The sequence below is a fragment of the Pelecanus crispus genome, chromosome 4 (assembly GCF_030463565.1).
Source record: "Pelecanus crispus isolate bPelCri1 chromosome 4, bPelCri1.pri, whole genome shotgun sequence".
NCBI lineage: Eukaryota > Metazoa > Chordata > Aves > Pelecaniformes > Pelecanidae > Pelecanus > Pelecanus crispus.
In genome coordinates, this window is record NC_134646.1 from 77,598,073 (window position 1) to 77,660,452 (window position 62,380).

Here is a 62,380-nt window from a genome sequence, read left to right on the forward strand (position 1 = left end):
TTTCTGAAACCTGGATTGGAAAAACTTTTGTGTTGCTGCATCTTCCCATAACCCTGCAGAATGACAACATTAGCAGTAATGAGCAAAGCCCAGCAGCACCCCAGGACAAACTCGGGGGCAGGTGGAAAGACCGCCTGGGTGTAGGTGTCATCAGAAGCAGATGGCAGATGGTACCTTCTTTTCGATAATTATGATCATAGAAAGGGGAAGCTCAGCACTTCGGGGTTTTCTTTTGGTTTTGACATATACAAATGATTTACTGTCCTAAGAAATAAGTGATACCAGAATCTATTTCAATAATTCTTAAAATATAGACCTTGGATGTTTGGTTTTCTTTTTGCCTAAGCCTCTCTTACATGAGCTTATCTCTGTACAGAGGCAGCACATCAGTCTGAGGGGGAAAACGAAAACGGTGCTAGAGGCTGCCAAAAAGTGTGGGAACAAGTCAATGAGGAGTGAGGCAGGGAGAACAAAATAAATTGAAGTTGTTGCGGTATGCTCGAGTCCAGCTAAGAACAGGACTTCTTCTTTCCAAAAATAAGGCTGATCTCAGCCTCTGACACCCAAATGCTGGAGCAGCGGGATGGGGTAGCAGCTATGAGCTCCGGCACTCTGACCGCAGCCAGTGCTGAACTGTGTATTCATGGACAAATCACTTTTGGCTTCATTTTTCAGCAACCCCTCTTATTCTCAGTAGGACATGTTGGTGCTGAACTCTTCGAAATATGCTCTTAATATCTTGACCTCATATATGGGAAATACTTATTAGATCCATAGGGTGTGGGCAGGGTTGTTTAGTTACCATGGCACCGTGTCTAGAAGCCGTTCAGCAGTGAAAAGTCCAAGCCACACTGCTTTTCACTGCTAACCTGCTCACATACCAAAAGAGAATGGGCACGTTGACTTCACCCAAACTGGAGGGTGAAAAGAAACCAACACCCACCTATGTTTTAAGAAAGCCCGGATGAGACATGTCTTGCAAAGGGCAGGCAGAGACTTCCAGAGGGAAGGACAGCATCACAACAGAAGCCTGAGCTACGGAGATAAATTAGTAAAAAGACCTTTAAATACCACATGTGGCAATAGCTCAGTGCCTGGAATATCAAGCCAAAGGCAAGTCTCCAAAGCAGGCAGAGCCCCCAGGTTGTGACTCCCCACATTTAGGCTGTTGAGGCGGTCAGGATACAGCTTGGATTCAGAGGAGATGTCTGGACTGAGGTTTTGACTTGACTTACTGATGGCCAGAAGGCTTCCCCAGGGAAAATGTCTAACATTGAGTAACCTCCGTGCCAGGTCTCCAGTACGTCTTAGAGTCTGGATTGGTGTCCGAGAGGAATCTGAAGTATTTAGCAGCACGGATGTTGCCGGCTTCAGGAGGATGTGCCGCTGGCCTCGCTCCACAGGTTCCCTGGGGATGGGCTGAGCTTCAGCTGAAAGCTGCTGTAAGTTTTGCAGACTGTTTTAGAGGAAGACTGGACACCCTGGGTCTGCAGAAGGTACATGTCAGGGCAGAGTCCTCCACTTCTTCATATAGAAAAGCCAAAATGTTGACTCTGAACGGGATGCTAAAGAAAGCAGCTCCCGGAGCCAGTTCTGGGCTCTCAGGAAGCAGGAAAGCCCCTTGTGTTCCTGCCCTAACACAACCTCAGCACAACTTTCTAATGGATGTATTTCAACATTTTTTTCAAGCATCAATGCCTTCTTACCACCTCCCCATTCCATCTCACACATTGCTATTTCTTTGCCTTTTTCTAGTGCAACCACTGGCTCAGAGGTCTGAGCTGCTGCTCAGCCTGGATGGAGAAATGGCTGTGGAGAGATACAATTTGTGACAGGTAATTCTGATTTATGCCACTTGGTGCTATCACACAGGGATTTGAAAACAACGTGTCCCAGTGCAGCCACATGTATTTTGCTGTCTGCTCTTCTGTGAAGCCTGGAACAGCTTAAGGCTTGGTGTGTATCCTCCTCTGCTCAGAGCAGAGAGTATCTTGCTATTGCTAAAAGGCATTTTGACAACACGCATGAAGTATTATCCTTCCTGCAGGAGATCTCAGCAGCAAAATGGTCAGAGTCACTGGTCCAGGCTGAGTAGATGTGGCAACAGGCTGTGCCATGGGAGTTTTAGTTTCCCACCTTTGCTGTTCATGGTTTACTGGGTGAGATGGGGCAGCTGGTTTCCCTTCCAGGTGGTGCCTGGAAGCAGCAACAGATCAGGGAGTGAAAAGTCTTAGGTGTCACTTGCTGTCCCCTCAGTTTGCAGAACAGTAACTCGTTGCTTTGGTAAAGAACCACTCCCAAATAACCCCCTATTATTTAATTGGCATCATGGTGGGACAGCAGGAAACCCAGTGGTGTGATGTGTCTGTCACTGCCCTCAGAAATGACCCATATGGATCCCACCAGGGAACGGACATTGCGCAGGAAGGGAAATCTCTGAAATGCAGCTCCCTCAGGAGATTTGCGAATCACCTGAGGAAGCGTTTTGAAGAAAGCCTGGAAGAGCAGGAGCGGTGGGAAATCTGCATGGGTGAGATCCTGGGGATGGGGCAAAGGGAGCGGAAAGCCGAGGTGCAAGATGACCCCATGCAGATGTGCACCCCTGCAAAGGGGACCCAAAAGAGGGCTACCTGCTGCATGACATGACTGTATGCAGCTGCACCCCAGGAGCAGGGGAGCGCCACGCTGACCCCGGGCACTGCCGTGCTGTTGGGGTGTTGCCCAGTGAAGTGGCCACTTTGTGAAGCTTTGGCAAACCAGCAGACCCCGTGTCCTGAATCTTGAGCGTGGAGGCAGGGACTCTGCCCTCCTGAGCATGCTGCACGCGATGTGATCTGGCCGTCAGAGGACACGTTCAGTTGTGGGTAGGTGGCGGCTGCAAGGGCAGCCCCAGCTTGGGGTTTACCTGCTTTGGGGTACGTCACTGTGTTACCTGATTTGTCTCTTCTTATGTTTTTTATGGTTTTTGCACATATTTTCATCGTGATGTGCTTTGCTAATGCAGTCACGTGTAAAAAGCAGTCAGGATATACTGCATAAAAACAGGAAAGATCTTTAATCTTAGGGTCATGAGAATGACACTTGACCTAGCAAAGCTACTTGTCCAGTTGCTTTACTTCTGATGTCCTTGTTTTTTCTTCAGTACTGACAGTGCTTCAAGCCTCTGGATTTCAGCAATGTCTCCAGCTATGAAGTTTTAGCCAAGTGATGGGTCAAGGTAGGTCTTGAGAGGACTGCAGTGGACTAACAAATGACACCATCCCAGAAAAGCTCAGGACTTGCTCTTGCTCTCTTTCCATCCATTTCTTCTTTTGTCTTGAAATACGTTCAAGAGTCCCTTAAACAAATTGGTGTTTTTTGGTTTATTGCTCAATTTTCTTCAGCTAGTGAATATTAATTCCCCTATTGGGTGAAGTAATTGGAATAATGTAACTAGATCCAAATAACAGTTGCAAATTAAATGATGCTCTAAGTACTTTATAATAAACAGAGCAAGAAAAATACATCCAATTTAACACCTGAATTCATTGTATAAGCAGGTTCAAGAAGCTGAAGACCAGAAGGAATGTTAAAAGTTGCAATGACTCTAAATCTTGGGTCATGCAATTTGAGTTCTGCCAGTGGAAAACTGTTGCACTTATATGCTGTGTTTTAAAAATGACACTGATGACCCTGCAAGAACACTCAATGGATCAACTTCCCAACATTACAAGGTAAAGTCTGTGATCAAAATACATCACTTCAGAGCGTGGCTATGAGGCACAGATGTCACTTATGGAAGTCTCCAAACCTGGGCTGAACTTTACAATGGTGCCTAGCCTTTATGAATGCTTTCACTTCTAATTTACAGGATGGGATCACCCTTGCACAGGGTGGCTCACCCCACTTTGGCAGTGAACCAAGGCAGCTTGCATTTGGCATGAACAGGGAATGGGTATGGGCGAGGAATAACATCTACACCCTGCTCTGGTGCCTCCTAACTGCCCTGTCTCTCCAAACTCCAAGAACGCCACTTTGCAGCATCAGACCACATGGAACTTTTCTAAAGTTGCATTGCACGCAAGGAGCAGAAAACCCTTGTTTCAAACTCCTGTGTTATCAGAAAACTTCTAGGGTTTCTCAGGCTTCCATTGCAAACCCACAATCTGTGTGATTGAGTGAGAATGCCTTGCAGTGGAATCGGGTTTTATCCAGCACCAGGTACGCTGATAACGCTCCTTAATCAGTCGCCAATCTCTGCTCAGCAAAAGCACTCCCCGCGGTATCTTTACTGAAGCTATTTTTAAACAACAGTGTGATATTTTGTTTTCTTTTGCTCGTTTGTCAATGGAAGAACTGGCTGTGCTGTGCATCTGCTCTGACAAGAAACTTCCAGTTATTTTTCAGCCCGTTCCAGCTGGGATGGAGGCAGGGCTGGAGAAAGTGCTGGCTGCGGGCAGGGTGAACCCTCCAGGGAGCAACGACCCTGTGAACCTCTGCCTGTCAGGGTCCCCCCATGTCCAGCTGTGGGAAAAGCCTTCTAGGTTTCTTCTGACTCTGGTGTTGATGCTACTTTGGGCTGTTTTTCACAATTTGTGTTGTTTTATATTTAGCTGAGCTTCTACTTGCATGAATGTTGGGTATTTAGGGTTTGGGGTTTTTTTTTCCCCTTGATTTGCACTAGATTTTCAAGGAATTATATTTTTCGGTTTAGCTTCTGAATGGCCTCAAAGCACAAACATCTAAAAATTGAAAATTAAAACCTGAAAAGTCATATTTCATCTTGTCAAACAGCTTTCCCAAACGGAGATGTAACTGGTTCCACCTCTTCATCCAAGTGCCTGGACATCGCTGCATATTCCACAATGGGCTTTACATTTCATTTCTCTCAATAATGCATTACAGAGTGACACTAGCCACTTTCCATCCCCTGGGGGTTTCTTCTGGAGGAAGGAAATATAAAATGCCGGCTGGAATTTTGCTGATTCCCAAGCCTTGCACCCTCAAGCACTGTTGGGTGACAGTTGTCCTACAGTTTTATACCAAGATTTTCTAGCCCATTAAATTCAGCACGAATGGCTCACAGTAGATAAAACCCTACTGAGAAATACGGATTGTCTGCATGTGCAGCTATCGGACACATAGGCATATGTTTTAGGCATATAAAACATGCCTAATTAAATCCTGGAAAATTACATTCTCTGGTTTTAAGTCCTCCATTTGTACATGGGCCCAAGATTTCTAGTTTTATGCCTCTGAGTAATCCCAGGATTCGTTCCACCACCATCTCTTACATATAATATGCACACTACTGCCTCCCTACAGAGCTGATCCCATAGACTTCAGCAAGATAGCTCAGGTAGCTCGAGTACCTTTCCATCTAGGAAACGGTGCTGGACCCAGTCTCAGGAGAGGTGCCAGTCTCTGGGGTCAGTCCGAGGAGCAGAACTAGATCGTTACTAAAATTTTCTGCCCTGATCCAGCAGCTCCAGCAGCTGGAGCAAGAGGGAGAATTGCATCCCTGCTTAGCCTGAGCTCTGCCAACTCCCACCAGTTATCAAGGCTGGTTTTTTCATTGCAGAATCCAGTAGAACTGGATTGAAACCAACATGCTTATTTTCCCATTGAGAATCTGACTGATTTTCTAAAATCTCTTAAATTTTATAGTTTCTAATCCAAAAGCCATTGGGAAGACCAGATATAGTTTGATGGGCTAGGTTTTAAAGACATGTTGGACCCTAATAATTTCTGCTGCCTTTGGTTAAGATTCCTGAGGCAATAATAACGGAAGCTGTAAAACTACATCCCTTATTCACCATGGCTTTACGTCAGGAGTTTACTGCTCTAATCATTAACTAGCCTGCTGCATTATCTATGAAAATTGCTCTGTAATATTTATGAAATGTGACCTTTGTTAATTCAATGTTACCAAGTGTTGGATTCATTCTGTTTGCAAGTGGAACAGATTTCCAAATCACTCTGCAATTAGTACAGTTTGATCTAGCCAGCCTATCTCTGCATGGGGTAGCCTTCTACTGAAACAGCAGGACTGCTGTCAGAAATGAAATGTATTTTCCATACGGCTGAAAGTAAGGCTGTAACACCTGCTTGCACTACATCATCTTTGGCAAAGGTAATTGCTGAATGAATATTCCCAATAAAGGAAAACAGTAACCAGACTTAGAAAGCTTTTTGTTATGAGAAATATCTTAATTAAAAAAAAAAGTACATGGTCAAAAATGTTTGCTATGTGTAATATAATAAGGGGAAACCAAAAGGAAACAGGACTATCTCAGGCTGAAACAGGCACTGTTAGCAATTCTGCAATAGATACAGATAAAGCAATTGCAAGTGCTAAGAAGAAGATTCAGGAGCCCAGTAAAGTTGAGATGCTTTGGTGCCCAATTCTCCAGATCACTCCCAAGGCCACCATTAGGAGGGGATGGTAAGGTCCCTCCCCATGTAAAAAGCCCATCTTCCTGATCCACCTAATGCTACCATGAATTTCTGAATCTCACAGTCACACAGGACAACCTGTACCACTTCAGCGTATGTGGTGTTTTGGAGGAATGAAGTTTCATTGGAGCGACAAACGTGCCGGATGAGCATCACGCAGTGATGCCATGTGGCACCATTCAATAGCAGATCACTAGGAGCATGGAGTATCCATAGCATTAATGTCATATTTTTCCATCCATAGAGCTCTGTGTGGTCAGTGTCAGCACTCCATTTTCAACACAGGGGAACCAGCACCCCCTCCAACTGGGGCAGACTCATGTGACATGCAACGTCGTGAACAAACTGAGCATCTTCCTCTCCCTGTGTTAGTCCCTCGAGCTTGTCCACTAGCGACGGACAAAAGTAGAGTTTAGTTTGCTGAGCCAAGTTAATGATGAAATCTCCACATAGACTTGTAAAAGATACCCGTTTGGCCTCATGTATCTATGTTTTATTTTCCTCGAGCGTGACATCCGACTGTGCTTTCCTTTGCAGGAAACGAACATCCTCTTGGATAAAGCAGGGACTGGAAAGCCACAGAGACACCACCAGCACACTCTGCTCCCTGTGTGGGAACAGAGAGGGAGGCTGGGGCAGAGCTGGGATGGGATGGGATGGGATGGGATGGGATGGGATGGGATGGGCAGCAGGTCCTCACCCAGGACAAACTGGTGCAGCTGCCCCACAGACAGCACAGCTCTGCCAGACCTGCAGCTGCTCCAGCCCAGTGGGCTTTCACAGGTCAAGGACGCTTCTCAGGAGGAAGGTGCTCAGGTCCTCACGACGGTCCTGCCTTTCAAACTGGTATTTCAGCACAGTCTTCCCACGTATGAAATGGAAACAATATTAACCTACAGGACGTGAGCAATTTGATGTGAAGGCAGCAGCACAGGCTGCAAAGAAAGTCCCGCCTGTGCTCTGCTGCCAGAGTCAATCCTCCACGGTTCATGATTTGGTCCTAAAATTCAAAGCTGCCTGCAAGCCTGGCCAACAGTGCCCGATGAACCTCACCGCTCCCTGTGACCTTGATGATGTGCTAGCGAACAAAAGAGCTGCTAAGGAAACAAATGCGAGTTGCCCCTGTGAATGACATGGGTTTCTTGGCAACTGGCTGAAAATTGTGGCACTTATTCCCAGAACTCGCCAGAATCAGGGAATCCTTCTTCCTCCACGTCACTCCGCTGTCCCCCAAGGGAGAGGAAAAAATACAGACATCTGAGCAAGGAAAGAGCAAGAGAGAAGCTAGAGACACATGCAGGCTGTTGTGATATGGGAAGTGGGGAAAAAACAGGCTCCGTAAGTACCGGCACCATGAGCTGCAGCATTGCCTGCTAGTGGCAGTGGGGAGAGGGACCCTCCGACAGGCTCAGCTCGCCACCAGCCCACCCCACCCTGCAGATGCATTCCTTTGGATGCCTCTCTCGTTTCCCAAAATTGTTACTGAACACAGGAAAATTTGGAAGGGGTTAAATCATGCGCTGTGAACCAACCGGCAAGAAGGAGATCTGAGAGTGAACTTGTGAAAGCAGGGAGAAGGGGAACGAGCAGCTGCTCTGATGGGATGAGCTCAGCCCCTCCAGATGTCCCAGGAACTCAAACACGTGCCCTGCCAGCCACGGTGAAGGCAGCAGGGTGGGCAGTGACTGTGGCACTCAGAAGCGGGGCAGCAACAGCCCGGGCGTAGCTGCCCTCCAGCTTCTTGCTGGGGTTCCATTGCATGCACTTACTGCAGTTGCACGTGCCTGCACTGGTGCAGACTGGGTGAAGTCCTGGCGGGTTCTGGTTATCCCACAGCTCTGAGGCAAACACAGACTGAGGGAAAGAGGGAGGCTGAGACAGAAGTGGTCTGGGCAAAAATGTGTCTAGAAATCCCCAGGCTCCCGCTGGAGAGCAGTGCTAGAGCCAGGTTCCTCCCTGCTGAGCTGAACAACTTCCCCTCTGCAGCAACTCAGCACAATGTTTTCTCTTTTCAGGATCACAGATTGCTCCATCAGACAAAAGATTTTCATGCCACTCTGTGCTTCCTCAAAGATGGGGCTCACTCTACCACGCGCTGCTGTCCTCTTTAGCAAACACACATAAGAGTAAGCGTGCTGTGAAAGCACCACGCATCTTTGTAATGTCTGCGAGATCCCAACATCCGCGGCGTGAAATCCCCATTCAGTTTCAGGTCGTCTGTCTTTCTTTTTTCAACAACTTCAGCATTTTTGAGCTTCTGAAGGTTTAGGAGTTTCTACTTTTTTGCATAATTAGGAAATTGAGAGCTGTGGTTTATCGACTTGTTTCCTGTGAAACACAAAGGGCCTAAGAGACTGGGGGGGTGTGCATGTGTGTGTGTGCGTGCAAGGTGGGGGGTAGATAAGGCTGCCTAGAGGGTACAAAGGTGAGCTTGCAGTATCATGAGGAGATATTTTCCCTGGGTCCCACTGGCGTAAGGAGAAGACCGCAGCCACATTTGCCTGTGACTGCTGGAAAGTACCCCTCATCTCCAAAGTGCTGTGCTGCAGCTTGCTGTCACTGTAGCTCTCAGGCTGTGGATCCAACAGCCACGGCAGTCCTCCTCTCTTGCCCACGGGCACTGCAATGCTTGCTGAGCACCCTCTCTTCCTCACCAACGTCACCGACGTTTTCCCCACCATCAAATCCTTTCCTACATCGCAACGTTTGCCACAGAAGTGTTTTGTTGACCAGGAGGCGTTTCAAACAGCTGTGCCAAGGAAGGGGCACGGTGGGTGTGAGGGGTGGCCCGGCCATGAAGATGAGGGCAGCGCTGATGGAGAGGTTGATGCTCCCCATCCAAGCTGCCCCTTCCCATCTGGCCCCGGCCCTGCCGCTGGGCTGGGACTGCCGAGCTGGGGAAATGGCAAGCAGGCGGAAGGCATGCCATGATTCAGCAGTGTTCGTTTTTGCAAGCAGCTTTCCAGCTGCCAGAAGAAGGCAAAGTTCCTGTATGAAAATGTTTTCAGTTGAATATATCATAAAAAGTAATAATAGATCTTTCAGGACGTAAACAGCAGCTTTCTTCCTCCAGAAAAAAAAAAAAAAAAAAAAATCACAATTACAGCCTTTGCATGTCACGTAGCTGTTTACTAACATGGAAGATAACTCTAGAGATCAAAAGTGGGCGAAGAAACTGGATTAAAGGAAATGCGGGGGTTTTTTTTAACCTAAAGTGTTCTGCATAAAACTATTATGCTGAGGGGATGACTAATGTAACCAGTGTGTGTTTTGAAGCGTGTCATGAACACTTTTTATGCTTTCTGAACACACAAAGAGAAACCCCAGGAGAGAATTAATTTACAAATCTGATTAAGCATAGTGCCTAAGCGGCAAAAAGCATCATACAATAAATAGCAGACTCCACAGGTAAGCAAAGCTTTAAAAAAATATAACAAACATACTCTACAAAGAGCCCAGATATGTGCATTTTGGGTAGTTTAATGTGTTTGATTAGACGTCAAAGGTACAGACAATGAAAGCAGAGGTCACACTGAGGTATTGCTTCCGACCTCCTCTTCATTAAGCCATCATACTGCCTGTCTGGTGTAAAGCATATATCTTAATTTGGGAAGCAAAGGCAAGCCTGTAAACAGAGGAATGAGCCATAAGATAGGGGTTTTCTACCTCAAGTCAAGACAGACTTATAGTGTGGTCCTCGGCCAGTCACAGTGGAGTAAGTTGGAGCGGACCAAGAACCTGCCATCTCCTGGGGGTTTTGTCCCCAGCCAGGTACAACCTATTCCCCCACCGCTGACGCGCACTGCGGGGCCAAAGTACCCCAGCACCAACTCTTCCCCCTTGGGTGCAAGATCTGCGCTGCTTCGCACAAGGCCATGGCAGGGTCCTGCCCCAGCCTCCTGAGTCTCGACAAAAGCTACCTTCTGTGGGGGTTGTGTCAGCCTTCGTTCATTCATATTTATAGAGTAGTTTATGAAAGCATTTCAGAGGTGAGCAGTACTATTGCTCAGCAATTGGAGTTTGCCTGCCTTCAGGGACTTTCTGAGTTCATGGGTGTTTGGATGTTAATTACAATCTCTTACAGCTGTACATCAGGGGTGCCTTCAAACTCCAGACAGATGTTTATTAGAAGTTAAAGCTTTAAGTCTCATCAGTGCGCCTCTGAATATTACAGCTATCTTTTAATATATGGGAATATATTTCTACTAAACTTCCCACCTTGTGGGATAACTGCCAATATACATAACACTTTTAAGCAACCCTCATCATTTCATTCAAAAACAGAGAGGTGACAGAGTGACTTGGCATGACTTAGACTTTGCCAGGTGGGTGGTGAAATGCCCTGCCCTAGCGCTGTGGTGGCAGTCAGCTGATATGGGTCCACCTTCCACCATCCTTAGCACATCTGAATGGCAGGCAGAAGAGAAAATCCATCCCTGTGTTACACTGGTCCCAGTAAAGAGAAGGACCATTTTGTGGTGAAAGCCCTGAACTGGACTCGAGGTATCCAAGTTACTACAGGTATCTCATTACCTCTAGTAATTAGATCTGGGGATTTCTCTGTGTTTCTACTTCCCTCTGCATAGGGAAGATTTATTCATAACAACTTTCTCCTACCTTTGTCTGTTTTCTCCATGCTGACTGTAAGGTCTTCACATTAAAAGCAGCTCTCTCACTGTGTGTAGATCATCTAGACCAGTGGGACCTTGGTCTCCTGTAGATACCAAGAGGCCAGCAGCAATGAAGAACAGGTGAAGAGCTGCCAGCATCCTGACAAGTTAGAAAAAGGAGAATCCATTAAGTAATGCCCTGAAACTTCTTTTCTGTGGGCTGGTAAAACATATGCTCACTTACACAACGCAGACACTGTCAGCGAAGCAGGAAGTCGTGTCCTCGGCATCGAGTCTCTGTGCCGTAACTGCAGGGAGCCCAACACCTTGGACGTGGCTCAGGCGGAGAATCTGTGTCACACGAAAGGAGAGGAATGGAACCAGCGTGAAACCATCGGCAACAAAGGAAGGCGAACAAAACCAGGACAGACGGGATCAGAGACACAGAGCCAAGTACAAGGCAAAAAAAATAGACCTGTGGAAAGCTGGAAAGAAAACAAATAAACCAAGTAAGTTAAATTCTCCACCCCACCCCACGGTTTCTTCCACCTCACTTGCACCTTGCTACTGAAATTTTCTCCCAATGCTAAAATCAGTGCATCAACACAAAGGATGTGGCACCCCACACGACACTTGCATGGTACACCTCTGCCTGAGAATGAAGATTGCCCTTTGTAATTTCTGCATTTTGCAGGCACCACATTTAGCAAACACGGTGCTGCATGGGTCCCATAAGGCTGGGTCCTAACCATTATGTGCTCCAGCATCTTAGATTCTGGTCCCCAAACAGACAGAGCAGCCTAAGTGATATTTTTTTTGCATGCAAGGTTGCTTTCAGCAAGTTGTGCCTTTTGGAGGCCATTCCTTTTCCCCTCCACGCCATCACAGAAATGTTTTGGCGATGTTGAGCAAAGATCTTCCCTTTGCTAGAATTCAGTGCTTCAAGCAAAGCACCAAAAGCAACACTCAGCTTGAAGGTTTAGCTGGGAAGTCTTACAGGGAAGCACCGCATATGATCATTGTTGGCCAGACCTACGCAGCCTCCCACCCGCGATCCCTGAAAAAATATTTGCTGTATCAATCCCATCCACACAGCAATAGTTAGAGTCTGCCAACACTTAACATATTCAGTAGCATGATTGATTTCCCATTATCTAATTAATTACTGCAGATTTCACATTCGCATGTTACCTGCTTTGCCGTTTGTTCAAGAACAGCAAATGACCCATCACCGCAAGGTGATGGCACTGAATTTATCTTTGTCCTGTACCTTGCATTTTTCCCCAAACTGGTGCAAAACTCCAACCAGGCACCGGCAAGGGTGGTCCAGGAGGCCTCTGGGTGCTCCATCCCCTGCCTGAGGCTGGAGCCAAACCTCTGGCAGGCTTCTCATGCTGGAGGTGCCAAAGGCTCCCCAGGTAACCCAGCACAGTGCCTCGCTGTCCTCACTGTCAGAACATTTTGCTGATATCCGTCCTCCTTGCTGCAATTTAAATGCATTGCTTCTTCCTCTCTTGGATGCTGAAAGCTGATGATTTCCTGCTTGCACTAGCTTTGTTTTGCATAAGGAAGGGAGTTTGTTACAGCCATTCTGCCCGACTCTTCCTTGGTTTTCATACTTACACCAATAAAAGAGAGTGGGAAATCGTACTTGCTTTATGTGGAATAGGAGACTACATAAGACTGTGTGAAATCAAGCCCGTAATTTTTTATTCTAAACCATACGTTACAGATACAGTTCCTATAGAGTGCTCATTTAACATTCAGTTTCATTTCTCCATAGGAGTAATTAGCTTGCAACGAGGAAAATCATTTAATTAGGCCCACAACTGATTACAGCCTGGTGCATAGCCTATTGAAATAAAGGAGAAGATACAAATTGATTTCAACATGTTTTGGGTCAGACCCAATCTTCCAAAGCAAATAGAGAGATAAGACGGCATCTGCTGACGATTCACCTGCCAAGTCTTTATGCTGAGCTCTAATTTTAGGTCCTGCAGGCAATTGTCCAGGTTATTTACCACCTGGGCTGTTTTGATCTTCTCTCAAATATGTGTCTTCATGTACGAGCTCTTATCTTTACCACGATAATACTGGCCCAACTATACTAGCAGTATGAGGTTCAGGATCAATACTGATTCCTCCCTCATTCAGCTGAATAGCATTTTATTCACCTAATTACTAATATCTCTTAAGGGTCTGAACTGGCAAATCTTGACTAAGCAGTCTAAAATGTGAGCTGGACATGCTACAGAAATGCAGAGTGTTATCATTACTGTACAATATGGGATGCACCTACGATCTTCCCATCACGGATTTACTTGGACCCATCCAGGCTAATATAAGTGACAGAATCCTAGGGCTGGCAGTAGATTTACATCAGCCACATTAGGCATTAATTTTTCCCTACTGGGAATAGAACTCAACAATTTGTTTACATACTTACTGCAGGCCTATAAATATGTTATAGCTATCCGTTCTTTGATAAATGAAAATCTGTTCTCCCATATATGTATGCACATAGCTTGGCTCCTGGAGAATGGCTGTATGAAAAGACATCAGCAGTCGACCTCTAATTTCCTTCTCATCTCAAAATCCGATTTACCCAGCTTATAACTCAGTTGATTTTGCATGTCCAAGCACCCAGGTGAGTAATCTCCATGCTTAAATTTGTAAATATAACTTTTTCTTTCTTGGTTCCTCATCTGTAATAAATATTCTATAAACTAACGGCTGCTAACTACTTTGTTGGTCTCCATAGGACACATGAACTCATTCTTCCATATCTAGATGGATTTTCAGACCAAAGAACAATACAAATTCATTGGAGCTTCTTCCTATAAACCCAGCAGACATGATTCACAGATACACAGGAAGCAGGTACCTTGGGTAAGAAAATTTTATTTTTTTTATGTTTAGCGGATAGATGCCACTGAGACTGTGTTACCACTGACTGATTTTGTTCACGAAGCCCACAGTTGCCTCCCTGTTCTCTCAAAGCGGACATTCTGTTTGCCAAAAGCAGACTGGTTTCAGCCCCATTTGCTACAGTGTGTACACAACCCTGCTCTGTTTCTCTCTCTGTCCTGGACTGCAACAGTGGTGCTAAGCATCAAGGCAGCTTAGAAGATGATCACAGCGAGGCAGAATATGCTTTCACTGCTATATGATGTGCTCATGGCAAAGTTACCTAACAAGAAGGCCTGATGGCAAATTTCATTGGATAAAGGAGAAATGTTTAATTTATCAGCTCGTTCAAGCAGCGACCTCAGGCAGATGGCCATGCCCCGCAAAAGCACTCTAACACAAAGTGGATCTGGGTCATGGTTTCTTCAGAGCCTCTTTGTACTGCACTAGTCTATATGTTTTGTGGAAGCTTAATGCAATACAAATGTACACAAGGCCCCTTTCCTATGCCAAGGGAATGTCTGAGATTCAGATCTGAAATCATACAACAAATCCTTCTTCTGCAGTATATCATAATGCCGAACACGCCGGACTGGGGACTGGGACACCTTGTCATCCTCCCAGCTCTTCCCTTGCCTTTGCTGAGTGACACTGGCCAGTTGTTTTGCCCATGTCTCATTTCTTGTCTTTTAATATGAAAGCAGTAATACCACTGCCTTTTGTAAAGTGCTTTGAGCACGGCAGCATCAGTGAAGATTTTTAGAACGATGCTATCCAAAATTGCCAGACGTGGTTTAGGTGAAACAGAGTTCAGGCAGAGCAGGATGACGGAGTAAGTCAGTGTCTCTCAAGCTTTTCAATCTATGCCTCACTTCAATCGGTTAAGAATAATTTCATGCCTGATCACAGAAATGGCTGCAGGGCCTGGCGGCAGGGTACTGCACGTCTCGCTGGTCGGGGAGCGCTGGCAGAGAGGGGCATTCGAGGGCCCTGCAGCCAAACTCTCAAGGACGCTAAGATACGAATGTTGTCTTTCATAATATAGCAATTAACAAGAAATGAATGTTACAAGGGACTGGCATTCAGTTTGAAGCACGATTTTTTTTCAGATTTGAATTTCAAGCATGTCTGTTCCACAGCATTTCATAAACCCTTGCTAAATCACAAACAAAACCAGGAGAAATTCAATTGTTTTGTGAAAGCCAGTGATTCAAACAGCGCAGCAAACAACTGGTCAAGAGCAGGCAGCAAGCTGGGCTAGCGAGCATCATGTAGAGAGCCCACCAACCCAAATGTGTGGGGAGTCACTCAGGTCCATAGGACCCCGCAGTATCTATACTGCTTATTTGTTGTCGTGGTCCTTGGACCAAGCTAGTCTCCAAGCCTACGCCTGGGTACAGTTCAAGGGGTATGACAGGTCGAGGACCAATCCAGAGAGCACACTGGGTGCGACTGTGCAGACATGACTCCTCCACACTACACAGCCCCTCAACACTGAGCAGCAACTCATTAACCCCAATACCCCATATGCCTTCATGTCACATAACCTCAGCTTTAAGCTCTGAAAACAGCTCTCTGATGGGTTGCCACACATCTTCAGGCACTTTGAACTTAAAAAACCCACCCCAAGCTAAAAGCAAACCACACATAAAGTGATGACAAGTGCACAAAGCCACAAGTGCACCAGTAGCAGCCCAGAGGAGATGCAGGGCCAAGCGGCTGCAGTGACATCTGCCATCTGAGATCAGGGATGGAGGACGGTCTTTGTTTGGCCCTGCTTTATTTGGCAGGGTAGACAGAATCACAGCGTCTCAAATCGGGCTCGGGCACTGACAAAATTGCTAGTTCTGAAACTTCTTTCTATTCAACTTTCAGGTGTTTTGGTTTCTGCATCTAGGAAACAGAGCTAATGATCTGAATCACAGGTGAGGTGAGAAATGAAATGGGATTTGAGATGCTGAGACAGGGAACTGAAACTTCTCAGTGCCAGCTCTGAGTATAGATCCCCTCCTGTGTGGGAAGACAGAACTAACTCTGCTAATTACCTAAGCCTTGCAACACCCAAGGAAACAGGCGGATGGACTCCAAGGCAGAGTGAAGGAGATTACTTCTGGAGTTAGGGATAAGACACAGTAAGGAATTTAAAAAGATGGAAGAAGGAAACATGCAGTAGCTGCAATGAGCCAAACCTGAGAAGCATGGAAGGCCCAACTATTTCTTTAAGGCTGTACGTGGAGAACAGTGAGTAAGTTGATTCAAATATGGATCCTTAACTTCAGAGCTCTGCCCTCATCACTGATCTCACATGCCATGTCAGGCCACAGGATGGATTTTGGGAAAGAAAGGCATTGTTACATTTAAAAATGTAGATACTACCACTCCAATCACAAAGTGCAGGCAGTGAAGAAACCACAAACAGCGCAGGTTGTGGGGTGTGGCTGCTGATGGCTCTCCCTTCTGCTTCTAAATATAAAGTTTTTCAAACTTCACCATGAAGTGACAGCTACCCCTTATCGCTGAAGGCCAGCTGTTTCTTTAGCACTCAGCTGTTCCTGCTGCTTGGTCGTAGAAATGGAAAAAAGCTATTTAGAGACGCAAATCTGCAAAGCCTTTGAGCACATGTATCTTAGAGCCTGTCCAGTTCTTAAAAGTAATTCGGTTTCTTTCACACCCATTTTACACCTCTGCACCCACGCTGACACCACCGAAGCTAGTCCTGGTTCACTGGCACAAATAACAGATCCAGAACAATTCATTCTAGGTATTTTAAAAGTTTTTATGGTGCCTCCCATAAAGGACTCAGTTGAATTCACTCTAGGAGAAATACTCTTGGTAAAATTCCTCGGCGCTCTCTAACACATTGTCGCACACTGTACAGAAGGCTCCTTCTATGCAACTACAGGTAAACGTGTGTCAGTGCTCGTTTGGTATGAGCCAACCCATACACTGTCCTAAATGCATGTGGGTTTACTCCGGATCTCATCAGCAGGAACTCTGCATGCGTGTGTGTGTCTATGGGGGGTGTGGTGTGGTTACACACACGCTTATAGTTCAAGCAGACTAATACAGTTTATGGCTACTGTGAACAGAAATCAGCCAGCTTTTGTGACTGCACTGGTCCTCATTTTGCAGTCCTTAACAGCACTGCATGACACGTACTCCCGTACATAGTCCAGCTGGCTTCAGTGGCCCCTCTCTTCCCAAAGCACCCATTCCATCCAGTGAAGGGCGGAAGTGCAGGGCCCTGGAAAGTGCCAGTATCAATGTGAAATTGTGCTCTATCACCTTAAAACAACTGTCTTCAAAATATTTCTGCCCACATTTAAAAGCAGAACGAGCAATCACGTTGAGCCTGATAGGTTTTTTTACCCCAGGAGAGGTTAGGTTGCTGGGTTTGGGTTCCAGGGGGTGCAGGGGAGGGTGAGAGCTGACCCAGCAGTCAGAGTGGACCGAGCGCCAAGGAGCGTCCCGTGAAGGCAGTGCTCGGTGGGGCGTGCAGCACAGGCTCTGCACCCTCCCGAAGCACTGCCCCTGCGCAGTGCTGTGCTTGTTTGGACTCCTGTGTTTCTAGAGGGAAACGATGTGTGTCTATAGTGTGGTGGGGAGGAGTGGGAGAAGCTTTAGGCCTTCAAAACCTCAGTAAACTCATACTGGAATCCTGACCTTTCATACAAGCGTATCCCACTTTCACCCAGGTGCATTTTATATACCTAGCACATTCATCTTCCTTTCTAGACATATAACTGACTCCACAGCAAGTGTACAAAACAGTTTAAGATACATTTAGACACATATACAAAGAAATACAGGTGCTCTGAAAATTTGAGGTACTGCTAGAACGGTGTGGCTGCAGAACAACGGTGTCTTATCTGTACATCTTTGCATTTTCTTTACTACATGCCCTATGCACGTGGTCAGGCAAAGGGAACTTACTTTCATGTGTGGACAACACAGACCTATGCATATACAGTTTCATGCTATTTCATAACAGAAAGCAATGTCAAATAGCGTCTAAACCTACTTCCAGTTAAGTCAACAGCAAAACTGCCATAAATTTCAATGGCTTTACAGTGATAACAGTACTGCCTCACCCGCATGCAGCAGAATTTCAACAGTTTGAGCAGCAAGTGGAAAATGTTACAGCAACTTTTTCACCACTGCAATCTATGCACCAAATTCTCTTCTGCCTTGTAATTCATGGAGTCAGAGTTTTTTCCAAGCAGATATAAAATTCTCTTAAATCACAGTCACAATGCTGCTTTCTTCACAGCCTTGTATTTTGTCTCATCCCTGATGCCTGGACGAAACAACAGTAAAATGTGATCTGTGTTTCAGCAATGTTCAAGAACTACATTACACTTGCGTATCTGAGGCAACAAGATACAGACTTGTAAATTAGCAGGTGTAATGTTAACACAATCCTGTAAAAAGACTAAAGCATAATCCTTATTTTAATCTGAATCACTATTACCCTCTTAAAAGGCAACTGTAGCTGACATCTTTTGCCAAGGAATAAATAGAGGACAACATTCTGCAACCCTCCTGTATGCCGAATAGCTCTTACTGGACTAGTTCAATTAAAATCAATGGGACCACTTGTGTGCACAAGTGCTGTTCTGCAGAAGGACTGATTACAGGCTTCAGCACTTTTGGCCTGAAGATGTACGAATGTTTACAGCTTAAAACTACTTGCTCATGTTAAAACCAACCAGTTTTAGGCAACAGCTGTGCAGCAGTGATCTGAGATAAGGATGCAAACTTAGCAGCACAAATAGGATGGTGTGGACAGGAAAGGTGCTGAGCTCCTTCCTGTCCAGCCTGTACACCAGGAGCCAGGCTATTCTGGTAGATGGCTTCTGTGTATCCAAATGACGAAACGCAGCTGAATACGCTGGCAAGGGTTGGAAAGCTGGCAGTAACTCTGACTGCATTTCTGAGAGCTTTCCACTGCTGCTTTTTTCAGCAGGTTAGACTATTGTGTAGTTTAGTAATTCTTTTAAATCTCTGTGCATGTTTTTGCAGTACTGCTGTTTTCCTCTCTTGCCTGTGCGCTCTAAGAGGTCACAAGATGTATGTGCTAGACACATTTTTACAGCATCTCTGGCATCCCATTTGTATCATCTTTTTCATTCCGATTCATTTCTTGCCATACTTTCCACTACGAGAGCAGGAGGCTTTTCCTTCAGTTGTAGTCATATGCCAACATTCTTCTGTCTTATAGCCCTGACAGCAAGGAGAAACAGAATTTAAATTTGCTCAAAATGCCAGCTAGCTTTAGGAAACCCCTCCCGCGCTTGCGGTGGTGAGAAATCCCACAGTCGACACAGCAAGAGCCCCTTTCTTGCTTTGAGACACGCAAGGGCCCAACCCAACGGCCTGGTGATGCCCAGGGGCCCTCCGTTTGCTGACCCCCGGGGAGGAGGCTGGCTTTTTGCCCTCGACACCTGCCAAGCTCCCTGGGCGCTGTGGTGAGGAGGCATCTCCTCACGGCCGCCTGCCCCGCTCCCCTCGCCTTCCTCGCTGGGGTCTCTGGGGCTACCAGGGGCCCCGGGCCCCGCTTCCCTCCCCATGGCCTGGAGCGAGCAGCGCTCGTATTTACAGAGAAAAATAATACTTTATTTTTTGCCTGAAAGCTGCCCGACGCTGACGGGACAACAGGCGCTGAGGCGCAGGCCCAGCGGCTGGCACGGCTCACGGCCCCCTCCACGGCGGCCCTCAGCGGCGGGCAGGCGGGCGGGCGGCACCACCGGCCCGCGAAGCCTCGCCGCCCCGCAAACACCGCCCCGCCGCCGGCTTCTGGCCCAGGGAAGCGGCCCCGGGCCCCCTCGCCTGCCCCGGGCCCCCTCCGCGACCCCGGGCCCCCTCGCCCGCCCCAGGCCGGCCGCCCCCGCGCGCATGCGCAGCCCGCCCGGCAGGGGCGGGGCCTCCCCGTTCCTCGGCGCCGGGCCCGCCCGCGGCGGCCGGGCAGCGCTGGCCCAGCGCCGGGGCGGGGGCGGGCAGCCCGGGTGGCGTGCCCCGGCAGGGAGCCGCCGCGGGCGGCCGTGCCCAGCGCGGGGGAGGCCGCGGGGGTGGAGGTCTGACCCGGGCCGGTGATGGGGGGGGGGGGCGCGGGCTGCAGCGCCCTGCGCCTGGGGCCACGCCGGGCCGGGCCGGGGCCTGGCAGCGCCCTGGGCGGGCGGCTGCAGCCCCGCCGAGCAGGCGCGGTGATGGCGGCAGCGGGTTTCCTTCACGCAAACCGGCGGTCCCCAGGGCTGGCTGCGGTCCTGCCGCCTGGGGCGGGGGCGGCCGGGCTCCTCTGCCCCCCCCACCCCTGCCTTCTTCCTTTTTATTTTTTTTTCCCCCGTGTATTCTCCCCGTCCAGCGAGCCCGCGCTCCTGGCGGCCGGTCCGCCCTCAGCGCTCGCAGCTGCCCCGCGGCCCGGCGAGCATGTGGCGCCTGGCGGCGTGTGAGGGCGGGGGCGGGGCCTGCGGCCGCCCCGCCCCTCCGCCTGCCTCTTCCTCACAGCAACGCCGCGCCTCCAGCCGCCCATTGGCTGCCGCTTCCTGCCTCCCCGCCTCCTGCCGCACGCACGCGCCTCCCGCCCCATTGGCTCCTTCCCCGCCCTCATTTGCATCGCGCCCCGCGCACCAATCGGCGGCCGCTACCTGCTTAACATGCAAGAAGCCGGCCACTCAGCGAGCGCGGGGGCCGGGCCACCACGTGCTGTTGCTAAGCTTCGGCTTCTAAATTGTTACTATAGTGGCCAGCCAATCGGAGGGGGAGACGGGGATCTGTCAACATTCCCTGCCCCAGCCAGAGGAAAAGGGGGGGGTGCTCTGGCTGTCGGTTGGCCCGGCTGCCGCCCTGCGTCCCGCCCCCGCGCCGAATCGCCGTTCCCTATTGGCGGCGCGGGCTGCCCGTCGCCTGTGTGTCAAATGTAGGTTGAGAGAGGTGCCTTATAACCGGGGGCTTGGAAGTCCCCCGCGCGTGAACTCGGCGCGGTGCGCGACGCGGGGCGGCGGGGGGCCCGGGGCACGGCGCGGCACGGCTCGGCTCGGCTCGGCTCGGCTCGGCTCGGCACGGCACAGGCAGCCATGGAATTGAACTCTCTGTTAATTCTCCTGGAAGCGGCCGAGTACTTGGAGAGAAGAGACCGAGGTACTGGGCGCAGGCGGGCAGTCAGTCAGGCACCCGCAGGCGCTCCTCAGCCGCTCTCGGCCTTTGTTGTGAGGCGGCGGCGGGCGGCCCGGCCCGGGGGCCCGGCCCCGCGCCCTCACCTGCCCGGGCGCCGCGGGCTTGACCCGGGCTCCGCCAGAGGCGCCGCGCTGGGGGAGGAACACTGCTCTTCTCTTTGCTTTTTTCTTAAAAAAAAAAAAAAAACAAAACCCGGTTATTTTTTTGTCAAGCTCTGGATGGGGATGGTGTGTGTGTGGCAGCGCTCAGGATACCTCACACTTCTCGGTGTGTGGCAGTCGGTAATTGTATGGCAGTGCTCCCCTCCCCCCCTCAGCGCAGCGTGACAAGGGGTTGCATGATCCGCCTCGTTTTTAATGTGCACTCAAATAATCCTCCTAATTTCGGCACTTCTTTTCTTGGTTGTGGTTTGTTTTTTGGTTTTTTTTTTGTTTGTTTGTTTTTGTTTTACCGAGTTGTTAGATTTTTTGTCTCGCTTCTTTTAAGAGATGCCAGAATAAAATCCAAACAAATCAACCGGAAAAAATTCTGTTCTTTACCCTAGCGTTCCTGCAAAGGAGGAAAAAAATGCATGGAAAAAATATATTGCCACTAATGCTGACTTTGTCCCTAGAAGCAGAACATGGCTATGCATCAGTGTTACCCTTCGATAGTGACTATTCCAGAAAGAAAACAAAGGCAGGCACCATGGCCAGAAAATCCCAGAATAACAGGTAATAGACGCACCGCTTTTTCAGAATGAATCGGCAGCTTTTCCAATGTGTCTAGCTTATGTGCAGTGCATACATTTATTAAAAATAATAACTAATCCAGTGTCTTAGTTTCCCCCATCCCAGTAGTCGCCATTTTTTCCCTGGATGGGCTTGGCTCTGTTTTGATCTCTCATATAAACACTGCCACGCGTACACCATCTCCTTAGTACTCACTGCACTTCTAAACCATCCGCCCTCATCGCTCCTTCTGCTCCGCGCTCACCAACAGCGGCTTTTTCTGCAGATCTTAACACCATAATCGCCAGCCAGACTTCTCTTTGCATGGCACTAATTTCCCCCCCGCCAGCATTTATTTATAAACCACAGGCAGCAAACCGGCCGCCTCCCCCATCGCAGCCAGAGCAGAAGCAGCCTCCGGTTGCAGCACGGTGCCGGGCTCTCGGAGGGGGAGCGTGTGCGGGGCGGTGGGGGGAGACCCACCCGTGCACTTGAACTTCTCCTGTAGGTATTAAGCAAGAAGGTGCTGGAGTGAACTTGACCTCTCCGGGGCTTCTGCTGCACCGCCGGGTCGCCAGCCCGCCTGCCCGCTGCATGCGATCCGTCAAAGTGCATGACTCGGTCATTATTTATCACGATTATTGTCCATCTTTTTGTCGTGGTAGTGGCGGTTTTGTTGTTTTCCCTGCAGCCGCTACCTGTGCTGTGATGACATGAGCGGAGGGCTGCTGTGCGCAGGCTCTCTGCAGCTTTGTTTGCTGCTCGGGCAGCGGCTGTGTACGTGCAGGAGGCTGTCTTAGAGGGACAGTGCCGGCCCCTGCCTGGGAGTTCCTCCAGTCCTGTGCTGTGCCTGCTCTGCTTCGCTCTTCCAGGGCTTCTCCGGAGAGGACCGAGGACCGTGCCCAGCTGGGCCTGCTTCGCCCCGGAGCGGGGATGCTCTCCCCAGCGCAGGCTCCGCTCTGCACGGTTGTGCTGGATGGTGGCTCCTGTAGAATAGCCTAAAATGAACTCGGCTTGCACGTGACTTGTTTTCCAAATGAGCAGTGAGTCTCGGCGGGCCCGCTCTGCTCTTGCTTCTCCAGCGGGCATCCCGCACAGCAGTGGGCAGCTGGGTCTGCTGGTGCTGGGGAAGCGTGGGGCAGGGGGCCAGTGGCTGCTCGTGGGGCACCGGAGGTGCAAAGTGAAATCAAAAGCTGACGAGCTCCCTCCTCGAGAAAAACACGAGCTGGTGAGCGCCCTGCTCGTGCCTACCATGGCCGAGCAATGTGTCTTGAAGATAACGAAGGGGGAGCAAATAGTTCCCCTCTGCCCCTACTCCAAGCAAGGCAACCATTTCAGGGGTATTAATTGCAGTACTCCTACATTTTTTGTTTTTAGTTGAATTCTTTGTCTCATCTTGGAGCATAGAGAAGACGTCAGTTCATTTTAAAACAGAAAGTCATCAGGAGTGGGAGGCGTGTCTTGTTTCCTGAGACGCTTTGCTCCTAAAGATTTTTAATTATTTTCTTACAAAGTATGCTCGATGCCCTTAAAAAAAATTCACAGTTAACCAAAACAGGTCTCATAGGATTTCCAGCTGTAAACTGCTCATTGAATTGTATGGATTTTTTCTTTTTCTGTCTCTTGCATTCAAGAAATCTGTGTTACTTACAGAGCTACTATTCCATCGTTTCTGTTCTTAGGTCTCTTGTCATCCCCTGCAAAATAGTTATTTGTCTGAACTGTAAGCTGCTTTCAGGAGTTTTTAGGAGAGGATTTGTAATCTATCAAATACAGCAGAATTAAAAGGTTTCTGGTTACAGATTTGCTAGTGTTATTAAAGCTGCGGCATACATGTCTGCTTGCAGTTACCTTCCTGCTTTTTTTCTGCCTGTAGATTTATATTTACCTGTTCAGTCTTTCAGTCTGATTCTTACTCTGTAGCAGTGGCAACCTTCAAAAAAGCCATCCTGCGGTACACAATGTATATGTTTACTTACACTTTCTTCTTCTCGCTGCAGTGATTAGATCAGGGGTGAGTTGTTTGTGTTACGGGACAGGATAATGCCTGTCGAGTAATGGTTTCAAGGGTGGCCACCACCAGGACGGTGGTTTGCCTGGTTCAGCACAGGCACTGGGCTTGCTTGCCCGTGTGGGAAACAGAGGCGCGTTGCTTTAATGCAGCACCCTGCTATTTCAGGGACGGAGGTGCAGCAGCAGGGCCGTGTGGGCACCTCTGCGTTGTGCCTACCGACTCTGTACCCACATCTAGCAATCGCTGCTCGAGTCTGCCTGTGAGCTTACATTTGAGGGGGAGAAATTATCCTTACGTTTGAACATCCAATCTAAAACATGTGAAGTACACTAGCATCGCTGGTTTATTGTTATTTGGAGCTTATAGTCTATAGGGTCCGAGCCCCAGACTAGAGCCTGAATTTTTGATAATACAGTTAAATCTTCCTGAGCAACTCAAAGATTAACAGAGGGAGACGACTGGCCAAAGTTCAGAGGATCTGGAGTGGTCGTGGGTGGTGTGAACCACCGGGCAAAGTGTCCATATTGTTCCACTCGAACCATTTTCCAGACGTGCTGGGTTTGGAGCATCAGATGCAGGCAGGCACGATTGCGTACATGTCTGAAATTTATGCCTTATTATTGCACTGTTTTTCTTACATATTACTTAAGGTTGGAGGAGTAGGAAAGGAGCAGATAACTGCACATTTCAAAACTGCAGGGGCTTTGTTGTTGTTTTCATTATCTATTTTTGTATCCTGCTGCTTGCAGCATCTGATCAGATTAAAAAGTGATATATATATCTGTGTATATTTTTTTTCGTGCTTTATGAGCTATGCATATATAAAAGCATGAAAAACATCTTCCTCCTCATTCTTGGAAAATCAAAAAAGAGGGGAGGAGGAGAAAAACTGTCAGATGTGAGGAAGCTTGGTGTGCTGTACCCTTCTTCTTTGTTCTGTATTTTCTCCCCCATGTTGCCTGCCTGCGGGGGTGGGAAGAGCCTACCCCGTGTAGTACAGGTGTGCTGGCCGGCCACTGCGGGCTGGGGGACCAGGCAGGGATGGATTACAGCTGCCCTGTTGTTCAGCGAGAGCGCTGATGGACACCTCTTTCCTCTGCTGAGGTGGTGGTGATGTTCATGTAAGAAATCCTATCTTGAGACTTCCATCCTCTCGCCGAAGGCTGGTGAGGCCTAGACCCACAGGAGAAGGGGGAGGAAGGCTGCCCGCCTTTTGGACAGGATGCTCAGGTCTGGGCTAAGAGCTTGCCCACTTTTTGACTGCCATTAAGTGAGAAGTAATTTTGACAGGTTTGGATTCATGGAGGGAAAAATACCAGCAGAATTACATTTAATTAGGCAAAATCTATAAGCCTTCTGTCCACTGCAGGAATGTAACATTTCTGCTTTGTCCACTGATAGCTTTGGATCAGAAGTGGAAGTGGTCATTAGCAGTTTGTTGCTAAACAATATTCTCGAGGTTATTGGTAGCAATCAGACACAATTTTTAGCCATTTCTTTTTCAGTTCTGCATTAAAATTACTTGATTTTAGGTGTTTTCTTCTCACTCAGTTGCTTATGATGTGCCCTTTCCCATGTCACACAACCCAAACTGCTTTGTTTTCTCTCTCTTTCCGGTTTGCCGTTTGTACCGTCCTCAGCTGAGATTTAGATTTGTTCCCCTCCAGTAGTTTTGACCAAAATCCTCTGGCAAATGAAACTGGATTCTTGTTTTGCAAAGAGGACAGGAGATTGGAGAAGGGCACAACACTGTCTTTTGGGGGGAGGTAAACCTAGGTCACATCTTATTGTTACACTAATACTCATTAGGTACTTGACCACAGTATAATAAATGTCTCCTCTTCACAGAGCAATGGCTGTATTCCTAAAGCAGTGCCATGCAGTCTAATAATTCTTGTTAACGTGTAGTTGGAATTAAAGAAAAGGCATAAATCAAACAGTTGGATTCAGTGCAGTTGTGCCTTGGAAGTGTTAATAACAAATATTCAAAAGTCCCCCCAAGCTTGCCGTTTGATCCAAGGAAATGGATAGGTAACACGTGTGCAATGTGCCGAGGGGGAATATGACGCAAATCTGAAATTTGGTGACGTTTGCTCACGAGGCAAGGCACTCTGACAGAAAACCACGCTAGCCTGCAGATAACTGGGCTTTCTTCTGCCCTGGCTGCAAGGACACTCAGCAGGTGTGGGGTGACTTCAGCTGTGCCTGGCTGTGAGGTGCACGTCCGCCCGTGTACTGGGGAGCTCGGGCAGCCGCTTTGCCATGGAAGGGTCAGAAATAAGGTAAAATGAAAACTAAAATCTTAGTGTTAGATGCCAGTCTACTGAGGTCACAGTTAAATTTACTTGCAGAGAAAGGAATTGGATATCGGTGGTGCAGTGTGTTTGGCCTGTTAATTTAGGAGCTGGTTTATTGAAGGAGGGGGAGCAAAATAAATGCCAGTTTATAAATATATCTTCTGTATCTATTAATTAATATTTTTGCTCATATGTTATATAAATAGACTTGTACTTTGTGCTGTGTTCTGGCGAGAGGTTATACCTAGAAAAAGATGAAAGCTGCATTTGGTGTTTCAAATAAAAACAGAGCTTAATGTCCAAATTCCTCTGTTCATGTGGGCTCACGGTGAGGGTCAACCTGTGGCCCGCAGAGCGATCCCCTTGCTCTGTGCAGATGTTATTCTGTGCCCGCACAAAGCAGCTTAGGGATCAGAGCCTGATTTTTATTTTCTTTTTCTTTTTTTTTTTTTTTTAAATTTTTGTGGGAGGCCGAGAATAAAACACTGCAAACCAGACTGTGCAGACACGGCTCCTCTGCTTTCCTGCCTGGCTTTCTGGATTCGATAGATCTCTCTGGGTTTGCTTTCCTGAAGTTGGCGGCAGAGGGACAACAATTGATATCGCCACGCTTGTTTTTAAAACTGATGCATTTTAGTCCTGATATAATAGATCTCACCAACTGGGCTGTCACCTCTGAGGAACTGCAGTAGGTCTGCAATGCCTGGGAGTTGCAGTGCTCGTGCAATTGAGGAAAACAAATTGCCACCGTATTAGAAGTGTGTTCGGACCTCGCCACCACAAACATGTGGCAGTGCAAACTTGAATGAGGTACTACAGCCAGAGCTCTGCATCGAGGCTGTGCCAGCATGCCTGGTTCCCAGATCCCAGTTGAATGTGCAGGGCCAGTTAAATTTTGCTATGAGGAGAATGCAAAAGTCATTTCTAGTGGATTAAATCCATACAGGCTGTCTCTTCGACAGGCTGTAAGTGATGTGTCCAGTTTAAAACAAGTGGAAAAAACCTGATGACCCAGGAGCAGTGAATACTGGCAGGACATGTCCTTACGCACAGATTTATTGTTGCACCACTCCTCGTCTCGGGTTATTCAGGTGGTGGGCTGTAATGTTTTCAAGTGCGTCCCACGGCAGGTTATGTGTGCAGACAGGAAATTCCCTGGAAGCGAATCGGGATCTTTCCAGCCATAAGCTGTGTGGCAGTCGCATACAGGCAAGACTGCAGGCGTATGAACTGCGTGCTCTTGCACACCAGCACGCTTGGGAGTGGGAATCAGATGCAGACAGTGTGTAGCACCTCGTAAAACTTCTTGCTCTGTTTGTTCTTATTCTTTCGGCCTGGACAAAAGGTGAAGTGCAGGCAGCATAGTTTGCACATGGCCCTCCAAATGCTGTGTGACCTTAGGTGGAGTTGTGTCCTCGGCACATGGGTTGTACACCACCCTGCCAGCCCTGCCTGCACCACAGACCCCTGGTGCCGCAAGGCTCTTGCTGCCGTTTTAAGCATTTTGTTAACTAGCCCGCTCTGCTCCCTATAGCGCTTTAAAATGCATTGGCAGCCGGTAGCGTATCAGTGACTCGCGCCCTGGACCTGGCTCCCATTAGCATTGGGGAAGAAATTTCAGCGGCGTTGGTGATACGTCCCTGCTTTTGTCAGGAGCTGTGCTGGTTTCCTTCCAACAAGATGCAGTGTCTGGTGGGGCACACGGGTGGAGGAGTAGGGGAAGATGATTTAGTAACCAAACAGGCAGCATCATGCATACGGTGAAATCTCAGCTTGGTACGCATGTAGGCATGTCCTGCTGGCCTACCTGTAAACTGGTAGAAAGTTATTCTTTTGCGGGGGTACTTGTCTTTTCTGGGTTAGTCTTATCATCTCAGTTAGCACCTGTCCTAATTGTGATGAATGTTGCATCAAGCACATGCTCAAATACAAGTACCTAGAAGTCTTGGTTAGGGGATGGAGGGTGGTGGAGTGTTAGGGACTTGCTGTTGGAAGTGGCACAGCATCTTGCAAACCAACAACTGCATTTACTTGGCTCCTTCCCCTTCTTTCAAATCTTCTTTTGACAATTTATTCACAAAGAAAATTTAACTGCTACTTCAAAGCTTGTGAACTGCTTGGCATTTGCTAAAGGGATATTAGGGCTTTCTCAGGTCAACAGTGTAGTCTAAGCAGCAGCATTGCTGATCTCCTCCTGAATCTGTGGGTTTGCTGCTGATTTTTTTTTTTTTTTTTTATTGTTGGCTTTCTCCCTTTATTTTTATCTGGACATTTTTATTGACACCTTTTCTTCATCGCTGCTACCCCAACTCCCCCAAGTTTTGCCTGGAGATACAGAACCTAATATACTGAACTTAAGCTAAACACCAAAAGTCTTCCTTCTCTTGCAGCCACTTCTGAAGGGCTCCTCCAGACTATTTGTCTGAAAACCACAGTTGTACATCTGTCTCTTCTATATAAATATATATATCTCCATGTATCTTCTTAGTCCTGGCCCACACCTTATCTTTTATTGAAGTACTAAAAGACTCCGTTATAAAACGAAGGTAATACTTGGGCTGCTGGTTTGTGTGTAGACCCATTCTTACGGGTTGTTTCCTCGCTTCAGGTTGCATGAAGAGCGGAAGGAGGTGGATATTCTTGCACTATACTGTGCTGTAGACAGTGAAGGAGAGAATAAACAATATTTAGAGAGAGGTTTGTCTCTTCTGAAAACAAACCCAAGAAAAAAATAAACCATCATGCTTATAATAGGGTATTTAGCCTGTTCTGTGGATGGAGCAACTGTCAGGTAAATGTCAAAACTCTTGGTTTTGGTTCCCAGATAGGGCCTGATAGTTTAGGCATTAGTCAGCCTCCCTGCACCTCCTGAAATGTGTGCCTGGTGCCTGTGCCTGCACACATCGATTAGGCATCTGCATCCCAAAGAGCTCTGCAAAGAGGCACACGTTCGCTGCCGCGTTTGGTGGCTGGCATAACCAGGGCAGGCAGCTGTGCCCCTCCAAAGCTGGTCTGGCAGGACGTATCCCAGGCGAACACCAGGGTCACCCTCCAGGAGCCAGAGGTGCCTTGGAGGTGTGCTGCGCACAGAAGGACTGCCAGCTACTCATTGCATCCTCTCTTAACCCAGCAAAATACTCTGTGCAGGCTGGATTTCTTGGCTGGTGGTTCTGCTGGTGCAGCGGTCACCATGCACGCTCACCGGAGCTGGGCGTGAGCTCTGCTACAGCAGGCAGGTCGGAATTGGCTAGTTAACAGCGATCGTGTTCATCTTGTGTATAATTGCCAAAAATGTCAGGGAGGCCATGCCACAGGGCTGAATCTAGGCCAGCCTGTATTTCTTCTGTCTTCCAGAGCTCCCTGCGAACAGTGTCTTTGTGCCTTTGACAGGCCCGTTGGGGGTTTTGGGGGGGAATGGTTCCTCCTGAACTTACATTTTCTGTGTGTTTTCATAAACGCTGGCAGATTTGGCATAGTGTTTGTCACTTTTCATGGATAAAAGGTTTGAGCTATCTCTGTGTGTATAGGAGTAGAAAATAAAAACGGTGTTCCCTTATTATGGTCAAATGGCAAAGGCAGTAAATCACAGCAAATCCAGCCCACCTTGACCTATTAATGTAGCACAGAATATGTGTAAAACACTTCCAGTGTTGCTGCATTGGTCAGGAGCACTTACATGGCACAGTAGGAACACATGTTACCTGATTATGGCTCACTTGATGAAACAAGGTAAAAAAATTAAATTCATAGGCTCTTCAGAAACAGATAGCAGGTAATGGTTGACATAGCTGATGTCTTGATAACAATACTGGGATGCATTCCAGTGATGTATTAACATCAGTGCCGAACCTTGTATGCATTTGAGTTTTTTTTCTACCTGCAGAGGGGCAGTTCACTTAATTCCTTGCAGGATCAGGAGCTGCGCCGGGCTGAAATAAATTGCTTGTGGATTTATGCATTGGTTATTTCTTCGCATGAGCTTTGCTTTCTTTTTTCGCCTCTCTGTGGCTGGAGAGATGCTTTGGTCATCAGTAGTACCTAGGTGTGCCGCAGCATCCAGCTGCGTGCGTGTGTGCGGGGAGAGGCAGAACAGCTTGCCACTGGGCAGGTGGTGCGTTTGTGCAGGAGGAATTTCTCACCCTGGGGTGTCTCTGCTCACTCAGTGGAGTGTGCACTGACACCTCCACAGAGCCGCCTCGGTCAGCACGTCGTGCCCAGATGCAGGCAGGGGTTTGCAGCGCGTTGTAGGACAGCTGCTTTGACGTAATCTGCTAGCTGTAAAAGCTGCCACTGGCTTTGTATCTTTTGATCCTCACGTACTGGCAGTGTTTTCAGTTAGACAAAACTAAATGTCTTGGATGTTGCTGGTTTTGAAGTGGTGACAATAACTTCATTTTAGGAATGTTTTTAATCTGAGCTGTATAAATAAATAAAATCAATATTTCCAGCTGATTCAATTAAAAAAAAAAATCCTCCAATAAGTTAGGGCTGCCTTCTGAAGGAAAAAAACCTGAAGCATCAATTGGGGAGAAAAAAAAAAATCTTGAATCATAGCAGATTGGAAGAGAATAGCATACTGATGTGGTCAGTTCAGGGACTGTGATTTTTTTTTTTTTCCCCCCCTGTTTGTAGACTGAGAAGAATTAAGAGGATTCCTCTTTTTTTGCCATTAAGATGTCAACAGCAACAGCAGTTGTTAGCTGCTGATTTTTCTTTCTGCTTCTCCATGGGCTTGAAAGCTGGCTTTTTGGGTGCTTTTTATTCTTATCTGTTGCCATTTAGATCTTCTAACACTTTCTTCCCCCTCATAATTTTTCTTCACAGATAAAAATCTTGTGGGCTGTTTTTATTACTAACCTGCTCAGTTTTTTATGTCCAATTCTGTCTCTGAATCGACTGAATGCTAATAAATGCAAATTTATTATAATTCCCCCCCAAACCCACGATTTACTCATCGAAGTTAAGTTGATATCTTGAAGTATCTAAGGGATGTAAAGGTGAACTAATTTAACAGCGAAGCTGTTTCATAATCTATGTAAATACTTGTTTTAGAGAGCTCTTTTGCAACTTACGCAGGTGTTGGCTTTTAAATATTCTAAATCTCGGTATGTATCCTTTTCTCTAATATTTCTTTTCTCTTTTTAATAGGTCATCACACAACGAACTAGAAAAACATAGGTAAGTCTTGAGAAAAAAGCAAATTAAAAGATGTATGGCTGACATTAGAATTACCATGCTTACTGAAGAATATTTTGTTGAAATTGTTTTGATTCTGCACTGAATAGTTTATTAAGTTGGGAATTTTTTAGAACTAAAATCTAATAGCTATAATATTATTTGGCTTTTTTTCTGTTGTTTGGTATGCTATTTTTGAAACACCCCTGACAATTAGCTTTGGACTGATTAATGCTGTAACTGGTTAACCATACTGTTACTAATAAAGAATCTGATTGCAGCAACTGTTTGCTAGAGGTGTTAAATGCTATAAGTACAATGAAAGTATTTTGTGATTAAGGTGGATGTTTTTCAGGGCACAGTATGTCACACAGGGTTATTCTATGTTTTTCTTAAAGTATGCCTAAAGTGCAGTTAATTTTCATCTTGCATGTAAGTACCTACAGATACGTTTTTCCCCTCCGTCTGCTTCCTTGCTGGTACGTGTCCTGTCCAAAGAGCTGTGTGTGGGCTAGAAATCAGCAACTCCTGAGCTGCAGCCCTGGTTCTGTGCATCCAGCGCTGTGAAAAGCTGTACTTACTTACCAAGGACATTTATTAAACCCTGGAGACCCCATTTTTAAAGAACTCGTGTTTGCACGGTTTTGGAGGCAGTGTTTACCATCTATTGTATCTTGTCAGAGTTTGTTTGCAGATGGGATTTTTAGCTGTAGGAAGTCTCCTGGGGTACGCTGCTGTGAAGGTGCACGCAGAGAGCTGCCAAGTGCAAAAGGTGCCCGTCTTTGCGCTGGCTTTCGGTTCCCCGGCTGAGCAGCGCCGTGGCACCCTCACTGCAGGATCGCTGCCTTTCACTTACCATTCAGGCAGCAGGATGAACTCTCTTTCGGGTAGTTTTTTGTTCTTTTTCGTGTAGTTTGCGGTTTTTCGGGTTTCATGCATCCAAAGAAAGCAAGGGGTGTATGTGTGAATATGACTTAAACCAATTTGCATGCTTCTACATACGTGAAACGTGGTTGATGGCACAAGACTGAACTCGTGGGGCGGGTGCGTGTGTGTGTGTGTTGTTCTGTGGCCGCAGTTACGTAGCAGCTAGACCATCACTTCCCTTGCATGCCTACATGCTTTCCTGTAGTTTAATTGTAATATGAGTGAACTATAGCCCTGCCTAATAGCCACGTGGTCATCCTAGAGATGAGAGGAACTGGGGAAGCCTCAAGCTCACAAACAGGCCTGGGCTGCAGAATGCAGTGCACTGTCTGAGGCAGTGAAATCAGCCGGCAGAAGTTCTGCTGACAGAGTCTTCAGGAAAATAACTTCATGCAAAATTCTCTCCTTTGGTCACACTTCTTTTTAAAAAAAAAAAAAAAAAAATCTTTGGCCTCAACTGTGCTTCTTTCTCACTCTCATTTTTTTTCCATCCTCTTTCCAGATATTCTGTTCCATTTCTTCCTTTTCCCCTGCTCCATCATTACTGACTTGTCATCATCTAAAACTACATATTCCTTTTTTTTTTTTTTTCTTCCAGTCATTTTTATAACCTGAGAGTGGAGTTGCCTCTTCCCCCTGCTCTGCCTTAACATGTTTAATCAGCATGGTACATGAGGCACAGCAGCATTTGCAGCAGATGCAGGGGCAGAAGAAGGATCTATTAATTGTTCCATCTCTGTTCTCACGTTCAGTTCTGTGTTGTATCTTTGTAGTAGATGGAGCATATAGCATTTGCCTTGCTAGCTTTTCTTTCTCTGCCATCTCAAGGTCAAAATAGGTAAACTGCAAGGTATGTCTTGTGATTATACAACTAATGTTTGTAACTGCTGCCACTTGCTGTACTTCCTACAGTTACACTATACTTGAAGCCAGATTTTATTATTTCTGGTGAGAACCTGCAAATTAGTGCAAGATCCTTCTGTGTGCAAACAGGTGTTCACGAAAGCAGATCAGGTATGCGCAATTGTAGTTACCTAACGTATGGGTGTGAAGGACTCTTGTAATTTTAATTTTTTTTAGCAACCCCCTCCTCTGGCACTGTGGGTGTGAGCTGATAATACCAATCATACTGGTTTTCACTCTGTTTTACTAAAATTGCATTAAAATCCATCGAGCATCTTGTAAAGTTTAATGGAAGATTCACAGCCATAGTGAGTCCCTGTAGCAGCTGGCCCTTGCAGCAGAGCCCATCCTCTTCCCCCCGGCGCAGCCCTGCCCTGCTGGCTGTGAAGCACTCGATGTTGATTTTGGAGGTGTATCCTTTCCAGGACCAGCGCCTTTGACTCACCACTGCCATGATGCTTCTGGCTGAGACACGCTTGGTTATCTCACAGGAGCCCATCAAGGAGGAAGAGAGGAGATGGCTGCTCATATCCTCCTCCTTGCCCAGTCCCTCACGTGGTGTCTGTGGGCTGGACTGAGGGCTGGAAGGCAGGGAGATGGCTTCCTCATTTACAGGGCCTTTGTGTCCTGGATGAGGGTGGCCAGAGCTGCCACTAACCTGAAAGCCAAAGTAGCCGTGTACTGGTACACGGTGCTGTTCAGGTTCTGCATTGGTGTTGCACATAAGAGGTTTTATCTCTGGTTTTGACATGAGTGGGAATGGCAGTGGTTGATCTCTGTGTGTGTGCAGACTTGGCCGTTTGGCACCACTACTTTAATTTGCAGTTTCTCCTGCTGGGTCTCTTTTCTGTATGCTCTTGAGGGGATGCTCAGAGGAAGCAGAGATCATAATTCCAACAAAACTCTTTGTTATATGGTAGAATGCAGACTACAGTTATGGTAAGGTGTTAGCAATTCATACATAAAATTCCTGTTTCTGTGCTTTAAGTCTCCCTAGATACCCTGCTCAGAACTTCAGTGTGTGTTCATTATAGTGAAACTCTGTAAGGACTCATCCCTCTAATGGCAGTCCTGTTTTGGTCCTGTGTGATTAAGGTGTGCATCTCAGAACCATGAAACAGGAAACCCCCTAAATAAAAAGAAAGAAGGCAGGAAATCTTCTATTGTAAGGACAGATGAGGTTCTAGAAGATACTTTAGTAATTACAGACGGGTCAATCAGAATGGCATTCGGATGTAACTAGTTCCTAATGACAAGTATATACATGTATATTCATGTATATATATTTTGTTATTGTTTCCAGCCAGACCATTATATCAGTAGGCTTTCACAGAGCAATGTAAATAGCAAGTACATTGGTAATCATGACTTCTTGCAAGGCAGTTTTTAAATCAACCTAACCTGACAGCTGTACCGAGGAATTCAACTTTCATAGTGTAAAAGAAACAAGAATCCACGAGAGGCTTAACCTTCTTAAAAAGATACGGCATAATCTCATTTATTTGCATCAATTTATACTAGTTCTACATTACAATGTAAAAACCAAGGTGTACCCCCCTGAAGGTTGTACTGAGATCTTCACGCTGCTCTGCGAAGGCAGTGAGCCATCTGCCCTCTGCTATTCACCTGTGGACTTGTCCCCCCAGCTTGCGCAGGACTGCGGGAGGAAGCGACAGCTCCCTGCCGGGGTGCATCCTTTCTTGTCGGAAGCAGATGGAGCCCTGACGAGGGGTACTGGGACCGACCCGTCAGGGCTCCTTTGGTGACAAAGTCATTTCACTCCTGCCTGGCCGTGAGGAGCAATGCTGCAGGAGGAGTTCAAGATCTTGTCATTTCTGTGGCCCAGTCTTTGAAAACAGCTTGTGAAACTGAATGATTTTAAAGAACAGCTTTTAAGAATTAGTGAGGAAATTAATAAAAGCGTGCCTCGAAATTGGCAAGCTGCATGCTGCTGTCTCCAAGCTGTGTGTGAGCCTTGGCTGGGTGACCATGGTACAGCTTGATCTAGATGGACAGTTATCTCCTGCCTCTGTCAAACCATTTGCGTTATTCTTTGTGGGGGCTTGGGGTTTTTTTTTAGTCAAGAAGGAAGGAAGGGGCAGAATCAGCAGGGGTAAAAGTTGTCCTGCCTGCATTCCACAAAACAGTAAACTCCTGGCAAGCAGTGGGAGTATAATTAGAAGAGGGAGCTGATTAATGCCTTTGGGCAGGATGGATCTTGAGCACGGCAGTGCTCAGCAGCACAGCGTCTGAGTTGCAAGTGCTCTCCTGCTTGGAGGAGTCAGCAGATCCCATCCCTGGTCCCTGGGCACAGGTTTGACAAAAGCTGGTGAGCTGAGCTGGGTGGAGGTAAAAACCAGGCATTGCTGTTGGGAGAGGTGTGCTCTAGGGGCATTTCCCTGCTTTCCTGTGGAAATTGCTCCGAGAAGAAGTGCACAAGTGTTTAGCTCAGTCACTGGGTGTTGGGTGGGACAAGGAGCCGTTCTCACTTGTTCAGGGCTCGCTAGTTTGTATTGTAGTGAGCTGAGACTGCCGTGGGGATGGCCTGGATCAGCTGAGTGGGACAGCCCTGAATTTTTAGAAGTGCAAGGCCAGGATGGGGAATACATGAGACATGGTGACTTACAAAACCTTTTAGTAGAAGAAACCAAACCGTTCCTTCCTCCCAAATGAGCCTAATGTATGCATTGTTTATGGTGCTGATCAGGCAGAGACTGAAAGTGTTCCCATGCATGCAGAAGGCAGTGCAGTCCTGAGTTTTGGGTAGTGCTTTGTGTATTCTTTAAACCTAAAATCTTGCCAGAAAAAAAGGTTGTTACAGTGCATCATCATGTGTATGAAGTAGATATCTGTATATAAATGCAGGCTTTGATGAAAAATGTATGTATTTTTGATGGGAGCATTATGAGGTACAATACTAGCTGATAAAGTAAATAGAGTAAGGTGCCTCTGAAGTTCAGCTCTAATAGTCAGTTTTCTCATGATGAAAGAAGTGCAGATGAGCTTGCCAGGAGCACAGTTACATTCATTGGTACATTAATTTCACCCACCAGGGTTACTTGGAGTTTAAAGTTTGTATGAGCTGAGAGAGTGCATAGATGGATGTCTTGAAATTCTGTCTGTGGTTCTTCACATTACTAAATTGCAGGGTTAATGAAAAGCATGTAATCGCCAGTTGCTGATAAACTTGGAAGTTCTGAAACAGAACTGAAAGGTCATTGAAATAATAGCATACCAAAACAATGCTTCATGTTTATTTTTATTATGGGCTGCCTTTTCTAAATTGCAAATTACCATTGCAGTTAGTACTGTTACGCAGCATAAAGATATAACTGCATTGATCCATCATGTTGAACGGCTATGGTGCAGCCACTAGCTGTGGAAATCCCCTAACTGGCTGCTGGAGGTAAAGTACTTCCAGGGAAGGATCACCCAGTGTGAGTCTTGCTGCTGTGCTTCCATCACGAGTTTAACCCAGCCCGGTCGCACGCTGCTGCTGCTGCATCCTGCTTGCTGCCGGCAGAGGAGGGAGGGGAGAAGCTTGCTTCTTCAGTTCGTTTTCCTGACCCAGCTCGCTGTCACAGGCACACCCAAATGCCAGCACAGGCAGAGGGTGGGATCACTTCTTTGAGTGACAGTATTAATTTACAGTACAGAATAGTACAACTCACTTCTTTGTTTAATATTTCTCTGAAGCATCCAGTTTTAGCCACTATTGCCTGGAGAGTGCTGCACTGGATGTGTCTTACTGACCTGGTACAGATCTCATTGTTATAATGGGTCTATAAAAACTGTTGCTGCTTCCAGGACATGTCCGGATTATACATAAACCATCTAGATAATGTGGCTGCTACATGAGTGGTGGGAACCACCTCGTCTTACTAGCAGAACTTAACCTCCGTATTGTATCTGTTTCTTCTGGTTTTCTCATCAAGGAAGGAACTTTTTACGCCATCTGGTTGGTGTGAAGTGGTTTACTGCAATTCAAGTGAATTGCAGTAAACATACCTTTGCACTGCTTAAGCAAGGTAATGTCTTAAGCATCTGACTTGCCTTTGTGAGAAGACAGCTACCATGGTTTAGGCATCAGCCCCCCAGCTATGACTGCCTCTGGGGATGCCAGCTGTAGTGGTCAGGTGAATGGGGTTGCCCCAGCCAGCACAAGGCAGAGTCTCAGCTCAAACCCCCTTTTACCTGTCATTTAACCTCAGGTTTCCAGCGGAGGGGCAAAGTATATAGTGGCATTTCTGTCTTAAATTGCTGTAATAAGGGGTTTTTGTGGAGCTTGTTTAGCAAGGTCTATAAAGAACTGGACCCACAGAACTGAAAATTTAATCCTGTGCTTTTGTTGAAATGTCCCATGTTTCTGAGTCTGATGAATCCATGGAATTAAAGAAATCGGAAGGTTTAAAGCTTTGCACTGAAATGCTATTCTTTCCTCACCTTTTCCCCACCTCTAGGCAGTCAGCAAATGTCCGGACCCATGGCTTGTCCTTTACTACATGCTGCAGCAGCTACTATAAATGCCCGTACACTGCTGTCTTTCCAGTGCACACAGCAGTTCACCCGATTATGCACTCCCAACAAAAGTATCTTCCCACCTAGACTGCTGGTTTGGAAAGGAGGGGTATATTAAGCAGATGAAGCTTGGAAGTTAATCTGCTCAGGAAGCTGTATTCCAGGTGTCAGAGACGTACACATCCTCATCATTTGGACAAAGCTTTTATTCGGCAATGAAAAATTGACTAAAATACAGTCTTGACTAAATTGTGATGTCCTTTTTCCTGCTGAAGTTGGCTTTGAACTGTGGGACCTAAGTGCAGTCTTGGGTCTGGGCTCCAGAAAGCCGTGTGTTTCCTGGCCAGCCAAACAGCCAGCAAAAAGCAGATGGGCGAGAAACCAAGCGCATGCCTTTTTTCCACTTGAATTTGTTCCTCCCTCTCTCCAAACATAAGTCCATTGTGTGTCGGCCTCTAATGGACTATGTGAAAGGTGGTTTATGTTCTCAGCATCTGCTAATTGACCTGGCCAGTTCTTATCCACGATGGTAGAAAGAGTGGGCTGGTCTTGTACAAAATGGAGATAGATGGGCCAGGTATGTTCAGGACCGCACAGACAACAGCCAGGTCCTGATTCCCTGCAAATAGGGGAAGAGATGCCTGGTGGTGACTGTTGTCTTGATTGGAGGAGAAGAAGGTTTGTTGAATTAGGTATTAAAAAATATTTTTTTTCCTTTTAAGCTTGCTTAGCTATATCTGGGCAAGTGAGCTAGAACTTGTGTGTTTTGTTTTGTTTTGTTTTTTAAAGGTATTTAGGCAGCTAATAGGCTTTAAGAAACTGGCCTCTGAAATGAGTCTTACGTAACGCGATGGGAATCCTTGGCTGAATCCCAACCAGTCAAGTCTGTGGAAACGCACAGATGAAAACTGGGTGTACAAAAGTGGTGCCTGCCATGGTTTGAAGAGGTGGCAAAAGCACCTGAAAGCCAGCAGTGCGGCTCTGGCTCTTTAAGGCAAGGTTGGCTCTGCACTCAGGATTCACACCAAATCTGCAGGAGGCTGGATTATTTTCTCCCAAGTATGTCATGAGCACAAAATTTTGGTGACCCAGTGTCCCTGGTTGGAGACACTAAGGGAGCAACCTAGGCTGGAGGAGGTGGCTATACTCTGTGGGTTGCTTGTCCTGTCCCCTCCTCTCCCTGCCTCCATGCTGTACTGGCATCTCTAGCTCTATTTTCAGTGCTCCTTTCTGTGGGCTGCTTACCCTATTTGAGTATTGGGTATACCATGGTCTGGTCTCAAATTCAAAATGTCTCTTTCTGGATGGAACAATGTGTACTTTCCTGTTACAGCTCATTCTGCTTTCCCATTAGTGGTCTCTGTCAGCAGACACTTGTGCTTAGATTTACTACACAGAGTTCCTTCACAGGTCAATTAATTCTTAATTTATTTTTTTCCCCTCGGTACACATGGTGGTTTAGCATGTGGCAGGCTGTGGGCCCAGTTCTGCACCCTGCTCAGGGGAATTCAGTAGGAGCTGTGCGTGCCTGCCTGCAAGCTGAACCCCACATCACATCAGGCAGCTACAGAGGATGCAGTTAAGGTTCCAGAAACTGTACTGAGTATGAACATTTAGCCAGCACATCATAAACGTGAAAAAGCATAATGCTGTTTCTTTACAGCAGTTTCATTTGGGTCTTTATTTAAAAAAAGCCAAACAAACCAAAAACACCGAACCAAAAAACCAAACAAAAACCAAATAAAAACTCCATGCATGTGATCCAAGTCAAACTGAGTTTTCTTGTCCTGAAGAACTGTGCAATTCACAAGAATGGATAAGATACTCCTTTCCCCCCTGCCCCTCCCTGTTTTTGGAAGGAGAGGGTTGTTTGGGGACTTTACACAGTGCTGTGTTTTGAAATAGAAACTTAAATGTGTATACTGAGCTATGTACACATCCTGCTAGAACAGAGCAGAGTGACAGCAGTTGTCAAAGGATGTCAACTGGCTAATGTTATTGCTTAATTCTAGTTTATGTTACGCGATTTTTTTTCTATACAGATCAGTGTAACTAATTGTGCAGTGCCTGGAGATTGGTGTAGCTGACACAGAAAAGGTGTGCGCTTGGATGTATGTACATGAGGTCATTTGTTGCAATGCTTCTGACTTGAAAACTACTGACTGTAGTTACAGGCTACATGCCCTAGATTAAGAAAGCCTATATTAGGTTCTACCTTACAGCAAGAAAGCAAAAGGTTCGGGGAACAGTCAAAGACTACATCTGAACATGGTAAAACATCTCTAAAAGGTTGGAGAACTACTTGTGAGTCCTCTCCTCCCAACTGCCACCTTGGGATTAGTGCCTAACAAATTTGTCTGCTTTTCTTTCATTGATGTTTCAATTCAGGTAACTAACTAAAGATACAAGGTGCTAAATAAGGGGCCTGCCTGGCATGTAACTGCTGCCAGAACTCAGCAGCTCCTGCTGAAGTTGGGAGTACTGTCAGTGTTTGCAAATACCAGCTGCACAGACACTGTGTGTCTTACATACCACATTAGCTGGTATTTACAAAACATAAAGGTAGCAAACCCTGTAATTCCCGCAAGAAAGCTGACTTAATCCCAATTGGTAAGTGCTGTTGACTGCTGAAATGAACCGCATGGGTGGAACAAATAATTTCTGCTAGGGAAATTTGGGAGCTTGTTGTGTGTGTTTGGCTAGAAGCAGTTACTGGGTTTAGGTGCTAACAGGTATTTGAAAAAGATTGTCAGGTGTCTTGGTTCCCACTGCCTGACTTTACATACTCACATGGCAAGTGGGTCCAAACTTCTGGCTCTTCCTTCCATTGCCAGATAACGTCAGGACACTGCATTTAAGATATCTGGGCTGAGTTTTGTGGGGAAGAAAGAACACGAAGGAGAAAATGGGGGGGAGATTTCTGAAAAGCTGTTCCATACCTTATCATCCCAAAATGGATCATATTCAGATTCTGCTCGACTGCACCCTGTCTGGCACAGAGACAACCAGCTTTGTACTGTTCAATGGAAAGGGAAATAGGACGGAAATTAAACTATAAACAAGGCGCTATCTGTGCTGTGGCAAGCTAAATCTGAACTTTGAGGCAGGACCGTCAGATATCTGCAACTCTCCACTGTCCCGTGATGCCAGATTTTGTCACTGTTGTTGGGGGGGGGGATATTACATAAGTGTTGCTCAGCTTTTAATTCCTATGAAAGTAAGAGTACCCATTGTAGCCTTGGAAGACACCATCTTTAATTACAGTCAGTGCATTTAATCCTTCCCCTGAATTTGTTTATATATACACCTCACTCTGTCTTTTCTATCCACCCCTAATAACAAGGTTTCAGTGATGGAGTTGGAGATGTACAGCAAGACATTTTGGGACGTGTATTCTTAATTACTTCAGGGTGATTTCTTTTCTTCTTTTCCTTTGGTGTTCTCACTTGGGGTCTGAACCAGCCTTCAGTTGGCTGGACAGGCACCTTGCTGTTGTCCCAGGGCACCTCAACTGTCTTGTTGGAAGACATCTCAAATATCTGCAGTGGTAGAAGACAGCAACACCCACCACCTCCTTTCCCCCAAAAGCCACTTAACTTCATGCATGCATGCTCAAGCTGCCACCATTAGCTACTCCCTCTAAGATGGCCACGAAGCTTTGGTAGGTACAGGTGCTGAGGAAGTATTAGCAAAAGCAAAAACGGAAGTAAGGCATAGCACTGAACATCCCTTTCTGATACTTAATTTCCCAGTCAGAGCTTAAAACTTCCTACCTCTGAGAACAAGAAAGTGATTGTTTAGGTGCTGAACTGGAGACACAATTGCCTTAGCTCTGATTAGGTCTTAAAACTGTGGTGTGAATTGCTGTTGTTTCTTTTGGTGCCTCGTGCACGTGGGAACGTGGAGTCCCTACAGCATTTACCACCAGGCTAGTTAAATTGGATGCTTGGTATTTACTTGGCATTTGGATATAGGGGTACAATAGACAATAAAACCACAGTCACAGGTATCTAGTATTGCAGATATTAATGCCTCACACTCTTCATTTAACTTGATGCAGAAAAAGGCTGCTTAATTCCATCTGTCTGCCATCCCAGGGCCTCGTGCTCAGTGTGTGATGGCAATGCATGTTTTTAATTCAGCTAAAATAATTCAGCTTGACTTGCCTCTCCTTTAATTTGGCATCATACAGTGGTGTAAAAAAAAACCTAATCCTGAACACATTTCTCCCCTCATTTGACATATGTATGGAATAACTAGGTCTATAGGGAGGTTTAAAATTAGGCAGAAAAAGCTTGCTAGGCCTCGAACCGTGCTCTCTTCACTTAGTGCTGTGCTACAGCTCAACTTCTCTAGCTTCTCTAAGCATTGGAGTCAACCCCCCCCCCTTTTTTTTTTTTAAGATCCTTCCTGTTGGCAACTGTCCTGAGACACGATGTTCTTGCTTAGCATTTTGATGTGGGGAAACAGTCTGATAATTAAAGCCGGTTTCAAGCCATGAGCTGGTTGGTAAGCAACGACTTGCTCTGGGGTGTTGTCAGTCGAGAAACGTGTAGCTTGTGGGCGCAGAGCCACGCTGCACCTTGTGCCTTAAGCACCACGTGAGAGGGACATATACACTCCCCAGAGCCACTTGTGGGGGAGACTAACTGCATCCTCACCCAACCACCTTTTGGTGAATGGTTAATTTGTGGAAAATTATAGTTATCATCCTGTTCCTCTCTGTGTGTAAGCCCAGTGCAAGCCCGTTGTTGTTACGCAGCTTTTTCATGTTTAAATAAATGCAATTCTCTTCGACCTCAGCTCAGCATTCCTCAATAAATTACTTCCAAGAGTACCGTGAAAGGTGGCAACTGAAAATTACACCTGTTGCGGAACTGCAGACCGATGTCGTGGGTTAGGATTTGCTGTGCAAATTTGCTTTGTGGTGTTCCACCGCCGGTGAGGACCAAAGCGTTACCGCAGTCGTGTAAATGGTGGTGAGTCCTAATCCACTCTTGGGCTTTCAGTGGGGAGTGTGTGTAAGTGCGTGTGTACCTCCGTGAAACTTCAAGTGGGAATTAAAGCTGCTTGATACCGGAATGGCATGATCTTGCAATGGCACTTTCCTTATCTAATTGGGTCTGTCACTATTCTGAGGTAACAGACAAACTTAAAATCTTAAGTCTCCCTGCAGTGTAATCTAAGAAACTTGAGTGCCAGTAAGACAGATGGGTTTGAGAGGTTTAATTTAGGAGGACTACTAAGTTGCAACGTGTGCATTTTAATGTGCGAAACAAATGGGTGGAAGGCTGGATGAATGAAGTGTTAAATAAGTTTATTGAAAGCATTGCTGATTATTTTTTTGTGGACTCTGTTTTCAAGTGTGTACAAAGGTATTTCCATCACTCATGTATTTCCCCACAAGGCACTGTTGTTCATCTGCCTGTATTAGGTAGGTACTGTGTGATGCTGAGCTCGTGGTACTAGGTGATACTTCTCTTGCTACTGCTTAAAAGTGTTTGAGAGGTAAATGTTAAAAGGTAATCAGTAGGTAACAGGGCTAAAAACAGAAGACACCTGAAACAGAAATTCCTTTTCTATAGGTGTAATAATTGTTCATATTTGTCTGACATTGACTTTGAAGGTTTAAAACATAGAAAACTGTTCTTTATAGATGAGCACAACCTGAAGGCTGCAATGCTAAAATATAGGTTGGAATCTCCTTTTCCCGCCCCCCACCCCCCCCGCCCCCGAGGAAAAGAAATCCATACAAGGGCAAAAATTTACTGCAGGGGATTTCAACTGTTTCCATAATGTTTGATTTCTGTTGCCTCCCATTCTTGCAAGGTTAGAGATGTTACTGCCCCTGGTCAAAGGATGGAGAATCCTGTACATGTAAGTTTGAGATGGTCACCATCCAGGAAAGACAAATGGTATCCAGCTGCCATTACGTTTGCTTGTGATGCTTTTGGGAATCCCTGTATAGCTTGCAAATTCCTATTGACATTTGCTGTGAAGCACATCTCAAATTTCTGCATGTTGCTGTTACTTATCTCTGAGATCCGAGACAATCAAAGGGCTGTTAAACCTTTCATGGCTGCTCTTCCAATAAGAGCAGCCTAAGACAGTGGGATGGCTGAAGCCTGGGGAAAGCTGTGAGGACAAGCCTGGCTGTAGGGAGGAGCGTGGAAAAAAGCAAGGAGAAGAGATGAGGGTGGTCAGATGTTGGTCCTGCAGCTGTTAATACTGCGGAGCCTGAGGCTACGGTTCCCCAGCAATTAAAACCGATAGCAGGCAGAGCTGCTGGTGCCCCAGCTGCCCCGGAGTCTTTGCTGACACGGTCCTGCCTCTGCGTTGCCTTGCACAAGTGAGTGCCTGTCGTGAGCCCATGAAGGAGAAGGACTGGTTGGAAACTGCCCACCGTAACTGGGTTTTGTCGTCTTGCTGGGCTGACCTGCAGGCAGTTTAGGCGTGTGGATGAGCGTGCGGGGGGTGGCACCGGCGGGGGGGTGCCCGTGTCACGCCTCGCAGACCTCTGACAGCTGGCGCTCACTCTCTGCGGCAGGAGGAGAGGTTCAGTGGGAGAAGGTTGAGGAACAATATGGCAACCGGCATGAGCTGCGCCACAGGGCTGTTATTTCTTCTGCTGGCCAAAGTCGAACGTGGCTGTGGGACCCTCATCAGTCTGTCTGTCTGCTTCTGCTGTCAGATACTTTCCTGAAGGGACAGCATGTGGGTGGTCTGGCCAGCCACCAGCTGCTGAGGCTCCGGTCAGGTGTCTCACGCTGGTGGTTGTCCAGGTTGCTTTATGGGGTCATTCCAGCCAAAAGCGAGCCTCAGGAGTTGCTGTCATTTGCCCATCTGAGCTACTGCCCCTGGCTTACAGCAGTACGTGGGCCACCACAGCTCACGCTCTGGTGGGAACCGGAGCGCAAGGAGCATCAAAGTTGGCTTGTAGGCATTTTGAGAGATGAAGAAATGTTACGTAGCCCAGCACTCATAATTTAGGACAGGCAGCCGCCATTGCACTCAGCAGGGAGCTACTAGAGGGATGGGGAAAGGAGGAGAGGGGAAGAGGGCAACATGGGCAGCAAGGTCTGCCAAGCATCCCCTCTCTTGGGAGTCAGCAGCTTCCTTCTCGCAGACCAGCCAGTATTCACCTGTCCCTGGCTTGCATCCCAGCTAGCTTTCTGCATGCTGCTGCCAAGAGGCTTAGCTGGCCAAAAATGCATACATTTGTGGCACTGCAGATACTTCCCTGAACTTACGTTTGCTGAAAGACGTAGGACTAAGTTCTAGTTTCATGCATATGTTCTAAAATGTGAACAAGCTGCAACTTTTGGAAGGTAAAAAGGCAAAGTTAAAAGCGTGGAGTTTTGGCTCAGCAGCTGGGCTGAAGTGGCACTAAGTGAAAGTAAATAAAATGCACTGTGAATGCTGCAGTGTGCATTTATATATAGTGAAATAGAGAACTTAAATATTTTTCAGAGTGATAAAATGCACAAAACACTGAAATGGTAAGCAGTGTAACAGGCAGCAGAGTTTTTCTTCTGTCTTCCTTAGTGTTAGGAACAGCACCAGACATCTCTGAGCGGTATTCCCATGAAAACTTGCAGATGACTAAGTTCATAGCAGCACTGACTCTTCGAAAGCTAGTGATGGCAAGATACACTTGCAGCCATTGCCTTTGTAGGCAGTTGCTGTCTTGTGTTTGGATGCTTCAGAGGTACCCCAAGACCACCAGCTACCTGGCTGCTAAAGCTATCTGGCTGGTTTCAATTTAGCAAAACATGCACAAAAAATATTCAGCATGCTGAAAATGCATAGAGAGGATGAAACTCCTAGTTAATACTAAAGTAAATAAAGCAGGCGGTTGCACTGATTGTAGGGCTGTTGCATTTAATTCACTAACAATCACTGCAATTAGGCACTTACAGCTTTTTTTGCCTGTTAGTTGCCACAGTGCCTTCCCGGGCTTTGCTGCTGAAGTTAGGTTGCAGAGGCCTCTGTGAGGTGTTAGACATGGGCAAAAAATGCAATGTGGAACAAACCTTGGATGAATCTTCACCTGCAGCACAACTTCAGGATTTTGTTCTTAATATGGAAAAAAAAAAAGGCATCGATTGCAGAACGCTGGTGTTTGGCTTATCTTTTCTTGGACAATAAAAAGCCAAGAGGTTTGCTGTAAGGGCGCTACTGAATTTTCTGGTTTTGACTCTGAGGCACTCAGCTGTGAGCAAGCATTTCACACATCTCGTAGCAATCGGCACACTGGGTGCCTTGCTATGGTACAGTGCATTAATACTAAGAGGTTTTATTTCCTTTTCACTAAAGCAAATTTGTTGTGTAGTCAAAATAGATTGTGCAGCTCGTGTATGAGCTAGAGCCTCTTTTGAAAAGCTGTGTTTGAGGTATCCTTTGTAGAGTAGAAAGTATTGGAAGTGTTTCTGACTGAAATAAATACGGAATAGACAGGATTTTATACTTCGGTGGAGGGTTGTTTTCTTCAATTGTATTTAATATTTTGCTGAAGATTCTGTCTGGACTGTTAATAAAGAGGTTTCTTTAGAACCATTTTTATATGATTGAATTTCTATGATTTCTTAAGGTAGAAGTTTTTATATAATCTCTTTAAATGCCTTTGTAAACAAATGTGCTTTAATTAGTGCAGGATCATCTTTGCTAGCTTATAAAAAGTATTGTAGAGCTGTAAATACATAATTTCTGACACTTACTTTAAGAAAAGTGTTAGCTTACGGAGGAGTGAGGCAAGTATGCTTGAGTACCAACTTCTACTAAGCAGAGTGGGGTATGTAATTATGTGTTTACCTACATTATATGTATGGCCATGATATCCAGGAATATACAAAATAATATGAACACATTTAATTTTCAGTACCATTAAAGCCATTTGCAGCAAAATTCTGTCATCGCTGAAGAGCGTGAATGTGCACAACATGAAAAGAGCTGAAGCCCTTAAGAGATCTTGTCTTGCTGTGTCAAGCTCTAGTACGAAAGGGCTGATGTTGGAGTCGGAAGGTGGGCAGAGTTCCTCTCTCTGATTTTACCTTGGTGGCAGACGAATCCTGAAGTTGCATTGGGGAAGTTTTTACTGCTGGCCTGCATTTCTGAAAAACTTTGAAATAATGATAAGTTTATGAATAATGATGCTGTCTGTGTTCATACTGACCATTGCGTGTCACAAAGGATCCTGAGCTTCTGCATTTGCTGATTCTCTCTATCTAAAACTTGAGTGCTCCCTGTACGCAGGTATTTGCATTTCATAAATAAAACTGTGAAGAGCCTTCCTGTAAAAACACAAGCGTCTTACAATTGCAGTTAGCTCACTTCTGTATTTTATGCTGAATTTCATGTCTGGTAGGGAGAGAAAATCATCTTTCTTTAAGGAGAAAACACAACCATTAGTTCACCGCAGAGGTCCCTGACGCAGAGTTGTGGGCTCAGCCCAGACCGCTTTGGTTCACAATGTACCTGGAGAACATTTGACTCCAGAAGTGAATTTTTGGTGCAGAGACTTTACCCTATGTACGTTATTAAGCCAGATTACATAGTCATTATGCAACAATGAAAAATTTAGTAACTGCTCTATATTTAAACCTTTGTGTATTAACTTCATTGCACAGTACCAGGACCAGGATAGGTTTGAATGTGGAAAAAAATGTGAAACATGAGAGAAGGAATCTGAAATGCTTCGGTAACTCTGTCCAGTTTGTAATACGTGGTCTTCTAGATTCATTTCAAATAGGCTTATATTCTTTGAAGTGGGGGGTTTGCAATAGGGTCTGAGGCTGTCTGTTTTTTAGACTGAAATGGTTCATGTACAGAAATGACAATTTTTTTATTTTTGCATCTATTTCAGATCTATCTGTTGTTCTCACTAGTGCAGCTTGTAATGATTGCATTCCAATGTCATTTGAGTGTTTGATCTATAGTGTCCTTTTATTTTCAGAACATCACCAAGCAAGTATATTTAGCAATTGATTCGAGAGTATGTCGACCTCCTGTACACACAGCCAGTTTAGTAGACTAAATTTGGGACATCTGACATACAGACACGTGTTCAGCCACGCAAGCATTTTTAGCATTAGAGCATCTTGCAGAAAGCACAGTTAGGGCCTTCTTGTGAGGCAAGCATTGTTTCCTGCCCGTATGTGCTTCGGTGGTGCACTGTGGTGTGAGAGGTACGTCGGGCTGTGGGTGCTGAAGCAGCAACACCCTGTCTCACCTGGCCAACTTCCGCTGGAGCCAGCATGAAGGGGAATTCAGAGCATGCAGTACGGGAATATGGACATTTATTGTCTTTTTGTCCATTTCCTAGCCTTCCAGGTCCTTGCCGCCCATCGGTTGGAGAGCTGCAGCTCTAAGTTGCCTGCCAGTATGGCCAAGACAGCTCCGAGTCTTGACTGCTAGTAGGAGTGAGTGGGTGTGGACCAGAGCTGTTCTGGATCTTCCCACAGGATGACAAACTTTGCTGATAGAGTTGCTCCTTCCCTTTCACAGCCAGCTTGAGAGTGGATATATGGGAGAGTCATTCTTCTAATTTGGGGAGGCTGTGGACTGAGACCTTGAGGATGTGCAAGGTGAACACTGTCATGAATTTGACTTCTCTCTAGTGAGTTTTATGCTCTTGCCCATGATTGTTGAGAAACAGATGAGCGTGGCCCTTTTGACCCTTTCTGCAAGTGATCTCTGGCAGTCAGCAGCGCAACCTCAACAGCAGGAACCATTGTTTGTATCTTCGGGTGCAGCCTCGAGGAAATGCCGACCCCATGCTACCTACCATAAACGCATGGAAGGCTGTCAGCAGCTTTGTCTCCACGGGTTGCCCAGCCAAGGTGGCAGGATCGACAAGCACACATTTCATTGTCACGCTGTAAACTCTCATGAGTGTCTGTGGCCATTTAATTTTGCTGAGGCCTGGCTAAGGCATGCCACGCTGAGGACTAAGCATCTTGTTTTGGACGTGCACTTGCCAAAGGAAGGCTTTGCCTTTCCAGCTGGTGTTGTGCAGATCAGTGGCTTAAATGATGCGTGCTGTTTCCTCCCACAAATAATGTCTATAGATTTATACTTGTATGGTTTAAGAAATACGCTTTCGCTGCTATCAAAAAACCATGCAACTATGGCCTGAACAACTATCTGCTGTCTGACTAGCCACAGGCCATTTCTATCTGCTGTGCTGGACCTAAAAAAACCCTGGAGAGCCTCAGTGGAAAGACTGCAGGTGGATCGGGTCACTCCACAAACCTGACAGCACTGTACCGATCAGACTGGCACAAGTTTAAGTTGCACAGTTGGGGTTTTTTTTGCTGTTACGTGAATGAGAGCAATCTTGTGAGTCAAATACTACGGCTTTACAAGCAATCTCTGATTTAAATGCTTATAGAAATGTTGATTGGAGGGACCTCTGAATGGCAATGGCTTTGTCTGGGTACATCTTGAAAAACCTCCAAGGACGGCACTTCTACAGCCTTTCTGCCAACCTATTCTGACTGTGCACCAGTGCCCTAGTGAAAAATTAGTTTCCTAATGTCCATCCTGCACCTCTCAATTCACAATCATCGCCTCTTGTTATATTGTTTGGCCCCACTGAGAACTGTTTTGTTCCCATTGCAACCACCCATCAAGCAGTTGTAGGAATTTCTTGGAATTGTTGCAGTTTCCTTGGAATGAAGATTATCCAGTGTGAACAATAGGCTTTTTGTTTCTTTTTTTTTTTCCCCCCTCTGCATCTTAGTATTCCATTTCTTGGTGTGCTAAAATGGATTTGCATCTGGGATTTCATACATATGGGGAAGCTTATTGACCATTATCTAATAGACTCATTTAGCACAATTTTGAAATCAGTTAGAGTCAAATATCTTAATTTCCTTTTGCATGGCAGCCTTTTTTTGAGAAGTGGTGAACTGTAGCTTCCCTGGCCAGCATTGCTCCTGCCTTTTCATAGCCGAGCACTAGAGCAAACTGGAGTCTCTGAGGACTAGAGTCAGTCAGTGGTCTTCAAATGAACTTCTGGTGCATGTCCTTGTTCTATGGGGAAATTCCTAACACCACTGTGTTGCTGCTTTGTCCCTCCAAGTTGTGGAGCTCCAGGGTTCATTTTGTTACCGGTTCTGAAATACCTGCCGGTATTTGCCCATCACAGCTTTCATGGATGCAAAACCAGATCAAGGGAATTCCAGCTGGTACCTGTTACGTTAGTTGTCAAGAAGTTACAGTCTCCTTTATCTGAACGTGATGAACCACTCGACTGCTCCTGGACATGGCCACTGCTGTGGAACACTGACCAAGTCTGTGGGGTTAGTAATTAATTTTTATTAAGCATTAAAAGAGCTATAATGCAGATTTATAGGACCATCTTGTGAGCTCACTTACGGGGAAACGCTGAAGTCTTGAACATTTGAAATCCCTTTATCTTCTGGCAGAAAGGAAAATGTGGTAAATCGGAGACAGGTCACCTACGCGCCTCTTTCCACGCGTGGGCTGTACCCAAAATGAAGAACTGCAGGTTTGAGGATTCAGATTTTGGACGGCTTTTTTTAGATCCTTACCTTCCCTGATAAATTCAGTAGCAGTGACAAGGGGGATATTTCGGTGCATCCTCATGAGGCGAGACAAGTGCCCGCTTTTGTAGGCACCGGTGTCCTGGCCTGACGCCATGCTCTGTGTGGGCGAAGGTGTGACAGTCAGCTTTCGAAGCTGGAGCAGAGCATCATTACCAAACTTCAACCACATTTCATGCACAGAGATCATTACCCCGTTGCTCTGAGACCAGGCTGCTTTTTTTGCTTATTTTCTAGGTGGAATTTAAGGCATGAGCTGCAAAACACAAAGCAGCTCTGGCTGCGATTACCTCTGTGAGTGCCTTTCCCTCCTCCGGCGGTCACAGTCAGCCGAGGAAAAGCGAAAGCTGTCAAGTCCCTGCAGAAAAGGAGAGAAATTAGTGCTGGCAGAGTCTGTACACGACAACTTATCTGCTGTGAAGTTTGAGTCCCCTGTTCCTGCTGGTGTGATCTGTTAACATAACATGCCTGAAATGTTTTCTTACGTTCTTACAGTTTTTTCTAAGATGTGCAAAATGAAAAACATGGGGATATTTACTCCAGTACCACAGGAATTGCGATGGGCTGGTTTTCTTTTTTTTACGTTCACAGTCTATGCCATCGATTATGCTGTTGTGTTGTAATATATGAATTAGCCACATAAACATGCCTGCATTTATGCAAAGATCTACATAAAGCTTATGCTTTAAAACCTTTAATGGATTCCTAAGTGCTGAGTAATTAAATGAAAGTAAAAGTCCCTTTTAAAAAAAAAAAAGTGACATTAGAGCAGGTCTTTTAGTAAGTGTGTTTAGTACATTTAGCGCTATCAATTGTTAGTGCTGAGAATGCCTTAAAGCATTTCTTTTAATACTTAGCTCTCTTTAAGTCTTCTCATTGGTCAGTAAAATACTCATCTTAGCTTCAGTCCCATGTTCTTCATGACACTTCTATAAAGTCCTGCTTTATCTGGTTGGCAGATAATATAAAAGAATTAGTGCTTTAAAAAGACACACAGCTGTGCCCTCTGGATCTTGGTAAGGTTTCTGTTACTCCCCAGCTGATGGTAAGGACGTGCACTAAATCCTTATTTTCTCCCTGTGGTAAGCAGACTTTCTTCAGATAGTAATGGAGGCAGATAAGTTGAGTATGTAGTCTGGTTTCATTAACGTTTTCCAGGATTAATATTAAGTAGATCTCAGATCAACAGCTCTGTATATTCCTTATCAGACTTTTAATTACTGCAAGCATATTGATCATTCCATTTCAATGTATTTAACTCTCTGTTTACTGCTTGGATACTATTCTCATCCTCTTCCTCGCCACATCCTTCTTTACCTTCAGTCCCCACTTTCTTGTCAGCTGTCTAAATACAGTTGCATCCAAGTTGTGCTGAGTGACGCAGATGTGCGTTTAGAGGCCATTTAAAAACCAAAAAGATTAAGTGAATTTAGTCCCTGATGCGAGTTTTTTTTATTTAAAACACAAAACCAGCCAGGGAGTTTTTAGAGGTTACAGACACAGGAATAAAAATTTCCCTGATTAGGAATTTCTGTATAAATACCAGTAGTCCCTAATTCTGGCTTTTCACTATTTTAAAGATCAATGTCCCAGTTTAGGTTAGCAGCCACAGGGGTGCTCTGCGATCTGATGGGGCTATTTTTGCGAATACTTACCCCAGTCCTTGTTGCTGTTGTTTAAATAAAAGCATTTAGATGGTTAAATTTAGAGCCTTATATTTAAAAACAAAACCCAAGCCTAAAGAAAAAATCTGTTGTCAGTTTGCTCTTGAGAATCACGTTTTCACCAATATTCCTTTTTCCCTAAGTGGCTTGAAGAAAGAATTAACAGTTTTATAGAAATGCTCTTTGATTTCCTACCTAATACGTTGCTGATTTATAGGCAGCCAGAACTAAGTGTGTGAGTGTGTAGTCATTACTGTACTGTATTTTAATTAGATTTTATTTTGCTTTGGGTTTTTTCCCCATTAATTCTCAGGTTGTTTTCACATTACATTAATCATTCCAATTACACATGTCCAATTCATCGCTTGGTGCATATTAAACTCTCTTCAGCTGTATTTCAAACACTGATGCTGAATTCTTGTTCTGAACTGATTGTTCAAAAGAAAGTTCATTCTTGACCAGAAGTGTTACATTTCCTGCAAAGTTTGTTTCCTTCATGCAGCATCGAGCAGATTTGAAAAAGATGATTATTCATCTCGCACTTGTGATCCGCTTCACTTATTAGTGCTCCTTTGTGGGGGATGTCGGCATGCTCCAGGTCATGCCTCTGTTCAATCTGTAACAGACTGGCAGAAAGGAAAGTGTTAGAGATGTTGCTCACGTAAGCACTTCTGCATCCATTTCTATCTCATCGGAAAACTGAAAGGTGATTTTTGTATGGATTCCTGTTCAAGAATTGTGCATTAAAACCAGGAGGGACTTTCTTTTGGATTTAACTGTAGAAACACACTCACATACTGTTGCTGGTTTGCCACTGCCTTGTTTTGGATAGCTGAAGCAACTGTTTCATGGACTACTGCATTGCCCACTTCTTTCTCAAAGACAGACAAAATATTTGGAAACTGAGTAGCTGTCAAAATACCACTGTGTTTATCCTCTTTTTTGAAGGATTTAATGTCATTAGTGCAGGAGAGAGAGTTGAGAGCAGCAGTAGTGATACTTGCAAAGGAGTAATGGAGAAAGCAGGACCTGACATGGCTGGAACTGTTTTCTCTCGTGTGTTTATGATAAGGTTGTGCTGGCTCTTCAGTGAGAAGAGGAATGTCTCCTTCTCGGGGAGACTGTGGCTCAGTAGATGGGAGGAGAGGGGGGCTCAGGACCTCCCCATTACGATATATTGAGAAACCATGGCTGGAAGCATCTCGGAGCTGTGCAGAGCTGCGTGGGTGCCCTTGCCTTGTGTAGCAGCAGCAGGTCTATCGCATCAGGCAGGACTAACGGGGAAGAGGGGAATTGGGGTCTGCAGCCCCCGTGCTCCTTCCCACAGCTCCACCTCTGCCTGCAAAAATGACTGGGTTGGAGTCAAGTCCCAGTTCTTCTTCCTTACCCAGGCCATGAATTCAGTCTGCAGCCTTGCCTGGATTTCTCAGATCTCTGAACGTACTCCCCCGTCGTTAAGATGGGACTAACCAGACTGAGCAAACCGCTTTGAAATATAGGTATGAAACTACTATCTGAGTGTGCCAAGCAGCATTACTGCATTTCAAGTGACCTTTCGGTCTGAAACTTTGCCAAAGGGAGGGGAAAGGAAGCCACCGTTGAATTGAGTTCTGCACAGAGATTCTGCAAACAGATGGTGTTTGCATATAGGATATGCTGCTCGGGTGCAATTTACTACAACTCTCTTCGTTTTTAATAATTTCAGGCGGGCTAAACTCCGGCTATACTTGGAACAGCTAAAACAGCTTGTGCCTCTCGGGCCGGACAGCACCAGACACACCACTCTAAGTCTGTTGAAAAGAGCTAAGATGCATATCAAGGTAAAAACATTCATCCCTATTTTTATTTCTTTTAAAGCAGACTCTTCCAGAATGTGTATCCATAGAGAGGAAACTAATTTTCACACAAAATCCGTATGCATATGTCCATTCTTCTGGATATATTGGCCTTTATTAGTTGCAAGGATTTCAGTCACAGTATCAAGGTTTTGTGTTTTGCAATTTACCCTGCAGTCTCAGATATATAAAAAATGGTGATTTTGTGATTTCTGCTTAGTTACTAATGCTTTACCTTGTAATTTAAAAAAGAATATATATGTATCAACGCTGTCCTTTGATTTCTTTTAGTACTGAGCAAAGTAGCATTGTACTGCACTGATTTCGCTGTAAAAAGCCAGATCTATTCATGATCGAAAAAAATAATGGAGTCAAAGGGATTATAGCTGCTAGTAAGCCTTATCCCCATCCCACATCTTGATGACCAGGTCCTGGGGCATTTGACAGTCATTTAAAAGAAACCAAAAATGAAATGCAATCTCCTGTTAGCTGCCGCTCCCTTTGCATGTTTCTTGTGTGTAAAAAGTTTAAAACAAAAACAAAATCTCACCTGTGATCCAGCAGCAGTGCAGGTTCCACATTGGCACAGGTAATCCAAAGGGAATTATCCCTCAGACCTCCTCTCTCCAAAGACACCTTTGCTCCCATTTTCACTGTTGTAGTTTTCAGGGGCATGAGGTTATGTGCAGAAATAAGCAAGTTAAAGAACAGGTTTGTGGTGCTGTGTCCAGGAGTCTAATTACTCATCTGGCATTTTTTCAGTGTTATAGGGAAACGGGTCAAGAAAAGTGTCAAGAGAGGTTGAACACTGCCAGTAATCTTGGAATATTTTGGAGAACGACCTGCTGTTGTACAACATTAAGATTCACTGCAGGTGCAGAAATGGGTGTAATTCGTATAAAGTATTAAAGATGAATTTAAGCAAAACCATTCTTGTGAACAAGTTTACTGAGCTACTTTTTCAGCTCTTCTAAGCACATTTACTCCAGCTGGGCAACCCCTGTTTTTACCATTTGAGATTTTGGCCTCTTGTTTATAATTCAGGCTAACATGCATGAACGGCACTGCGTGTGGTTTTTGTCTTGGGCTGCCCCCCTATCATGGGCTTATGCATACCAATTGAAAAACTGTTTTTACAAGTGGCAAGTGTGAGAGATTAGCCATGTAGTTACCATTTCAGCTGCTGATAAAAAAAAGCTAGGAACAGATTCTTCCCAAGTCCACCGTGCATGGTACCAAGTACTCATTTTCTGAAAACTGAAACTGAAGTTTAGCTTTCTTACAAGATTTTAAGTGAACCGACCCCAACTGGGTTGCCACTTAATTGCCGCTCTTCGTCAGGCGATCCTACCTCCCCGCTGCACTGCCAGAGCATGCCAATGCCTGCTTGCCATTTTTAGTACAGTCATTAGTTTTGAACTTTTCACACATACATACCCGTATATTGAAACTTGCCCTGAAAGATTGGACAGTTTTGAGTCTCCTGGATAGGAATCACTGAGTTCATTCCTAAAATACTTGTTAGAGTTTGGGATTGCAGCCAGGAAAATACAGGAAAAGGAAATCAGATCAATTGGGCACATTTGGTTTGTTGTGTCCATGCATGTACCAACGCCTTTTCTTATTCTAACATTGTGTGTCCACGTATGATGCATAGCTACGTGGTGTATTGCCTGGGAGGGGGCTTAACACAAGGCTGCAGAAGTTCGATTTCATTCAGCCAGGAAACTGCCCAGTTCAATAGTGTCAATTATTTTTTCAAAGATAAATACTTTTGCTTTCAGGCTTGTATTGGAACAGCAAAACCTCTGAAATCGTTTTGCTTGTGGTTTGCTGTGCACCGTCCCACCCCGTTCTCCTCAGAAAACCAAGCGTAGGTTCATTCAGACGGTAGGGAGGAATTGTCAGCAGCTGCATTCACTCCCTGCACATCTCCTAAATCTCAGTGGTCGTGTAAACACAGCTCACAGAGAAATCTGGTCCTTCTTATAACCGCTTTTACTGCTACGACCTGTAATTTACTTCATCAGTTAGATAATTTTTTAAAATAATACAAGGTGTTTTGGTTTGCATGTCCTTCCTGCTTTTGATCCCATTATACTCATTACACTTTCTTCCCTAATTATATAGTCAATTTTTTAAAATGGCTATCAGTGATTTGGAAGAGGGTTCAGTTGAAATGCTAAAAGATACTATTTCTGCTACTGCATTTGGACCAACAGTGCAGCACATTTTACCAGGTGTGAAGTAATTCTTTTTATTTCCAAGATTAATACCGTCTTTTTTTCAAGCAGAGGGGAGACTGCAGGTAGATCTGTGAAAGGATCCTTTCACAGGCTGTTTGCTGAGAAGTTTTGGATTAATACCGCTGATTTTGTAGGAGGTTATCACAGGCTTACCATATTTGCTCTGCAGAAGGTCAAGGAAAAAAATGCAAGAATAAAGAGACTTGTTAGTAAATTCCTCCTACTATATGTAATTAATACAGCTTACTGTTAATGAAGGTTTTTAAATGGTAAAAACTTCCATGGCCTGTGGTAGGAGGGAGAGCGTTCAGGAGGCTCGCAGTGGTTCCTTTATGGTGATAAGTCTCTTACTTTACCTAAAGAAGCCTTACGTTCCGACTGAAACCTGAGCTGCGCTCTAGTTATCAAAGGTGATGCCAGTTTTGCCTGACAAAATGATTTAAATGTTCCCCACAGCCAAGGCAACAATAATTTGGTCTTAGCTGAGGGAAGTCTGCTAGTGTCAAGAGTCTCTGAGGGATTTTCCCTCCCTGCCCCCGCCCATATCCATCTATCTTACTGGGAAACAAATTCAGTTCTGGCCTAGCCAGCTTAAATTGAACTGACCTCTACAGAATGGTAATAAAAAGTTAATTTTAAAAATTTAATTTAAATTTCATTTTAAATGCATTTTTTAAAAGGTAAGTTGTTTTAAAATTACTGTTTACGAAAAGATCTTAGGTTACTTAAGTTTTAACATGAGTAAAAACTGTCAGCTTACTGTCTTTTCTCTCCCTTTAAGAAATTGGAAGAACAGGACCGAAAAGCTCTAAATATTAAAGAACAATTACAGCGGGAACACCGCTACCTCAAACGCAGATTGGAGCAGCTATCCGTGCAGGGCATGGAGCGTATCCGCACTGACAGTATGGGATCAACAATATCCACTGACTCTGAACAAGGTAATTGAACGGGGGCTTCCCAAAGGGCGTTGCAGGAGCAGGAAGGAAAAGGGAAGTAGGGAAGCAAGAAAACATCGTTTAGAACTAAAATCAAGCTTTCAAACAAAACCCAGACAAAATTGTTCCATTCTGCAATTTGCAGAATAAAAAACTACTGCATCTTTTTTACATTATTTGAAAAACTATCTTTTTTCTAATCAGTTTTGAAGCTACTAAGACTGCATGTATGTTTAAAGCTATTTATACTGCATGTGTTTTTGCCAGTTTTTTAAACAACTACCATTTAATGTTCCAAATTTTTAGTGTAATTATCGGTAAGGCTGGCATAATATTTTCTTCTTGAAAAAAAAAAAAAAATCTTAGTGGTCTTAATTCATTCCTGCAAATAAATTAATTCCACATCACTTATTGTGAAATTTTAAAATATTTTCTGTGTAACAGTCACCAAGTGTTCTCTACATTTGGTTCTCATTTAAGACGGAGCTCTTCAAGCTGCCTGTCACCATTTCTTATTCTGTCATTTGAAGTTTTTCTGTGCCTGAACACTTGCACAGGCTGACTCTTTCAGGGCCTATGGGAGATGAGTTGTCGGTCACGGTGCATTTACCGGTGGACAGATGGCTACACCGCAGTCGCTACTAGCCGACACCTGTATAGGTTGGAATTACCATGAACAGTGCTGCAGTATTGCGGCCTCAGAGGGTTTGCTTTTTTTTTTTTAAGATCGGTGTCTAGGCACAGGTTGGAACGGTTATGTGACAGCATTTGGTATTGATGTCATGCAGTATATTTATGTGGAGGAGGACAGAAGGGATTTGAATTCTCAGGTGGACAAGACGATCCTTTCCTCAGGAATTACCGTTCCAGGGTTTTTTTTTTAATTGCAGAAAACAAAGTATGATTCAGGTTTCACCTGAACGTTGATTGACCCAGGCATTACTGGCCCATGATTACTTGCTACCACCGCTGCCTTTCTGAAAATGTGCCTTCTTATGTTTTCTTTAGAAGTAGACATTGAAGGAATGGAGTTTACTCCGGGTGAAATGGACAGTATTGGAAGCGCCAGCGATGCTGAAGACCACTACAGTTTGCAAAGCGGTTCGAGCGACGGAGGTTACACACATTCCCGCAGACTGAATGCCAGGCTCTCATAGTGCCTGAGTTACCCGTTCAACTCAGGACCAGCTGACTGAAGCACTTATATATGAATATTCCAGAGGTGTCAACTGCCACTCTTCCGGGAAACCCCAACCACAGTACTCTGACATGGAGGTTTCTTACCCACGGTTCCCTGCACTGTAACCACAATATTCGATATTGTAAATCAAGGGTTTGCTGCAGAGAACTGTGGTTAGGTACAGTTGTGACTTAAAGCTAGCTTGATGTAGCCATACTGCAAATTAAAGAAAATAAATTATGTCATTCCATTCAAGAAGTATTAAATTCAAACTGTTGGAAGCATGGCGTAAGGGAGTTTGACAGTTATTTTGATTTTGCAGAAACCATTTCAAACACGGAAGAATAAATGGAATCTACAATGTGCTAGTGATTCAGAGATACGAAAACCTAAAACTACTTTTTGTGGTATTTTTTCATGGAAAAAAACCCCAAAACATTTTGAACGCTGTATAGCGGGCTCTACAGAGTAAATTCTTTCAGCAGTTGTTGTTTGGGTGAAGCAGGCAGATAAATCGTCAAATCTCAGATGATCTTTAGAAAAGGTCATATTTACAAGTCACTACTGTACTTCAAAACAGGGGGAAAAGCCAGCTCTAATAATGACTTCATGTGGGATGATCTCAACTTTCTTTTGCTTTTTTGTATTCAATATCCAACCAGCAGCAAATCGTTCTATCCATGTAAACGGGAGTAGTAGAAAGCGACACTGCAGTTTTAACCTGTTATCGTGGAACGGATGACATTTGAAGCATTTCAGTGGCTTTTTGGGTTGTTTTTTTCATTTCTTTATCTGAAGAATACAGAACTCAAGTGATCCAGTTTGTGATAGTTAATCTTTCCTTGCAAGGAAATGAAATCTCTGTTTGCTTGTATTTTTTTTTCTTTTCTTCTATTTACACATGTCAATACATTTTTATGGAAGGCATGGCTTAAAATTACAGTATTCAGCTAGGAGATAATTAATCTTTTTTTTTCTTTTGCACACTATAATTGTATTTTCTGTTCTTAAAAAAGTGCAAAAAAATTAAAATGTATGCTGTAAAACAGCAAAGTTTATTTAGTACTCATCAAGCTGTTCAGAACATATTTACCCAAATTGTAGCAATACTATGAAGATGTATTTTAATACAACTTCTGCTTAGTGAAGTCATTAGAGCTTGGCTTGCCGGGTAAGAAAAAAATGGACCAGTCTTTGCATTATCTGTTTAAAGAAGGTCTTTTAAAAAAAAAAAAAAAGAAGAAAAAAAAAAGAAAAAAAGAAAAAAAAAAAGAAAAAAGCTATAAACACTTTTAGGGAAGTGATTTTAGCAAGTGTAGTCTATATTTCCTGTAAGAGATTTTGTATTATATTTTCCTAAATGTTCTCATTTACTTGTATAGGGAGGGGAATGGTACAGACCCAGACCAGAGTCTCAGGGACTCTTCACCTTTGTCATATTGTGCCTTGGTGACCATTTATGTATGCCTCTCCTTCTCATTGTTTAAAGGACAACTAAGCTTTGTTTCGAGACCCTCCGTTCGAATGGTCAGTTGTCCACCTTCTCACGGATGAAGCAGAGAGGTGTATTTATATCTTCACCCTCTCGCAACTGATTCAGTGCGGCTTTAAGTAAAATCATAAAGTTAGGTTTTGGTGCGAGGGTTAATTGTCTTTGTATAAGCCCTCCCATGGATTCTTCAGCACCCGAATCTGTATTTTGTTAGCTTATAAAGTCAGGGTCTCTGTGAGACCAGTGCTCAGTGGCTAGGGAAACGCAAACGTACTGTGTAAAGCTATGGGATGTCCAAGTGTGGTGCCATTTTTAGCATTCGGATACAAGACCTCATGACAGACTGACCATAATGATCAAAAACAAAGATTCAGTTGTTCTTTCAACGTCTGACATACATGTCCTCCCTTTGGCTCTTACAACACGGAGTAGAAATATGAATACATTTTGTGGCAGCTTACAGATCCTTGTTTGCACTCTCGCTTACTGCTTGGAACTTGCCAACAAGGAAAACGTATATGTTTAATTTACATAACCTAATGGATGGCCACCCCTACTTTGGCTCTGGGGAGGGGCCTAAGGTTATAAACTCTGGCAGCTGAATAAGAAAACAATTAACCTTTTCTGTGATGCAGGTTTTGGTATTATGTTCTATACACCTTGCATATTACTAAAATCCTCATTGTTGGGGAAAGCACACAGCAATATACTCATTGTGTGTAGCTGACAAGCAGCAGAAATTACTAGCTCCTTTGGTGCGTATGTAACTAATTTCCAAATCATGGAAAAAAAAAAAAAAAGAGTTTACTTTAACACATGACTGTTAACAGGAAAAAAAAAAAAAGGCTAGTATCTTGTTGCTGTTCATTTATTATATAATGAACACATTCATGAATTGTAAAGTGTTTCCTTTTGTGACAAGCAGCTCTTGCACAGAACCTCCTAATGAAAAGAGATTTGAAACTTACAGAAGGAAAAACGAGATTTTAAATTGAACATTATTGTACCCTTGGTCGACCTGAAATTTTCCTTTTAAAGATGAATGTGCTAACTTAATGAGTTCTTCCACGCTGGGTATCCATGGCTTTGTAGATCTTATATTTTCAATAAAAATTACTCGAATAATCTTGAGTGGAAATAAAAAGGGTTTATTTGTTTTTACTTTTTCAGTTATTACAGCTGAGGGCTATTACGCCGGTAAAGAAAAATGACGCCGTAGTGCCTGCGTCACTGCCTCAAGTAGAGCCCCGCGTGCGGTGGTGCCCGCAGGCGCAGCCCCCTCCTCTGCGGCTGGGACAGAAGCAGCTGGGTGGAGGGCAGCGGCCCGGCTGCTTCCAGCGTGGGTCTGGTGGCCAGTCGGGGTGGCCGCGGGCCCCCTGAGCAGTGCCACAGCCCGGCCCTGCCCCAGCCCGCCCGCGGCGGCACTCGGGCTCCGACGTCCCCTTAGGGACGCGATTCACCTGCTGCTGAGCAGCCAGCGCCGCGCTACCTGTGGCCGTAGCACCTGGGGATGCAAAGAGGGTTCTGTTTTTATTAATTTTTTTTAAGCTGGGTGTTTGCGCGTGCTCCGTGCGTCTGCGTGCGCCGCTGTACCTGTAATCGCAACACGAGGGCTAAAAGCGCGCTGCTTGCTGCGAGATCAAGTGCGGGCACCGCCTTGGCAGCGCTGCCGTTTCGTGTCACGACTGCGCTTCTAGCAGGTGAGGAGACGCCACTGCCCAGTCAATCTATTTTCTCTGCAGTTACCACATAGGAAAAGAAGGAGTGGGGACAAGATTACAGGGCTGCTAGGTCTTTTCCTCTGTGGAAAAGGCTCCGGAGAGATGAAGTCATCGAGAAGTTCTTTTTACGGAGACATAGAGGTTTGGCCTGTTTCCTGGCGGGAGACGAAGGGAAGGGCTTTCCCTGGCGGCACGCAGGTGTGGGGAGGACGCACGCCTCTTCCTTGCTCCTGCGTTAGCTCTTCCTCTGGCTCCGCGAGTGCGCTCTGACATTGCAGGAGAGAGGCATAAAAAAACGGCCTCAAATGGTTAGCTTTTTCTGCAGATTCTCTGCTGCAACTCGGAGGATGAATCCTCCTTCACGCCCGCCCTCTCTCTGCCCATCCTGTACGCCCCCCAGGCCCATTGCAGCTGATTTATTTGTCTTCTGAAAAGAGCAGGGTTTGGCCAGTAGACACTCTACAACACATTGCTACCCAGAGCACGGATCCCGTATTGTCTTGGGCGAAAACCAAATGCAGTTCAGAGTGAGTTTTATCGGATTAAAGCAGAAATAAAAAGGCCCCCAAAACTCCATGAGAAGGACAGTTTTTCATCTGGTGTTTATAGACGAGTTTCTATCCTAATTTCTTAGCGAAAGATTTGGGATGGAAAAAAAAGAATTAAAATCTAATGCAACTTGCATCTAACTTAAAGAATTAAGACTTTTTCTGACCTTAAACGGTGTTATTTTTCTTGACACGGATGAGTATGGGTTCAGCTATACTGCACGCAGAGCTAACATCATTTTGTATTAAAAAAAAAAAAGTTACTTCTATTGATCTACAAATAAATTACTGTAATAAATACCAGTATTCTGAGTGTCTGACTGTACACTCAGCCTAACCCATTTCTGTGGATGAGCTTAAATGCCAGCAGAAGAGAACTGGGAAGCGGAAAGAGGTGAAGTTGCATGTGCGTGAGCTCAGCCTGCAGACCTGCTCCTGTTCCGAGCCCCGGGGCGTGCTCAGCCGCAGGACGTACTTCTGCTTTTCTGGGAGGTATTTACAGCAGTCTCTGCCACCGTGAC

General features: G+C 45.4%; 1 protein-coding gene across 3 annotated transcripts; it reads left to right on the forward strand.

Annotated features, from left to right (window-relative positions):
- The first annotated feature begins 20,985 nt into the window (after window positions 1–20,985).
- On the forward strand, window positions 20,986–59,283 carry MXD4 (MAX dimerization protein 4). Of its 3 annotated transcripts, none has more exons than XM_075708964.1 (6): window positions 20,986–21,089; window positions 21,670–21,838; window positions 31,295–31,324; window positions 53,605–53,719; window positions 56,762–56,921; window positions 57,927–59,283. In XM_075708964.1, the coding sequence occupies exons 1-6, from the start codon at window positions 21,026–21,028 to the stop codon at window positions 58,073–58,075; spliced, it is 687 nt and encodes a 228-aa protein (XP_075565079.1). In that variant the 5' UTR covers window positions 20,986–21,025; the 3' UTR covers window positions 58,076–59,283. The 3 variants fall into 3 exon arrangements, with proteins under 3 accessions (XP_075565079.1, XP_075565080.1, XP_075565081.1); XM_075708965.1 differs by having other exon boundaries at window positions 21,739–21,838; XM_075708966.1 differs by having other exon boundaries at window positions 21,742–21,838.
- The last annotated feature ends 3,097 nt before the right edge of the window (window positions 59,284–62,380 follow it).

What these genes read in the sequence shown, in the direction of transcription:
- MXD4 (XM_075708964.1), top strand. Translation starts at nt 21,026, where the DNA reads ATGGAATTGAACTCTCTGTTAATTCTCCTGGAAGCGGCCGAGTACTTG. An exon ending in CTTGGAGAGAAGAGACCGAG is followed by an intron (nt 21,090 to 21,669) that starts GTACTGGGCGCA and finishes TCTTTACCCTAG; the next exon opens with CGTTCCTGCAAAGGAGGAAA. An exon ending in ATCCACTGACTCTGAACAAG is followed by an intron (nt 56,922 to 57,926) that starts GTAATTGAACGG and finishes TGTTTTCTTTAG; the next exon opens with AAGTAGACATTGAAGGAATG.